This window comes from Nomascus leucogenys, chromosome 16, assembly GCF_006542625.1.
Source record: "Nomascus leucogenys isolate Asia chromosome 16, Asia_NLE_v1, whole genome shotgun sequence".
NCBI classification, from domain to species: domain Eukaryota; kingdom Metazoa; phylum Chordata; class Mammalia; order Primates; family Hylobatidae; genus Nomascus; species Nomascus leucogenys.
Window position 1 is genome coordinate 71,112,905 of NC_044396.1, and position 72,089 is coordinate 71,184,993.

The 72,089-nt window shown below is 40.1% G+C and overlaps 1 protein-coding gene across 1 annotated transcript; it reads left to right on the top strand.

Annotated features, from left to right (window-relative positions):
* Positions 1-28,292: 28,292 nt before the first annotated feature.
* Positions 28,293-55,670, top strand: MAL2 (mal, T cell differentiation protein 2). The gene is made up of 4 exons (XM_030795105.1): positions 28,293-28,551; positions 41,758-41,928; positions 52,095-52,250; positions 53,395-55,670. Exons 1-4 carry the CDS (start codon positions 28,420-28,422, stop codon positions 53,464-53,466), a joined length of 531 nt encoding a protein of 176 aa, XP_030650965.1. The 5' UTR covers positions 28,293-28,419; the 3' UTR covers positions 53,467-55,670.
* The last annotated feature ends 16,419 nt before the right edge of the window (positions 55,671-72,089 follow it).

The window sequence follows — 72,089 nt, forward strand, 5'->3', positions numbered from 1 at the left end:
AAGAAATCTCTCAGAAAATTAAGGATAAATATCTCCCAAGCCATTTAATAGGGCCAAAATTACATTGTTATCGATGACACTGCAAAAAGAGAAAACTACAGTTGTCCTCCCTTGTTTTCAATTTTGCTTTCTGAGGAGTCAGTTACCCACAGTCAACTGTAGTCTGAAAATATTTAATGGAAAATTCCAGAAATAAACAATTCACAGGTTTTAAATTGTGTGCCATTCTGAGCATGGTGAAACCCTGCAACATCTGGCTCCATCCTCCCTGGATGTGACACAGCCCTTTGCCCAGTGTCTCCATCCTGTATACTGTCAGTCACTTAGTAGCCATCTGGGTTGTCAGACAGTTGTGGTATTGCAGTGCGTGTGTTCAAGTAACCCTCGTTTTACTTAATAATGGTCCCCAAATGCAAGAGTAATGAAGCTGGCAATTTTTTGTTTGCCAAAGAGGAGCCATAAAGTGCTTCCTTTAAGTGAAAAGGTGAAAGGTCTTTGTTTAATATGGAAAGAAAAAAAATATGCTGAGGTTGCTAAGCTACTGTATGAATGAATCTTCTCCCAGTGAAATTGTGAAGAAGGAAAAAGAAGTTCATGCTAGTTTTGCTGTCACACATCAAGTGGATGATCCTCCTTCTGCCTTATTGTCAGAATATCAATAGTAGCCTAACGCTAAATCACAATGTCTTTATCATTCACCTCATTTCATCTCATTACTTAGGCATGGCGTCAACTCATACCATTGCATGAAAAAGAAAGGTAAGACCAGTACAATAAGATATTTTGAGAGAGAGAGAGATAGGACACATTCATATAACTTTTATTACAGTATGTTGTTACAATTGTTCTATTTTTAGTTATTGTTAATTTCTTATGGCGGCGAATTTATGAACTAAACTTCATCATTGGCATGTATGTGTAGGGAAAAACACAATCTATTATATAGCGTTTGGTGCTGTCTGCAGTTTCAGGAATCCACTGGGAATCTTAGAACAAGTCCTCCATGGATAAGGAGGGACTACTGTACCAAAAACTCTTTCTAGTGAAAATAGGAGCAAAACTCCTTTATGTTATATTAGCAAATGCAATTCAGTAATATAATAAATAAAGAGTATCCTGCACCTGATCTATCAGGGGAAATTCAGCCACTGATATTTCACGTGGGTCCTTTTCTATTTTCCCTAAGTGTTGGCTGGTCTGAGAAATAAAGGGAAAGAGCACAGAAGAGAGAAATTTTAAAGCTGGGTGTCCGGGGGAGACATCACATGTCATCAGGTTCCATGATGCCCCCCAAGCCGTAAAACCAGCAAGTTTTTATTAGTGATTTTCAAAAGGGGAGGGAGTGTACAAATAGGGTGTTGGTCACAGAGATCACATGCTTCACAAGGTAGAATATCACAAGGCAAATGGAGGCAGGGTGAGATCACAGGACCAGGTCGAAATTAAAATCGCTAATGAAGTTTCAGGCATGCATTGTCATTGATAACATTTTATCAGGAGACAGGGTTTGAGGGCAGACAACCAGTCTGACCAAAATTTATTAGGTGGGAATTTCCTTGTCCTAATAAGCCTGGGAGCGCTATGGGAGACCGGGGCTTATTTCATCCCTTATCTACAACTGTAAAAGACAGATATTCCCAAAGCAGCCATTTCAGACACCGCCCCTTGGGAATGCATTCTCTTTCTCAGGGATGTTCCTTGCTGAGAAAAAGAATTCAGCGATATTTCTCCTATTTGATTTGAAAGAAGAGAAATATGGCTCTGTTCCACCTGGCCCACAGGCAGCCAGACTTTAAGGTTATCTCCCTTGTTCCCTGAACATCGCTGTTATCCTGTTCTTTTTTCAAGGTGCCCAGATTTCATATTGTTTAAGCAATTTGTGAAGTTAATGCAATCATCACAGGGTCCTAAGGTGACATTTATCCTCAGCTTACAAAGATGATGGGATTAAGAGATTAAAGACAGGCAAAGGAAATCACAAGAGTATTGACTGGGGAAGTGATAAGTGTCCATGAAACCTTCACAATTTATGTTCAGAGATTGCAGTAAAGACAGGCATAAGAAATTATAGAAGTATTAATTTGGGAAACTAATAAATGTCCATGAAATCTTCAAAATTTATGTTCTTCTGCCATGGCCTCAGCCGGTCCCTCCGTTTGGGGTCCCTGACTTCCCACAATACTGATCAAATGTGTTTTATGTCACAAGTGTAAGCTTGGTTTACTCTAAAAGATCAAACAGTATAATTAACTATATTAATAGCATAATAGGATAAAAAACAAAATATGATCATCTCACTAAGTGCAGAATAAGCATTTGAAAAGATCGTACATACATTTTTGATAAAAACTCTTAGCAAATTAGAAGTAGAAGGCAAATCTCTCAATATGATAAAGGCCATCTATGAAAAAACTACAGCTAACATCATATTCTGTGATTGAAAATTGAATATTCTCTCTTTGAAGATCTCAAAAGAATTTATACTCTCACCTCTTCAAATGGACTTTGTAAGGAAAGTCCTAGACAGTGCAATATAACAAGAAAACAAGTAAAAGACATACAGATTGGAAAGGAAGAAATAAAATAGGCTGTATGTGTAGACCTGATAATGCCTACAAAAAGTCCTAAGAAACCTAGAAAAAGAAGCTATTAGAGCTAATAGATGTGTTTAGAAAGATCACGTTACAAGGTCAAAAATCTAAAATTAGTTGTATTTCTACACGCCGGAAGTGAACAATTGAAAATCGAAATTAAAAACAATATAATTTATAATATCAAAAAATTAAATACATAGGAATAAATTTAACAATGCATGTGCATGCCCTCTATACCAGTAATTACAAAACATTGCTGAAAGAAATTAAGTTAGACTTAAATAAAAGTAGAAATATGCCATGTTTATAATTTGGAACAATCAATGTATTTAAGATGTCAGTGAAATAAAATGTCAAATTCTTAGCAGGCTTTTATGTAGAATATGACAAGCTGATTTTAAAATTTGTATGGAAATTCAAAAGACGAAGAAAAGCAATTAGAAAAAGGAGAAAAAAGTTGAAGGTCTTAACCCTCATAATTTCAAGACTTACAATCAAGTTTAAAAAACCAAGACAGTAGGATATTATAAGAATAAACACATTGATTAATAAAGCAGAATAAACTGACTCTATTTCTCTCTCTCTCCTCCATTGTTTTCTCTCTTCCTCCTTCTCTTCCTCCATTCCCCTCTGTTCCTCCTTCCTTCCCTCTTTCCCTCTCTTCAGTCCTCTCTTTGTCCCTCCCTTCTTTTCTCCCTCCTTTCCTCACTTCATCTCTTTATCTGCCTATCTATCTTAGATTTATTTTTGATACAGGTGTTAAGATAATTCAATGGGAAAAGTATAGTTTTTTCAATAAACCATGCTGAACAATTGGATACCTCTATTATGCTAAATGAAAAGCACTCCATTCACAAAAGCAATATTATACAATTCCACTTATATGAAATGTCCAGAATAGATAAACTATAGAGACAGAATATGCATTAGTGGTTTTCTGGGGCTGGACAGATAAATGGGGGGAATGAAGAGTGAGATTGCTAATGAATATGGGATTTCTTTTTGGGGTGATGAAAATATTCTAAAATTGATTGTGTTGATGGTTACACACTGAATATAATAAACAACACTGCATTGTACACTTCAGTGGGTGAAATGTGTGATATATAAATTATATCTCAATAAAGCTGCTATATTCGAAAAAAAGGAAAAGAAAAAAGGGCAGCATTTGATTAGATAGCACCCAGCAGTCATTGATTACTTCAACATGAACAATTTCAATTTGAGTTGAGAGAGGAGTTATAGAAGCCAAATTATGTTGTTTGCTGCTAAAATAAAAAGGAAGTTGTTGAATATAATGAATGTAGACCACTCATTTTAAAAAGTCTAGCTGCAATGAGTAAGCGAAGGCATACAGAATGATGTAATGGACTTTAGAGACTCAGAAGAGGGAGTTTGGGGAGGGGCCTAGGGATCGAAAACTACACATTATATACAATGTACACTACTTGGGTGATAGGTGCATTAAAATCTCAGAATTCACCACCATATAATTCATCCATGTAACAAAAAACCACTTGAACCCCCAAAAGCTATTGAAATAAGAAATCTTGTTAAAAGCCAAAAGAACAAAAATTTTAAAAATTAAAATGTCTAGCTGCAAAAAAAAAAAAAAAAAAAAAAAGTCATCTGGCAAGATTTGTGCTAAATGGAATGAGATAATAGGAGGTGAAAGGAAAAGAGAAGAATGCTGGTGGGAATGAGAGTTGACGGGGAAAGGTTTGAGGGGAAATGGAATCTAGAGAATGAAAAGGAATTAACCCTGGACGTTGACATTACCACTCTTCAACTGATATGAGAAGGAAGAAGCAAAGAACACATGTTCTACCCTTGTGTTGCTCACAACTCAAGGAGTAGCAGTGTGGATCTTGCTGAGGGGACATTACCCGGAGATCTCTAAATCTCACAGCATTTGAATGCTACCCATCCCAACACCTGGTGGGGTTGCACGTGCGTGTGAATTGGTGTGTTGTAGTGAGGGAAACTATCCTTCTCAGTGAGATGTCACTAAGAAAAAATGACAATTCTCATGAGGAAACCTGACAGCTTTGAAGGTATAGCATCTATGGGGGATTCTCAAACCAAACTTAGAGATTTTAAAACAGGGGCTGCCAACTCAATGCCTACAAGGTTCAGGTGGTTAATAATAACACCCACAGTGTATTGAGCACATATTATATGCAGGCACCAGTCTAAGCACTTTACATTCATAAGCTTATTTAACCCTCACAATAATCTTATGAGGTAGGTACTCTTAACCTTACAAGACAGGTAGAGCATCGAGGCACACAAAGGTACAGGAACTCACCAAGGATACAGAGTTAGCAGACATGTAGAGGTGGGTGTTGCATCCAGGAAGTGTGACTGAGAGCACAGCCTTCTCAGGAATGAAGCCATATTGCCTCTCAGCAAAGAGATATAAACAAGGAAATGGTCTGGCCAGGGCCTACGGGGAAGAGAAGAACCTATGACTACACTGGAATGAAGCAGCCATTACTTATGTTCAGCCCATTCCTGATGCACAAATGTGGGCCCGGTGTTCCCAGATCATAAGAGGAAGTTGCAATCTAAATTTATAAATAAAACTTCACAATTTTTAAACATTGGTGACTTATTTTTGAGTTCAAATATTATTGGCAAAAGTGTCAACAATTCAGATATGGCACATGATGAGCCAGTGTGTGACCTCTGCTTTAAACAGAACTGTAATCTGCTAAGGGTGTCCAAAATAAACAGGAGTATACATTCAAAATAGGAAGTTTGATAACTTCAGAAGCTTGATGTATGTGAAAATGGAACTTTTAAATGTACAGTGTAAGGGGTGAAAGTACACACATTAAAAAACGTGCAACCTAACAAATATGCATCAGGAAGACAACTTGATAATAGCCCAATACAAAGAGAAAAGGAAGACATTTTAAAATAACAAACAGCACCAACAAGAATGCTGGGCTCCTGCGTTGACAAGGACAGTTGAGATGAGACATCACTCTCCAAGAAAGTTAAATGTGATCTGGAAGAATACATCTCTTGCTGTGAAAATCCTGTCCCACTTACATCAGACATACTGTATTCAGTGAGACATTAACAAGTAAGTAGCAAATCCACACCTCACAAGGTCACTGGAAGAAGAGGGGGAAAAACGCAGATCGGTGTGGGCCCAAATACATCCCATCTTTAATTATTTTAAAACTCTATCAGACTTTCTTCCAGGCAGATGCAACCAGGAAATGTAAATGGTTCTAGAAATCATTACCAAAATTTTTTTATTCTTAGTAATGTTGAATACTTTCCATCTACTTATTTGACATTTGAGTCATTATTTTGTGAATAATCTTTTCTTTGCCCATTTATCTATTTAAAATACCATTTTGACTATTGAGTTATTATAGCAATTCTTTTAAATGGCATCATGTAATACAAGTTATCATGTGGTGAAACTGGCATTCTCACCCATGACTGACATTTTGGAAAGCAATTTGATATGTGTGTCAAGACAGTTTTACATCTTTTTACTTGATAATATCACTTTTGGGAATCTATGCTAACAAATTCACCTGAGACACAGAAAATAATGTTTTATGAGCAAAGATATTCAACATAAGAGGTACTTATAAGAGTGCAAAACTGAAAACAGTAGGTAATCTCATTCATTTTTTTTAAAAAATAGCACAGGAAATGCTTAAAATATCTCATAAAAGAGGAAAGAGAAAGGATGTTCAGATCTATTACCGTGGCTGTGCAAATACACATAGAAAGATGACTAGAAGGAAAATATAAAAGTATCAACAGATAGGATTATGGATGATTATTTTCTACTCTAATACATTTTTCATGTTTTCTTCAATGAATGTGTATCATTTTTAATCACGCACCATTATCTAACATGAAACCTGAAATGCCATAATTAGATGCATTTATTTACGTCTTGAAAAATCTGATAATCAACTCACATATAAGTCCAGGCACAGTGGCTCACACCTGTAATCCCAACAGTTTGGGAGGCTGAGTGGGGAGGAGTTTTAATCCAGCCTGGGAAACATGGTAAGATCCAATCTTTACAAAAAAATTAAAAATTAGGCATATGTTGTGCACCTGTGGTCCCTGCTACTCAGGAGGCTGAGATGGGAGGATTACTTGACTCCAGGAGTTTGAGGCTGCAATGAGCCATGTTCCTGCCACCACACTTGAGGCTGAGTGACAGAGAAAGACGATGTCTCAAAAAACAATTCATGTAAAGATGGCTTGACGATGGATGAATGGATGCCTGAGTTATATAAATGGCAAGTGGAAAGTGGTAGGAAACAGGTAAGTAGCAGAAATTTTCTTTGAGGATGTATCAATTAAGGACCCCATTTGCAATGAATAGAAACACTCTATTTACCTGCTGCGTACATAATGAAAGCTGTCACTGGAGCAGCTGTCACTGCAAGTTGGGTATTTTTTCTGCAGAGCACAAATGGTCTCATCTTCATCTCATTACTAGCTTCTGAGTCAATGTCTGAAGTGGGCACATCTGATAGGTGGATCCAACGTAACATGCTCAATCCAAACTGCAAAGGAGACTAGAAAGTGAGTAGAAAGTGAGTTCCTAGCATTTTAGTTTCTATCTGCGGGAAGGGGTGTCTATCTCAGGTGGGGAAATTCCCCAAACTCAGGAAGGAGGTTCCTGTACTACGGCAAAAAGGACAAATGCCCAATATAGAAGATGTATCACTCGGGACCTGTAAAGGGAGCTCTATCTTGCTCCACTGGATGCCTCGCATGTATCCATTCAAACAAGGGTCAGACCACAACTTTTCTGAGTCTTGGCAGAAGAACTCACGATTCTCCAGGAACATGATGGAATAGAATACGTCTAAGAAACAACTATGAGGCTATCTAACACTTGCCTTCCTATTCCTGCTACTTGTCTCCTTGGGTTTCTGATGAAGTATGGGCTTCTGTATCATCCTCAGAATAGAGGTGTAGAATATAAAATTTCTTAGCTGACATCTAGAATTAATTTCTCAGAAACAGGATATCTCACACCTAGTGATTCATCTGAATTTTTGCTTTTTTAAATCATAAATTTTATTTTTTATTAGTTTTTAACACACAAAAATCTGTACATAATTAGCGTATACAACTTGATGAGGCTAGGGATAAGTGTACACCCATGAAAATATCACCACAATCTGTGCCATAAGCCATCCATCTTTTTTGGCTAGCATCTATGACACTCTTCTTTTTGTTCTCTATACTGTATGAGCAATAAATTGTCCAAATATAAAGTGGCTCATTGTACCTTTACAGGTCAAATCCCTTAGGCCTTGGTTTTGGCCTTACCTTGTCTTACATATGTGTCCAACCTAAGCCAGCTCAAACAAGAAAATTTATTGGGCCGTTGAACTGAAAACTGGATCCAGGAGCTCAAATGAATATATCATGGTACAGTTTCTCTTCTCATTACAGATTCTGTTATCTTCAGTTTGGCTTTTCTTTCCAGAAAGCCTAGCTCTACAAGATGGTCTCTGGCATATCCAGGTTCAAGAAATCCTTAGAGCACCAATCCAGTGGAAAATGTTTATCTTTCCCAAACATTCCAACAGGACAGGAACCTCAGAATGTAATCTCTCAGGATGGATCTGGATCATGAATAGAATATGAAAACTGGTCAGGGCTCCACCATGTTCTTACCCTTGGAGGCAACAACAGAATTTTTCCTACCCAAACTACACAGACTGAGATTAGGGAAATGGGACTCGTTAAAGGAAATGCGAAGTCCTATAACCAGAAGGGGAAAATACATGCTCAACAAGCAAACCACTGATGTTCACCTCAAAGGATAACTTCTGAGGTGGTTACCAGCTTACATCATGTTGAGGTGCAGTTGAAAGGGAGACTGTGTTGAACTTTACAGGAATTAGATGTAGTAAATAATAGGTGGGGGTGGACATGAAAGAATGAGGAAGAGAGAAAAGGCTGATGAATAAATAGGAAGCCAGAAAACACTGACTTTATAAATATTCCCAATGTCTGCTGGCACTGACCTAGACTAACAGAAGAGGTCAAGGTACCACTCATTCCATGATGCACATGTAAGAGCCTATCCTAATGCAGGTAAATAGGTAGAAATTTGAGAAGTCAGAAATAAGACATATGCACCAGGCAAACATTTGCAAGAGATGCCTTATAATTATACATAGGAATTACCTGGGGTCTTGGTTAAAGGCAAACTCTGATTCAGTAGATTTGAGGTGAGACCAGTGATGCTTCATCTCTAACAAGCATACAGGTGATGCTGAGGCTGCTGGTCCACACTGGTAGCAACAATCTAAGTAGCAAAACTTAGATGCACTATTCGCTAGTCACAGCTTCACAGGTGATGCAAATCAAATCCTGCTTTTTGTTGTTGCTGTTTTTTATCTTTCTGCTTGGGATTCATACACCCAAGAGCACAGATATGATTGGCCTAACTTGGGTCATATGGTCACCCGTTGGCTAAGGAGCATTAACCAGTGCATGGATAGGAGAAAGTATTTCCCCAAAGGCAAAATTGCTCTGCTGGTACAATGAGAAGAAATAGTGGATGCTGAATGGTTCTGCAGGGGCCTAGGTTGTAAGGTGCACAGCAGGAATACGAAAACAGATCACCAGACCAGGACTCTTCCACAGCTGCCCGAGAATATCATACCTAGAGTGATATGATGTGTCTAAAACAGTACTGCATGACCTATTCACAGCCCATTTTCAAACATTTCTGTCTGCACTACTGAAGGGGCTAAAAGGCACAAACTGCCTTTGAAGTACCCGGCAAGAATTACAAACCAATCACGATAACAGGACCAAAGGTACCTGCATCTACACAAGCGTGCACTGTTACCACACTGGACTGGGTAACAGTTCACTGGGTTGTCCCTGTCTGGAAGAAACTGTTTATTGCCCCAAGAGAATTCTATTTTGTACTCATAAGGCAAAATTGTCTTTTGCGGCTGTAAAGAAACTCTTTCTTAGTTGCCAGCTTAACCATATGCTACACCTCCTACCTCTTACAACTCTTTGTTAAATCCCATGACCCTCTCAGGCAAAGGTTCCATCTGGTAGAATTGCTAAAACCACAAAAACAAAAAAGCCAGCAGCAACATTAAAGAAGGACAATTTTATGGATGTATCTTGTGTGTAGATGCTTCTCTAAGATTTTACATGTATTGTTTCTTTTACGATGCAATATGTGATTTTGCACTGGTCAATTTAGCTGAGCTGGGTCTTCACTTCCCAGATTCCTTTACCCATATAGTTCCAGTTTAAGTTCAGCCACAGGCAAATCTGAGTGAGATTTGGTGAGGTGGAAGTGAAGGGATAGCCATTACACTCTGGTCATTGTTGGTTTGAGGTGGTGAGGGACAGTTGCAAAGGTGATGGTGGGAAAGAGGTTATCTTTCCCAAACATTCCAACAGGACAGGAACCTCAGAATATAATCTCTCAGGATGGATCTGGATCATGAATAGAATATGAAAATTGGTCAGGGCTCCACCATGTTCTTACCCTTGGAGGTGACAACAGAATTTTTCCTACCCAAACTACACAGACTGAGAATGGGTAAACGGAACTTGTTAAAGGAAATGCAAAGTCCTATAACCAGAAGGGGAAAATACATGCTCAACAAGCAAACTGGCCTATTCTTGATTCTTCCTGCTCCATGCCTGGTTCTTTGTCCCAAATGCTGGCCTTGCTGACCAAAAGTTACCACAGGCCAGGGTTCCCAGATTTAGCAATAAAAATACAGGAATATTCAGCTAAATTTGAATTTCAGATAAGTAGCATTTTTTAAAGCGCAAGTATATTCCATGCAATATTTATTCCATGCAAGAGATTATTTGTTGTTTATCTGAAATTCAAATTTAACAGGGCATCCTGTAGTTTCTCTGGACCCTAACACAGGCACACCTCGAGGTGCTTTACTGAGAACTCAGAGAGGCAGCAGCGGCAAAGAGCCAACCACTGTCACCTCATGGGCTTCTATGGCAGCTGGATGTACCTCGCTTCTGGAAACCTCCCACCTATTCACCATGCTAGGGCTGGTTCACAAGTTTCTTCCAATGTTTTTCAGGACTTTATTTCCCCAGATTCTTCCCATGGTTGTGTAAGGTTGAATTCCTGCAATGCATGCTTTATTCCATAACACTCAGGAGGTTTTACTTCCCTGATTACATGCTAACTAATACTCGATAAGACTTTAAGAGAAAAGTGCTATTATTCCTACTTCACAAGAAAAGAATATGCAGCACAAAGAGGTAAAGCCTACGTGCCCAAAGTCGCACAACTGATAAGCAGTGGAACTAGAACTCAAGCCCAGGAAGTCTGATGTAATAGCTGAGTTAACTTCCATAGCATATTGCCATAGCAGTTTTTATATGTAGACACAAGTATTATATAACTGTCGTATCAGTATATATAAAGATATAGCTAATGTATATCATATATATCATATAATGCATGCATTTTGTTAGTAGTATATAAGTTTGTATATATAAACTATAGAACTGATTAGATAGATATAAATATATAAATATTTACCCTATATATAAAATTTAGCTCAAGAATTTCATAGAAACTGTTTTTTCAATGTTGTCCCTGGTGGATATCAAAAAATGCCAACTGTGTGCAATTGAAAATTCTCAATTGTATACAGTTAGTATTTTGATATCTGCTAGTGACAACAGTTGAAAAACCAGTTTCTATAAAACACTGGAGCCAAACCATCATATAAACAAAAAGATGAGTGGACCTGCTTCTTTGGATAATATTGGTTATTCCACAAAAACAAAAAAACAAAAAACAAAGAGATTGAGCTCATTAACGTTCAAATGAGGATCCATTTGAACAGAGAAGGTTAATGAGTACACAGCGTGGGAGAAGCCCTGAGATAGTTGAAGGCCGTGAAACAAATGCAATGTTTAGAAGAAAATGATAGATAATTCCACTTAATGAGTACACAGCAGACTAATTATTGCAATGAAAAACGTTTAATTAAAAAGAAGTCTGCTTTCTAATGATCGTACTGACTGTAAACCAGTTTAAAAAATCCCAAAGACAGCTAAAGGCAATACATATAAAGACTGCAGGGAAAGTTTACACAAAGAAGATAAGTATATTTGTTTATTATTATGGTTTAAAGTTAGCATTCTAGCAATCCTGGCCTCTTTCCTGATCTCTTAAGAAAACACCCAGTTGAACATGGGAGAAGAGATTACTTGGAAACAAAAGAAAGTCATAGCAGAATCATTTTAATTTAATATTAATTCAGAGAAAATACATTTTAACACAAATTTGTTTTAAAAATGTGAAATTATAGCAAATTCCATTCAGGTCATTAGTGCCAGAATCCATTCATGGAATCAAAATACCAACCAAGCCTATACAGCTCCAGTTTGCGGTGGGACTTGAGAAAGACAGATAAAGAATATTTTCACATTCTGCTTCACTTCAACAACCACCAGTGTCTCGATGGTCAGGGCATGCAACTGGAAGAGAGTAGAACTAGGAGTTTCAAGACAGGGCTGTAAAATGTGACTCTTTCTGCCTCTGATTTCTCTGTGAGTATAAGTGTGTGTGTGTGTGTGGGTGGGTGTGTGTGTGTGAGAGAGAGAGAGAGAGTATGTATAGTGTTATCAGTTATCAATTTCAATCTAGGGGAATCCATAATCATTCATTTTCTGGGCCTTTTCTTCCCTCGACTTGCCCACTTCTCTTCCCCTTCCCAGACAAATGGAGAGATAGAAGCAATGGTGTGCTGGGGTCAGCCTGTACCAACTCATGAGAGCTGACAAATTTTTAAGTAAACTTGAAAGCTGCCTATCACAAAATTTATAGCCATTATTAAAGTTTAAATTATATACATTTACAAGTAGATAAATTATAAAGTAATAAATATTCAAACTCAATAATTTTGAAGTTTTCCCTGGAGCTTATCTACATCTGTCATTTCTGTAGAGTGTATGTACTACTGCACACCTCTGTAATTCCACCCTCAGTGACTTCACATTGGTAGCTTGAAATTGACAATGGCAGAAATATTCACACCACAGAATCAGCAGGTGCTAGAATTTAGAGCTCCCCCCTACCCCCAGTGGTTGTTAAACATTTACCAACACATCACTGGGTGGAGGCCATCATGGGGAACTGAGCCATGGTGGGTAGATTCTATGTTTAGAGGGTGGCACTTAAGCTCTGGCTGCTGTTGGAGCAGAGGGAATTGATAAGAGGTGAGTCTGCAGAAGAAAACCCAAACAGATGTGAGATCAGTGCACTGGTATTCTGAAGAAGCTAGCGAGAGAGAAGTCAAGACTCTGGCTAGGAACTGTTGAGATGAGAATTTAGAAAACCCAACAAAAGCAGAATTTATAAAAAAGACAGATGGTGAAACCACAGAAAAATTATTCAACTGAGTAGATCAGCATGTTTTATCCTTTGGGCGTCAGACATGGACAACAGAGAAGCATTTTAAAGCAGGTACACTGATTTCCACATTTATCTTGCATCACTTTAAACACGATTCTGTTCTTCTGAAATTACTTCTTTTCTCTCAATTCAAAGCTCTCTAACCCTCAACACCTGATCTGCATTTAAAAAGAAAGAAACTGGATTAAAATAATTTACACTGAGATATAATTAACATTCTTGAATACTAGGATCGATGTTCACACAGAGACAGAGAGAGAGGGAGGATGGGGGGATTGCTAGAATAGCATTCATTGATAAAAACTATTGGAAATAGAATTAGTAGCAGATCGATAGGTTCCTAGTTGTAGCATAACCATGCATAAGAGTCAGGTGACCCTAAACTATGAGCTGTGAAGTTTTAATCACGCTACATGATTAGAGAAGCATTGTTTCTCCTTCCCTTGTGTGATTATCTGCTATGATGTGGCAGACACTTGGCTCCAACTGTATCCTACTTGTTTATTATTCATGAGTAGTGAGAAACAAGAGTCTCTGTCCTGGGCATTGAGGTCTAAGCTTTGTAGTTTCAGTTATACGATATATCAAACTAGCAGTAGGAATTGCACCATCAGGGTTTATGGTTGGAGACACATCAGTCCTCCCCTGGCATGATCGAGGGTTGGAGCTCAAGCCTTGCATTCAACTAGGATTGATCATCCTGAAAACTGGGACACACCAGCTAGCACAGAGTTTGCACAAAGTCAGCTCCTTTTCTGGGAGGTCAGTCTGCAGGGGATCATTCTTGGACCAGTTTCTCCTTCTTTTTCATTGACACATATACCCCGGATTCTTCAAGAGATTCTTGGAATGTAACTGATGAGTTAATCAACACAGAATAATCTATATTAGATGACAGTTCAAGTAGTTTTCTTTAAAAAAAAAAAAAAAGCCAAGACAAATAGGTCTTCTGCTGTCTTTTCCTCTGTCCTGTAGAATACCTCATTGCCACCAGAACAGTTCTTCACACTTTAAAAACAGAAATAACAGACTTTTGTCTCTGCTCCAAGGAAAAGTATGCTACAATTTATTACTGATGTCTGTCATGGGTATAGGGATAAAAGGTTGTATGACACATGCTATATGTTGGTATTTTACCTATCTTTTTGGCAAATTATGCTTCCCGCTTCAAAAACCATATTTTTTAGGCATCTATCTCCTTAAAAACCACAAGTTAGACAAGGGAATGTTATTCGATGCTAGAAAGAAATGTGCTAAGTCATGAAAAGACATGAAGGAAACAAATGCATATTACTAAGTGAAAGAAGCTAATGTGAAAAGGCAACATACTGTATAACTCTATATGATGTTCTAGAAAGGGCAAAACTATGGAGACAATAAAAAATTCAGTAGTTGTCAGGGGGCAAGAGAAAAACGGTATGAATGAGTGGAGCACAGAGGATTTTTAGGGCAGTGAAACTACTATGTCTGATACTATAACGTTAAATACATATGTCCAAACCAACACAATGTACAAAACCAAGAGTGAACCCTTATGCAAACTATGGACTTTGGGTGATAATGATGTGTGAATATAGGTTCATCATTTGTAACAAATGTAATGACTCTGGTGGGGAATGTTGATAATGGAGTTGGTTATTCATGTGCGGGGGAATGGGGTATATGAGAAATCTCTGTACCTTCCACTCAGTTTTGCTGTAAAACTAAAACTGCTCTTAAAGTCTTTTTTATTTTATTTTATTTTATTTTATTTTATTTTATTTTATTTTTTGAGGCAGAGTCTTGCTCTGTCACCCAGGCTGGAGTGCAGTGGCGCGATCTAGGCTCACTGCAAGCTCCGCCTCCCAGGTTCATGCCATTCTCCTGCCTCAGCCTCCCGAGTAGCTGGGACTACAGGCGCCCACCACCATGCCTGGCTAATTTTTTGTATTTTTAGTAGAGAAGGGGTTTCACCATGTTAGCCAGGATGGTCTCGATCTCCTGACCTCGTGATCCGCCCACCTCGGCTTCCCCGAGTGCTGGGATTACAGGCATGAACCACCGCACCTGGCCAAAGTCTTTTTTTAAAAAAAGAATAAAAGCTCCAACAAGCTACTGATCTCTGCTATGATGTTTCCAAGAGTTATGCCCTCATGTGTGATATAGTTAAAGGAAAATTAGCTAAATAGGCTGTATCTGTCCTTGGAAAATTTTGTAGTTAGGCCAAATGTGGTTATGTCTAAAGCTTGAAAAACATTGATAGAACAAATTCACTGGGGAAAGATTTATTTCTCTCTTCTGGTGAGACAATGCTAAGTGTGAAATTGGCCATCTGAAATGTGATTTCCTCTGTAAAAGTAATGGCAACACCTGTCCCTCTTGCCTTTGTAAACACCAATGCATTTCTTTCTTTTATGGATTCCAAAGTCATTTTCTGTTGGATAAATTTAAACAATTACCAAAATGAAGATGCAACATAATGCGTATTTCAGGAATATACATTATACAACATAATGTACATATACATATACAACATAATGTACATTTCAGGAATTTTTATGATGTGTGCATTATTAGTAATGATGGTTAGCATTTATTAAGTGCTTACTATGAGTTAGGTACTGGGATAAGTCCTCTGTAATCTGCAGAATAGCACTGCCTCTTTACAAAAATGTGATTAAAAATATAAAAACAAGGGACTCATTAGAATACATAGTGTTCTGTAAAATTTGAAACTAGAATATTTCCCCACAAGTTTAATAATTTTTATTATCCTGGTATGGTGGCACACACCTGTAGTCCCAGCTACTTGGGAGGCTGAGGCAGGAGGATCACTTGAGCCCAGGAGTTCAACTCTGCAGTGAGCTATGATAGCACTATTGTACTCCAGCCTGGGCAACAGAGGGAGACTCCATCTCTTAAAAATTTTTTTTTTAAATAATTTGTTCACCCTCAGCCATGCTTACCAAAATAACTGAGTACTCACTAAATATTTATTATGACATCATATTTGTGAGCATTCTACAATTGAAATCACATCCTCTAATTCATTTTGCCTCACAATAACCTCAAAGGTGGATAAAGACAGGAAAATAACCCCCATTTTATGGATGAGGAATGCGCCTTAGGAAGGTTAAACAATTTGTTCAAGCTACGCAAGTCTTTTCTCCAAAGTCTGTAAATTTACCCCCTCTCCATACTACTTTCCAATTTAGTTGCTGGTTTCAACATTTGTGTACCAATTTATTCTTTATGCAGCACCCTGAGTTACTTCTTTAAAGTGTGGGCTTCATAAGGTCACTCCTCTGATACTATAATGATAAATACATAAGTCTAAACCGATAGAATGTACAACACCAAGTGTGAACCCTTATGTAAATTATTGAGTTTGGATGATGATGTGTGAATATAGGTTCATCATTTGTAACAAATGTACCACTCTGGTGGGGAATGTTGATAATGAAGTTGGCTATTCATGTGTGGGGGAACAGGATATATAAGGAATCACTTGAGTCCTGTTGTAATAAATATTTAATGAGTGCTCAATTATTTTGCTAAGCAGGGTTGAGAGTGAATAAATTATTTTTAAAAACATTTTTTAAGAGATGGGATCTCTCTCTGCTGCCCAGGCTGGAGTACAGTAGTGCTATTAAAACAGGAAAGGTTCCCTTGTCCCCCTCATAGGGCATGCGATGGGGGTGTGGCTCGTTTCTTCAGTGCCCGGCTGCTCAAACCTCTAGGGGAGCATACAGACGGGCAGGCTGTGGGGCTCTGACCATGGCAGTGTCTAGGGTTGAATGTTTACAGCTCCTGAAACCCCAGTGGGCATGCATTACAGGGTGCTCTTTTAGTTTGCCATGTATAGATGGCTTGTGTTAACCAGCTCAATTAGACCCTCTACCGTGTCACAAGGATGGAGGGCTTTCTGTATCCTGGGTTCTTGCGTTGGTGTACCAGAAGAATCAGATCACATGTGGGCTTGGAGAATGAATGCAAAGTTTCATTGAGCGGAAGTAGCTCTCCGCCGATGGGGAGCCAGAAGGGAGATGGTTTTCCCTGGAGTTGGGTAGCTCAGTAGCCAGCTGCCTGGCCAAACTCTGCCTCGTCCCACCAGTCAATGGCCTGCTGGCATGCAGGTGCCTGTCGGTGTGCTCTTCTGCCAGTGTTCTCCTCTGGACATCCTCTCCAAAACCAACTGCTTGCACCTTCTTTGGCTGATGTGCTCCTCATGACCTTGTGTCTCTGCTTTGCTAGGGTCTTGGGTTTTTATAGGCCCAGGATTGGGGTGTGGCAAGAAGGCAGAAGTGCCTGTCCTCACCTAGCTCCATGGGGGTGGAGCCCTAGCCAGGGACCGCCCCTCCTCTACCCAGCACTTCTCTTCCCCACTTCCATATCATTTAAGGGACCACACTCTTCCCTTCCCCGCACTCCTGTATCACTGTCATAGCTCACTGCAGCCTTGAACTCCTGGGCTCAAATGATCAAGTTCTTTTAGAGTTCTTAGGATTAAGTTCATAATCTGAAGCATGAACCATAAGGCCCTGGAGGACCAAAGCTTCATTTAACTCCCTGGCTTCATCTCAAAATACATAGATTTCACTCAGTTTTTCACCACCTAGCTCCTTCTTGAATAAGAGCCTTCACATACGCTCTTCTCTTCATTCATAATGCCCCTTCCTCCTCCACTCTTCAGCAGTCTAGTTTTTATTCATCCTCAGGAGCACTTTGAGTCACTCACTCACCAAAGGTTTCCCCAACTTCCCACATTAGGTGAAGATTCTGTCATTCACTCATATGCTCTCCATATAAAGAAAACCTTTGACAAGGTCTTATAGGCTGCCCAGCATAAGGGCCAAGCCATTATTTGGCCAATTTTCCAAAATATATGTTATGGTGAGAAGTAGACCCCAACTCCGGAGATGGAGGTCTAAAAGTAGGTTCCTATGTTCCCGTCTTTCTTTTCAGCTAGATTACAAATATATGAGCTGGGTTTACCAAGTCAGATGCACGTGCTTCCAGCTTTGAATGAGACGCTGGCAACCCAATGAAGCATGGACAGAAGAGCATTTATTCTCAGGGAGGTGACAGTGGCTGCACCAACATCCAGTTTTAAGGGATCCACAGAGATAGTAACGGCATTGGTACTAATGGTGGAATCCTTGATCCAGTTCTGGCAGTGTAAGAAGTACAAGGCACGGATTTTGGTGATGGGTGAAGTTGAGTGTAGTGTTCTCACTAGACTGTTTCTGTAACTTAATTTTGGCCGTGAGTTTGCCTGTGTATCTGACCTTATTCCTGTCCACTTTCTGAGCTTGGTTTCTCAACCTTCCTGCCAAGTCCATGAACTAATACTACATGTCTTTAAAATAAATTATTTTTCTGTTTAAATCAGCCAGATTCAGTTTCTATTGCTTGCAACTTAGAACTCTGACTGATAAGAAACATCCTTGCCCTTTATAACATTTACCATAATTTTAAATAAATATTGAATTCACTGATAACTATGTCTCCCACTGCACTGTAAGCCTGATGAAGATTAGGCCTCTGCCTATTGTATGCACCACTGTATCTCTAGTGCCTGGCACAGACTTGTCACATAATAACCACAAAATAAATTTGCTGAATGAAAAAATAAGTTAATATGTGTAAAACACTGTGCCTAAATGGTGGAGAGAGCAGGGGACAATAGGGCATACAAAGGAAGATCACAAACATAATCCTCCACAGGCCAGACACAGTGGCCCATGCCTGTAATCTCAGCACTTTGAGAGGCCAAGGCAGGAGGATCACTTCACGCCAGAAGTTTGAGACCAGCCTGTGCAACATAGCAAGACCCTGTTTCTACAAAAAAATTAAAAATTAGCCAGGCATGGTGGCACATGCCTATAGTCCCAGCTACTCAGATGGCTAAGGCAGGAGGATAGCTTGGCCACAGGAGTTTGAGACTGCAGTAAACCATGATGATGCTACCACATTCCAGCCTGGATGACAGACTGAAATCCTGTTTCTAAAAAAACCCCTAAAATTCTCAACAGAAATTTAAAAAAAATTCTCAATAGAAAAGAGGTTATAATGAATTAAAGTGATTATACACAGACAGACATATACATATGTCTGTCTATGTATACACATATATACATGCAAACTCATGTGAGCCGAACTCTTGAGGTCCATTATCAGCACTTATGGCCCATGTGTATATGTGTATATATATGTCTGTATAGTGTTTCCCTAGGCAAAGTTGAGCCCCTGTATATTTATATATGTCTATATATATGTATGTCTATGTACTATGTATGTCTGTGTATAATCACTTTAATTCATTATACCTACATATATATGTATATATGTGAGTTTGCATGTATATGTGTGTATTGATATTATATATATATATACACACACGTATGTGTGAGAGTGTGAGCTAATGAATGATGTAATGAATGGATAATTATGTAAGATAAAATGTGAAAAGTGTTGGAAAGATAGATTAAAAGGGAAAACAACAGAGGGCCTTTTGAAAGAGGTCCTTTTCAGGCAGGATCTTAAAGCATAGATCAAATTTGGATATTCAAAAGTTCAAGGAGGGAGTCTGGACAAATGGAGGGATGAACAAAGGCACAGAAATCAGAATGTACAGAGTTATGAGGTATAACAAGTTGTCCAGTTTCTCATTTACTTAGGATGCAATGGGCAGCCATCAAAAGCTATTAGGAAGGAAAATGACGTGTCTAGCCTGTGCTTTGATAAAGTCAATGTCACAGAACTATTTAAAATTTACCAGCAGATAAAAAGACTAAACTCAATGAAATCAGATATTCGAGAAAAAAAAAAGGAAGAGATAATAGGGCATTAAGTCATAGGAATAAATGAATAGGACAGATGTATGAGTTATCAAAGAAATAAGATTGCAAAGATTCGAACACTGGATATGGAAGTACAATAGAAGAAAGGTAGTTTTGTAAAATGCAATTAAAAACTGAATAACTGGGAATATGGTAATAGCAAGAACAGAAGGAAGAAACAAAAGTAAAAGGTGAAATTTCATAAAGAAAGATAAAATTGCCTATAAGATATATTGTATTAGTCTGTTCCCATGCTGCTAATAAAGTCATACCCGAGACTGGGTAATTTATAAAGGAAAGAGGTTTAATTGACTCACAGTTCCACATGGCTGGGGAGGCCTCACAATCATGGCAGAAGACGAAGGAGGAGCAAAGGGACGTCTTACGTGGCGGCAGGGAAGAGAGCTTGTGTAGGGGAACTCCCCTTTATAAAACCATCAGATCTCATGAGACTTATTCACTACCACAAGAACAGCATGGGAAAGACCCACCCCTATGATTCAATTACCTCCCACTGGGTCCCTCCCACAACACATGAGAATTATGGGAGCTACAATTGAAGATGATATTTAGAGCCAATCTGTATCATATGCTGAGCTTAAAGTAGATGTGCATTCCATCAGACAATAGAAGTAGAGGTCTGAAGTTTGAGAGAGAAATCAAAGTTAGGCGTGTAGATTAGGGAGAGAAGCAGATAATGTCATTGCTTTCCTAGATTCCTTCAAATCCCTTTACACCATTTCTGTGCACCTGTCTTCCCACTTTGGTGTGGATTCCATTGTCAACACCTAGGGATCATTTTTGGAAGACAACTTTGAGCTCCTGGAGGTGCATTGCCTGCAATGTGCAGAAAACCAGAAGAGTTTGGAGTCTATGCTCCTCCTTCCCTTTCCTCCTTAGCCTTTGACAGTGATAGATAGGTGAAGACATGAAGACATAAGAAAGTCTTGCATCAGATTGTGCAACACTGAGTCGTAACTTACATTCCAGTTTTTCTGCAGGATTAGGCTGACTTTTGCCTGAAATCATACTCTTGCCTGGCTTCCTCTCCCTTGTCCTGCTTTACTTACCATTTTGTTTGTTTGTTTGTTTGTTTGTTTGTTTTTTCAGACTCAGCACAAGAGTACTTCTTTAATCAATCACTTGCACATTAATCCATATCTCAGGGTCTGCCTCTGGGGAACCAGGCTGAAGAGAGGGAGTTGTTTGATAGTGTTGATCAAGGCTTCTATAATGTCACTGATATTCTAATTTTTTTATCAATTATTGAAAAAGAACCAATGAGATTTCTAATTGTAATTGTGGATTTCTATACTTTTCCTTGCATCCTATTATTTTGCACCATCTATTGTTAAAATTGTTGTAAGGTTTATTAACATTTGGGAATTTTAAGCCCTCTTGATAGATTGACCCTTTTATCATTATGAAATAACATTCTTTATCTTTGATAACTTTCTGGCATTAAAATCCATTTAGCGTGATATTAATATAGCCCCTCGGGCTTTCTTTTGCTTATTTTTTTCATGAGATAACTATTTACCTCCTTTCTCTTTTAATATATTTGTCTTTATATTTAAAGTAAGTTTTTCTCTAGATAGTATATAGTGGTGTCTTGCTTTTTATCAAATCTGATCATCTCTGCCTTTAAATTGAAGATTTGAAGGGAATTTGCATTTAATGTAATTATTGGTTTAATTTTACCATCTTCCTATTTTCTCTTTGTTTCATAGATTCTTTGCTTCCTTTTTCATCTTTGCATGACTTCTTTTGGATTAATTTTATATCTCCCGTGATCCTTTACATCTCATTTGTTGACTTATTAGCTATAACTCTTTCTTTCTTGTTTTGTAATTTATTTAGGGTTTATGGTATGCATCTTTAATTTTCCACAGTCTAACCTCACATACTATTACACACTTCAAATGGAGTATAAACATTTTAGAACACTACATGTGGCATTTCCCTCTCAAGACCTTGGTGGTGTTGTCGTCATATATTCTATTTTTACATATATTATAAATGTTAAACACACTAATAATTTTTGCTTTAATCAATGACAATAATTTAAATTTTTTAAATTTATAAAATGTCTTGTATTTGTCCAAATATTCACCCTTTGTGGCGTTCTATTTCTTTGTGTTGATGCAGATTTCCAACTGGCATCAATTTATGTCTGCCTGAAAGACTTTATCATTTCCTGTAGCGCATTATCTGCTGCTATCAAATTTGTTCTGCTTCTCCATATCTGAAAAAGTCTATATTTCATTTTCATTTTAAAGGACATTTTTCCTGTGTATAAAATTAAGGTCACAGTGTTTATTTTCTTTTAGCAGCTTAAAGATGGTCTACTCTCTGCTTGCCTAAATTGTTTCCTATGAGAAGTCTGTTACTACTCTTATCTTCATCCCTCTGAATGTAATGTGTCTTTTTTTGTGGTATACTTAAAGATTTTCTCTTTATTATTTCTTATAGGCAATTTGATTATGATGTGCCTTGGTTTTGATTTCATGTTTTCAATTCTTAAGATTCATTGAGTTAATTCAATCTCTGGGTATAAATTACAACAATTTTGAAATCTCTCAGCCATATTTTTCCTGTGTCTTCCTCTTCTCTGAGACTCTAATTATATAAATATATTAAAACACTTGGCCCTGCACAGTGGCTCATGCCTGTAATCCCAGCACTTTGGGAGGCCGAGGCGGGTGGATCACTTGAGGTCAGGAGTTTCAAATCAACCTGGCCAACATGGTGAAACCCCGTTTGTACTAAAAATACAAAAATTAGCCAGGCCTGGTGTGGTGGGTGCCTGTAATCCCAGCTACCCGGGAGGCTGAGACAGGAGAATTTCTTGAACCTGGGAGGTGGAGGTTGCAGTGAGCTGAGATTGCACCACTGTACTGCAGCCTGGGCAACAGAGTGAGACTCCATCTCAAAAACAAAACAAAAAACAAACAAACAAACAAAAACCACTTAATGTTATACTGCTGGCTAATGCTCTGTTCATTTTTTTTCAGCTATTTTTTCCTCTGTGTGTTTAATTTTAAACAGTTTCTATTTCTATATCTTCAAGGGTAACTAATTTTCTTCTGCAGTGTCTAACCTGTTAATCCTCTGCAGGTTATCTTTCATCTCAGACATTGCAGTCTTCGTATCTAGAAGTTGTTTGTTTTTTTTTTAATGTCTTCTGTGTTTCTACATGATGTACTCAATATCTACTCTATTTTTCAACATAAAATACATTCATAACAACTGTCTTAATGTTCCTTTTACTACCACAATCAACTATGTGATTTCTGAGGCTGCTTATATTGAATGATTATATCCTTACTATGTATCATATTTCCTGCTTCTTTGTATGCCTGGCAATTTTTAATTGTTTGTCAGACACTGTGAAACTTATCTTGATTGCTGGACATTTTTGTATTCCTATAATATTCTTGAGCATTGTTCTGTGGTTCATTTGAATTATTTGACCCTTCTGATGCTTTTTATAAAGCTTTGTAAAGCAGAATGAAAGCAGCCTCTTTTTTTTTTTTTGCCTAAGGTTGACTTTGCCCCAGTACTGAGGCAATACTCTTCTGAATATTCTATCCAGTGCTCCATTAATTAGGAGATTTTCCACTCTGAATGGTGGAAACATGAACTATTCCTGGTCCTGCATGAATCCCTGGGATTATTCCTCTGCTCCTTTGGAATGTTTTTGCCCTGGCCTTGGGTAAGTTAGTCACCTTCATGTGCTAATCAACACTCAGTTGAAGATTTAATAAAGGGGGCCTTTGCTGGCCTCCCAGTGTTTATCTGTATGCAGCTTTTTTCTTCCCAGTACTCTGTGAACTCTAGCTTGGTTGGCCTCCTCAAATTCCCAGCTTCACCACCTCATCTCATGGAGACTGCTAGCTTCCACCAGTGTCTCCCCTCCCTGTGCTCTGAAAACTCTCCCCAAGCTGGGGAAATCGCAGGGCTCACATCATTTGTTCCCATCTCCAATGGATCACTGTTCCGCGTTACCTGAAGTGCAATGTCTGAAACTATTGTTTCATATATTTCCTCTGGGATTTTAGCTGTTTCGTGTAAGGAAGGTTAATCTAGTCCTGGTTATTATATTTTGGACTGGAATTACTTGTTGCTGTTTTTGATGATAAGGGAAACACATATTCAAAGAGAAAGGTTGTGTATAAAGCAAAAATTGAACATTGAGGAGAGAGAAAAGAAAATTAAGAATTAATTTCCTAAGAAAAATACAAAGGGGAAATGATAAAAAGCTGAGATGGGGCTCAACTTTGCCTAGGGAAAGAAACACTTCTTGTGAAACATGAAGTAGCACAGGAACAACGATGAAGCATAGAAATTTAGATGCAGCGTTCATTTGGTCAGCTGATTTTACTTGAGTTTCTATTACATAATGTGAATAAAACTCAGCTGTTTCCTCCAGTGAGGAAGAAGGGGATGGAGGAGGGGAAGAGTGAAGTGTGATTCCCAGCACGGTGCCTCCCCACTCCACTGCCAAAAAAGAAATCTTTCCAAATCCTCTAACTCCTGAGCTTTTCATATTCTTGATGGAAGTAAGGGGTTTATAGATTGTCTAAGGAGATCACAGTCGGGCCACTTTAAAAATTCCGGTGGTCTGATTCACAGTTCATGTTGGTATCTGATATCTACCATCTCCTGGTGCCTCCACTGAACTTTTCAATTTAATATCCTGTTACACAACACTAGCAAGGAATAGGAGACAAGTAAAAACACAATTTCAATTCAGTAATATACGTTCTCTATGTGGATTAAGCACAGCAGGTTATAGAAACACACTGGGTGACAGGGGGCCCTACATAATCTTGAATGGGCAGAGAAAGGCTGCCAGAAAGATCTGTCCCTGTGACCCAAAATAAACAGAAAATAGGTTTAGGATACGGGAGTGGTAAGAAGAAAGGATGTCCTGTGAAAGAGGAGAATGTGTAAAGGTTGGAGGCAGGAGGTATTGAAGATGTAGGTGGATCAACAAGGCTGGTGAGGTGGGAGGGCTCATCAGAAGCCACGTGCCAGAAATACCTTGAATGCACTCCAGGGCACCTGTAATTGATCCTGAGAAAAGTAAGGAATTGGAGGCATTTTAAGTAGAGGGGTGACTAATAAATTTTCTGTTTAGAGATCATTCAGATAGCAGTGCAGAGAATATAAGACAGGGAAATTCACTGTCAGAAGCATATTCCTTCTGAGAAGAGCATTCACTGTGAGAGGGATAGTGAGTCAGAACAATGGAATGGAAAGTGCATATATTCTAGAAAATAAAATGGTAGAACTGCCAGAACCTGGTGACTGATTAAATATGTGTCATGAGAAGGAGGTACCAAAGGAAACACCCAGGTGTTTGTCTTGGATAACTGGATTGATGGCAGTGTTTTCAATGAAACAAGTATTACTGGCTAGATGTCCTAAAATTTCTTGTAAGTGAAAAGAAACTATGGAAGGGTGGAACAGTCTAGATTTGTTTTCATTCGCCGAACATAAGTCTACTTGTGACGGGCACAAAGATGGGTAAAACAAAAGCTATGGGATAAGAACTGAGAGAAATATTGCTGGGCATGGGGGTGGCAGTGGGGGAGGCGGGGGGAGGTAAAAGGAAAATGACAACTGGGAATCCCTAAGGCCCAGCCAAGATTAGATCACATGAATTAGTAGTGGAACGAAGAGTCTTCATTATGACCTTCTTTTAGCAACCCTGGGCAGTGTGATGAATGATTCAGAGAGGGCAGATGTAGATTGTGGGTTGAACTCAAGCTGAAGAATAAGGAATGGTGAGAGTGAGTTTAGAGTCAAGTACAAGATGGGAAGCAACGTGGGACCAATACGAGCATCACGAAAATGCCTTCCCATAAGCACAGGCTGGATGGGGAAGCTAGAAAAGCTAGAATGGGGCCAATGAGAGAATACAAAGGATGGTAAGGCTGGAGGCCAAAGAATTGGGGATGAAAGAGAGAAACCAATAGGAGACAGTCATCAGAATGTCGGTGTCCAAGAGAATGGCAGCAAAAAAATTCCCAACAATAAGGTGAGAATTTATTGATGGTAGCAAGTCGTTTTGAGTCAAGATCATTGAAAATATTATAATACGAATGTTGACATTCCATAAAAATGGAGTTCAAAGGAAGTCTATGAGCAGAGTTAAAGTTATGCTGGAAGTCAGGAACCACCAGAACAGGATGGGAAAAGAGCAGAAAGTTGAAACTGTTAAGAGCTCATGGTTAGTGTCCTGGAGGAAGAGCCAGAGGAGTGGGGTGGAGTGGAGCTAAGTGCATTTTCTTCCTTTGATTTTAGAGGTGTTGCCTTCACTAGAAGGAAACTGGTATTATCAAGAACAAACAGGTGTTGGTAGCGATCATAAGAGAAAAAAGCGTTCTAGAAAAGAGTTCTCTTTCAGCCAGGCGCAGTGGCTCACGCCTGTAATCCCAGCACTTTGGGAGGCTGAGGAGGGCGGATCACCAGGTCAGGAGTTCGAGACCAGCCTGGCCAACATAGTGAAACCCTGTCTCTACTAAAAATACTAAAATTAGCCCGGTGTGGTGGCATGTGCCTGTATTCCCAGCTACTCAGGAGGCTGAGGCGGGAGAATCACTTGATTCCGGGAGGCAGAGATTGCAGTGAACCAAGACCACACTATTGTACTTCAGCCTAGGAGACAGAGTGAGACTGTCTCAAAAAAAAAAAAAAAGTGTTCTTTTTCAAGCAGATAATATGTTACAATAACAGAGGGCTCATTGACAACCTTTTTCATGCCACTGGTCACTGTGGAAGCAGGAAGGAGAGGCAAAGCAAAGATGGCTGAGGATATGCAGTACAGCAAGGAGGGCGCAGTAAGAGACCCAGTCGAAAGTGTTCTCCTAGGTGGCAATGCTAAAATAAGCTCACTTGAGGCTCTTCTGAACCATTAGCCCTTCTAGAAACTCCAAGGACATATTAAGTTCATTCACTAAAATATTTTGGGCATAGTGTAGTTGCTGATCATCTCCATGATTACTTCTTTGAAGTCTCTGAACATTTTTTAAGTGCTTACTGAGAATTCTTAGGCAGAAAATAAAACAGAAAGATCATCCCCTGCCAATCAGAGTCTGAACACAGAAAGGGCTCATCGATCAAACAAATCAATGCAAAAAACTTAAAATTTCCTGTTAAATAAACACCACACATCAAATACCAGAAAGTGGTGACTAAGAGGTGGACAGAGGAGGGATATACAAAAGGTTTCACCCACACCCTGTTTTGTGGTTTTTACCCGGACGCCACAACCACACCTATGAGTTTCACTTATTAAAATAATAGAGAAGTAGAGTAACTAGAATCTGCTGACCAGAGCATAGTGCTAAATGCAGTTCCTCAGAGACTGAACCTGACAGGCAAGGTCAGGATTCAACTTGGAGAATGTCTGATGAGATTAGCCAATGTTTTTTTCCAGCGTGGTCTACCTGTGTGTGCTGATGCGTGTAGATTTGCTCATCTTTAGTAGACGAGAAAATTAAGCTCATCTCCTCTGTTGAACTTACAAAGTGTTGACGTTAAAACCAAGGACAAAATGGAGATAAATGGGGATAAACTAGGGCAGGGAATTCGAACCATACATAGAACCCCCCCAAAAAAAAATCCCCTTAAGCCCTTAAAAGGCAATAAGCAAGTAGTTTTATACCAGTGAAATCAATAATTAAAAGTTCTACGTGAAAAAATATAACCCATGCAACATCATGTGTCCACTGAGCAGTGATACGCGCTTGTGTAAGGAAAAGAGCTGTCATCTTATCAGCTAGCATTTAAGGAGCTTACTGTGCGCTAAACTCTTTTCATGTTATATGATCTAATGTGAGCATCTATGCCAGTGGATTTTATATCCCCGTTTCGTGAACGAGGACACCTCCGGTGACCTGCAGGGACCCCGCGCCAGCGGCTGCTGCAGCTGACTCATCCGACTCCCACGCGCGACGCTGCCCGAGTGGCGTTTAAAAAATCCCACTCGAGTCCCATTTAAAACAAGCACCCCACTTTTTAAGTGTGACTGGTGACCTCGATTTTACCTTCTGAGTCACAGCCCCAAGACCTGTGTATCTGTCAAATTGAGCACAGTGGGCGAGGGCGCGCTGTGAGACTTGGGGAGAAGACAGGTGGAGAGCACAGGTGCAAACTAAGGGGAGGGCTAGGAGGTAAAAATAGCGATCAGGGGTATGGGGGTGCGCATGGAGACACCCGCGGAGCGCTGGCGCTGGCCAGCGGAGCAGGAGGTGAGATGGGCGGAGCTGGGAGGACCGCGCCCGGCGGCTGCAATAGCCGCACCTGTGCACGTGATCCCGAGCGGCTCCGGCGCCAGGGCGGAGAGGCGCTCACCTGGGCCCACGTGACGGGGCGGGGCTCGAGGACCCCCCACGGCCACGCCTCCTGCCGCGCGGCGCGTCCGGACCCCGCGGAGCCGAGGGGCGGCGGCGGCGGCTGCAGGAGCCCGGGAGGCGGAGGCGGGAGGCGGCAGGCGGCAGGCGGCGGCGGCGGCGCGCGGAGACGCAGCAGCGGCAGCGGCAGCGGCAGCATGTCGGCCGGCGGAGCGTCAGTCCCGCCGCCCCCGAACCCCGCCGTGTCCTTCCCGGCGCCCCGGGTTACCCTGCCCGCCGGCCCCGACATCCTGCGGACCTACTCGGGCGCCTTCGTCTGCCTGGAGATTGTAAGTGGGGCCGCCGGAGCGAGGATCGTGCGGGGAGCGAGGACAGGCGGCGGCATCCTTGTCCCCCGGGCTGTCTTCCTCTGCGTCCGCTCCGGCCTCCTTCCCTTCGACGTGGCCTTGTCCTGCGCTCCCTCCCGGGGTCTTCTCCGAGCCCCGCGCCGCCGCCCGGGCCCTCCCTCCTAGCACCTGTTACGCGGGCACCTGCTCCCCCTCGGGCGACGGAAATTGCCTAGGGAGGACGAGTAGGCGGCCCGGCAGGGCCGAACATTGGGGACATGGAGGAAAGAAAGGTGCTGGGGCTTAGAGGCTCCTTTAGAAACCCAGGGCATGGCCAGGGGCCGCGCTTGGCCGGAACGAGCTCCTGGCTCTCGGCCTCGCCTGTTGCTAACCTGCCATTTTGTTGGGTGGTGCAAAGGTGTAGCCGATGACTGGGTGACCTGGAGGCTGCCACGCTGTGGAAAGTGGGGGCGGGAGGCAACAGGAAGAGGAAGAGGGCTGAGGACTTGAGCATGCTTTTTCCCCACTCACCCTTGCCATCATTAGTGGCCTTTGGATTGGAAACAGGAGCTGGGCAGGAGGCAGGGCAAGGAGAAAGGTGAGTTATGTGCCATGCCCTGGGCAGTTTCTAATCCAGTGGGCGTGAGAATGGTGGGGGAAAGGTGGAAACGTGGCTGCCTTTGCACCTTCTCACTTCCTGGCCTCCTTACGCAACTCCAAACCTTTTTAGCACTCTTTGTTGGGCCCAAGTAAAGGTGGGGTCACCTGCCTGTCGTGCAACCTTTTTAGGTAGCACTTGAACTTTTTAAATGGAATTTTATGGAGTTGGAAACTTTCGAAGCTCCTTGTGGACAAGTAGAAAATGTGCAAATATAAATTGGGCAACCTGAGGTTGCATCATGCCTGAGAATGGCAAATAAAAAGTGAAATGTTAGCGAGTTAGTGCCTTTCCGGCAGGCTGGTATTGTTTGCTCGGTTTAGGATTTTCATCTCTCCCCTCACCCTCGCCTTTGAGCTTGCATAACCTTTATTTGGGTCGCTTTGGTTTCACTTTTGTGCTTGTGGAGCTGGAACACCTTGTGAGCACTGTTCTATTATGCTAAGGTACCCACACCACCCTAAGTTAAGTTTAGTCCAGATTTGAATCTGAAAGAGGTCGAGACGTGAGTTGCAGGCTATGACATCAGTAATGGGATTCTGATTGCGAGGCTGGTTTGAGTTTGAGCCTGGTTCAGAAGCATCTGAGTGCTTGGGATGAGGTGCAGGCATCCATGTGGGAAGAGTGGAGAGCGGATGGCATTGGGCTGGCTGCCTTGCTGTGGGAGGGAGACAGGTTTAGAATTGGAAGATCTGCAAAGAACGATTTCTTAGGTTCTCGGCTACTTTATTCCGTGTTCTGCAAGCTCCAGTTTTTTGCCTACCTCTTTGAGAAGTTTTTGCCGTATCCACATTCCACCTGTACTAGACTTTACAGACAGTTCATTGAAATACTTTCTAAACTTCAGTACTTTTGCCTCTTCTTAAGCAATAATATACATGAAATTTCAAATTTGATATTCTGGTTATATTTTTCTAATGTTTATTCAATATATGTATGTATGTAAAGATACATGTATGTGTATATGTAAATATATATACATGTGTATATGCAAAGAAGGCTTATCCATATGCCCTATAATCAAATACCATCTCAAGAACCTGTAGTCATGTCAGACTTTTAGGAAACAAGGCCTAATTCTGAGGGAAAAGAGTAGAAAGTGACTTAGTCCATTTCCCCCTCCCCCTCCCCATTATATCTTTTTTTAATCTAGCCCAGTGGTTAGTTCTCATTTCTTGCTGTACTTAATAACTTGAACAGCTTTTTAAAATACTGTTGCTAGCCCAGACTAATTAAATCAGAGTCTCTGGGGGAGTGCCAGAGTTCACTAGTTATTTTTTAAAGCTTCCCTGGTGATTCTAATATTCAGATTCTGATATACAGGCAGGGATGCACTGCAGAGAAGACAGCTCTGCTCTCACAGATGTGAATTCTCTCAATCTGCTAAAACTACCACCACTCCCCAACCTAGGAGGGATCCCAGACTCACAGAAGTGTCCAATCTAATCCTCTTATCTCGTTTCCTCTGGCTTCTTACATCCTGAAACATGTCTCACACTCTTGGCTAGGTAGAACAGCATCACTTCCAAAAGCTTATTAGTTTGCTTCTCTCTTTTTATGGCCAACTCAGTAAGTTTACATTTTAGGCCCCCTTTATCTCCTTTACTTGAATATCAATCTCCCCCACCCCATTGATAAATGACCAAAATGTTCCAATGAAATTGGTGACCTTAGAGAAACAAAACAAGAGACCACACTAGAGTCAAACTATAGCTCCTCGGCTCTCATCCTTTAGGACTGTTTAGAGATATTGGTTTACATGATTTAAGAGAGCAGAGATCAAAGCTGCCTTGTTACCCCTATATTTAGAATACTCATCTTAAATGGATGTACAGATAGAAGGTAAGTGAACACTTTTGAAGCAACTTAGCTCCTAGATGTCTCAATTTCCATCTAATTTTCTGATTCTTTTAAAATTGGCCATCTCCCATGGCTCCTCCTCAGAAATTCCTCAACCTGTAAAGTAAGTGTGAGAATTTCCCAGGCACTGTCCTAAATGCTAAGTGATCTCCATTCTGGGGACCCATTATTTTAACCTCTGCCAGTGTTTCTGGATATCCTCAAACTCCATTTTAATTTTGACGTTCTGTTCAAATTCGTTTGTCTTTAAGAGTTCTTCATTGCTGTCCCATTGCCTTCTGAAACTTAACATGTGAAAATTGTACCTGACAAAGGAGGACTGGGCTATCAACAGTTGACTACACTATTGACACCATGCTCTTGGAGTTCGGTTCTCACACTAACCATTTAACTTGGCTCAAAGTATTCATTCCCAATTCCCCTTAAGGTATTCTATTCACAGCCTGTCAGATATAAGCCATTTGTTGGGGAGATATTACAAAATATATAAATAGTGCCAGCCTACGAGCACCAGGAAAAGCATTATAGCACTGGCTTCTTAAGTGGAGAATATTACAAGCTCACAAGCATAGTGATTTTTTTTTTTTTTGAGATAGGGAGATAGGTGTGTTCCACACCTGGATACCTAATTGTCAGCTCTTTGGTTTTGGCCTTAGCAATACTTACCAATGTATGCTTGCCACAGAGTTTAATACTAAGTTAATATTGCAAAGCTAAGCCTTTTAGCTTAGAATGGAAGACATCACCTTCAAAATTCTCATTTTCAAAATCTCACAGTTTTTTGAGTGAATATTTTATAAAAGTCACTCATCGGGTATTTACTGAATACCTACTATGTGCAAGGCACTCCTCTGGGAACAAAGATGTTTAAACCCTTCCTCACCGGAAAGACCTACAACCTAGTTGAGAGTATATTCACAAAAGTAACTACCATTCAGGGAAGAAAGAATTAAGTGTGAGAAGTGAACTGCAGCTAAAACATTTTCCAGGTGGGTCTATCTACTTTAAAAAATAACATTGGATCATCTGCACTATTGGGCTGAACAAGATATTTAGGGTCCCTGCTCTCAATGAGCTTATCTTGTAAAATGCGCAAGAAAAATTGAATTTTTAATAGTGTTAATCACAAAAAAGAATACAGATAATCATTGAATTCATTGTGTTTTATTTTGCAGTTTTAGTGTTTAAGAAACTAGTTATATTCCCCAAGTTATTCATTCACATTTATCTTTGTGGGAGATACTCTAGGATTCTTACTCACATGCTTCTAACTGCAGTGTTTTGGGTGCCATAGTAATTTTCGTTTACTCAGCTTATAATTAAGAACACAGTATGCATCAAGCCTTCTTTTATGTCCTGAAAATAGAGTAACTAACGTAGCTCCTGCCCTTAAAAGAAATTACTGTTTGGTGGAATATAAAGTCAAGAAAGAATTACCGTGCTGTGTATGAAGTGCTAATATAGGTTTATAAAAAGTATTGTGGAAAAGCAGGATAGAGTACATCTGACTTCTGGAGAGGCCAGAACAGGCAGCTTTAATGAGGTGGGGACATTCGAGGTTAGCCTTCAATAATGAGCCATTAGAAAATGGGAAAGAGAATTCCAGGTAGAAACAAGGACATGTACAAACACAGAGACAAGAAGGACAATGGCAAGAATGTTCTGTCAGTTGTGAGATTTTGGTGGGCAGTGGCAGAAGAAGGAAAAACAGCAGGTAGGACTGGTTTGCTGAGAAATGCTAGGCCAAGGCATTGGATTTATTGTCTGATGGAAAGCTGTGAAGGACAGAGATAAACTTGATCCAGCTTGTGTCTTAGAAACCTTTGAGTGATGAAGTTTTGTTGTAAAACAGAGAGACTGAAGGCAGGAAGAGCAGTTAGGGGGCTTATTGCAATAGTTTAGATAAGGGATGAAAAGAACCTGAAATAGAACCAATGAAAGAAGGATGGAGAAGAAGAGAGAGAGGTTTGAGGTTTGGGAAGTCAACTAAGTATGTAAAGTTTGACTTGCCCCCAAATGATACCTAGACTAAACTTCAAGATGTAACTCAGTGGAATTATGCCAGAAAAACAAATGTTAATGAAAGGATGATTGTGAGGGAGGGGCTTTAGGGGAGACAGGTTCAGTCATGCAGATAAATCTATGAAAGGGACTTCAGGTTATTTTCAACTGAAAGCTTTGTCTTTGGACTAGGAACATTTATATGTTCTGATGTATAGAGTTTATTGCCTGGAAAATAAATTTTGACTGTGAAGGGACATTGTTTATTTGCAGTGTGCAAGAGGGAGCTGTCCATGGACATAGTTGTCTCCTAAATGGGTTTTAAAACTGTATTTTTTTTCCTTTGCCTCTGGATTAAAAATCTTCATCCACATTAAAATAACCTATAGGCCGGGCGCGGTGGCTCATGCCTGTAATCCCAGCACTTTGGGAGGCCGAAGCAGGTGGATCACCTGAGGTCAGGAGTTGGAGACCAGCCTGACCAACATGGTGAAACCCCCATCTCTACTAAAAATACAAAATTAGCCAGGTGTGGTGGCACATGACTGTAATCCCAGCTACTTGGGAGGCCGTGGCAGGAGAACTGCTTGAACCTGGGAGGCAGAGGTTGCAGTGAGCCAAGATTGCACCATCACCCTCCAGCCTGGGAAATAAGAGCGAAACTACATCCCAAAAATAATAAATGAATAAATAACCTTTAAAGTTTCATAAGGGAAAATAAACCAATGCCCCTGCCAGAGATTATTATCAACAATTATTTGCTCCAACTGGCAGTCCTTTAAAAAAAAATACAAAGAACTGAAATATGGAAAACTTTAAACCAAGTAGCTGAAAAGATTCACCTTGAGCTCCAAAGGAAAAAGTCATGGAGAAGAGATTTGTTTCATAGAGCCTGATAGAAATGTTGTACGTAGTGGTAGGAGCTGTGGACATGGTGTATTTGCAATGATATGGCGGAATAGAAATGACCCTGTAATGACAAAGGACAGGAACCAGGTTGGCATACCCAGTATCATGCACATGCAGTACTTAACAAATGCTACATGTTTGCTCTATAGTACAAACTGAGCAGTATGTGAAAATAGTCTGGAGACATTGGCTGGAGTGGAGAAGTGCAGCTTGGGAGTAGATGCCCTCTTAAATTTTGCCCAACATGTAAACTGCCATAATTCTTCTCCAGGCCTCTGCACTTTGACTTGAATTTCCTAAGCGTTCTATTTTATATGAGAGGACCACGTCCTTTTATAGACAACATGTATGACAATCTCAACTTTTTTATAATAGCTATGAGAAGGAGGAAGTTAAAAAGAAAGGAAAGAGGCAGTGATTTATATGGGTCTGGCCAATATCAGGGCATTGGCACACAGGAACAGTTTTAACCTAAAAGTGATAACTAGTTACCTGCAAACATGAAAAGAGAATTTTCAAAATCAAGAGGAATTATTATAAAGAAGAATAAAAAGAACCAGAACATATTTCTCCTCTGTAATATGAGCTATCCATTTTAGGGTCAGTGTTGGCTATTTAAGCAGCTGAATTGGAGTTTTAGGTCACATGGGGAGGAAGAAAGTATAACTCTCTATAGCACTCTCAGACATATTTTTAAAGCCTTCAAATATAAAGCTAAAAAGTAGAACTTCTTTTGCAATGAGTATTAACGTATTTTGGTCATAAGCCTCTTATGTGTATGTCATTTCTCATTACATCCCAGAATTTGTTCTGTTTTCCTAATTAAATAAATAAACACCTTGCTGCCTTGCATCTCTAATGCAGGCCTTTGCCAGGGCCAGTCCAGATGCAGTTTGGACAGAAGTCAGCATGGTTAGAGGACAGATGGGGACTGATGAGGGGAGCAGGAGGCACTGGGAGAAGGCACAAGATTTACCCTGGTCAAAAGTTCCAGTGGCAGTTACAATAGAAATAGGTCATGTGGGCAAATTTGGGGCCGAAAAAAGATTTAAAATTGGGTGTCATGAATTCAACTGGCAAGAGGTACAAAGTTTCCCATAACTTTCCATCTCAGCCTCCTGAGATCTGGTACTAGGTGGTGGGTGTCACCAATAATAACTTGAGAATTGTGAAGTACATATTTTCGCTTCACTCGTTTTCGTGGCTATTTTTGGACATCCACCATGAACCAGGGAGTGAGCTGGGATCCAGACAGGAGTGTGTTCCTAGCATCCCAAGCTGCACTCCTAGAGCATTCTCTTCTGGAACCATTCATTACACACGCTGGTTGGTTTCTGTTCATTTCAAGGAGGGTGGATTGAGGACCTTCTGTAGAAAGCACCATCCTGGATAATGAGCATACAGAGATGTTGAAGGCAGTGTCACTGACACTGATGTCACAGTCTAGTGGGTGAAACGGGCATGTGGATCCATGATTTTGATCCAGTTGTAATTGCTGTGGAGAATACACGCATCGGTAGCCGTGGAAGCACTGAGGGATGGCACCTGGCCAGGGAAGTCTTTCTGGAAAACATGGTAACTGGAGTTTAGTTATCCAGCAGAATTTTTACTGGCAGCATGCTGGGCAGAAACATGGTCAAGTGTGATCATTTCTCTATGCTCAGGGGATGAGGGGTAGAGGCTGGAGTGCAAAGAGAGAGGGTGGTAGGAAAAGAAGCATTACAGGGAAGATGATGAGCTTGGGGAGGGGGGCAGCAGTATGCCTCGTAGTGGTACCAGTGATCTACAGTCGCATTGTGAATGAATCCACACTTGTGTGGGCTGCTTTGTAAATACATCTACCAGTTATTATATTGTATCTGTTAGCTGAAGTATGTTTCTAGTTTAAAGAAATCTTTCAAAATGTGAATTGTATGTAAAATGTAGCTAATTGTAGATAATCTTTTTTTTCTAGCTGATAAATTTCTGAACATACTGAACACTTCTATAACCATGATGTTTCCTGTGCAGCACCCCATAAGTAAACATCCATTGAAATAGAAGGGGTTACAAGTAGATAAAGTGTTCTGAACTTCTGGGTGGCGGGGCCACATGCCCCTTTGTGATTCTGATGAAAGGTGTGGACTGTGTGCTCAGAAAAATGCATATGTACTTGTCCACCCAATTTTATATGATTTTAGGAAATCATATGGAATATGGGTAGAAACCCTGCTTTAGAATGAACACTAAACCATGAGAGGAGCAGAATAGCAGAATGTTAAAAATCATAAGTTCTGGAAGCCAATTGCCAAGTTCAAATTTCAGGTCCAACACTTATTAACTATATAACTAGGGACAAGTTATTAATGGATTTGTACCTCAATTAACTTATCTATAAAGTAGGAATAATAATATTGTCTTTCAAGGTTTGTGAGGATTAAATTGGCACTAATAAAACCCTCATAACAGTGCTTATAACATAAGAGCTCAGTAAATGTTAAGTAATATTTCTGCTATCACCATTAGCTTCAACCTCTTACTCTAACACTACAAGCCAGACTGGAAGACAAATATTTTTTTGCTTTTCCTCTATGTTCGCTGGGTGTTCATTCTCACTGCAGTAGAATAATGAAATATCCAGTATAGAGATAATAGAATTACAAGGAGGGAGCTTAATACAGAAAGTTCTAAATAATGTTTTCCCTTATGGGTAGTTTAGCCAGTCTTTATCCTTTCAAATTCACTTACCTTTTCCTATTCTCATTCCAAAGATTAATTGAAAATAGGTCACAGTAGAAATTAGCCTGTTTACTTTGTGGGTGTACTAAGATGGAGGTGTCAAATTGGTTTGAAAAAAATTTTAGCTGTCAGAGGGTATGTTTAAAAGCAGGTAATTAGGAAATAAGTGACATTTGAAAAGAAAAAGGGCATTTGCAAAAGGAATCCTTTGGGAGCATAAGACCGTCCAAATAGGGGATGAGTTAAGAAGTCTGTAATTCATGCACCCAGAATTGCAAGAGTTGCTACTTGCTCAAGACCATGTTTTCCCGTGGGACTATGTATTTTTCCCATTCCACAGTTTCTAGTGAAAACATGTTTTAACATCAAACCCTGAGGGTTCAGTTTAGTGTGATTTGCGGATAAATACTTCTGTGGTTTTCTTATGGGAGGGATTCAGCCAAGTCATACCTTTCTGGTCTGCAGAGAACAAGCAAACAACAAATGTATGTTAAACCAGAAAGAAGATCCGTTGTTCTAGGAATGTGTAGCCATTTAATAACTGCAACTCAGAATATATTTGAGTACTTCTGGTATGCACCCAGTACACCTAAAGTGGGGTTAAGAAGATAAAAGGTAACTGAGTTGCTAGGAAAGGCTGATACCTACTCCTAGGAGGTTTTTACCTTTGTATTGCCTGGAAGCAAAGGTAGTCTTTTTGTTAGAGCTTGAGGTTTGAAGTCATAAGCATGGACTTAGTTTCCTAAAGACATTTCAAATTGAGGTGCATTTGGCTATTTTATACATAATTATTGGATTTTTTAGAACACTAGAAAGCAGTGGAAGGTAGTGGTAGAGAAGGGGTCAGAATGTGGATTCAGATCCAAGATGATGAGAACAACATGAGTGAAACATATAATAGTTCCGAATACCTTTCGTCACAGTGTGTACTCTGCAGTTGCTATGGTATTTATCATCTGTTCTCTGTCAGATTTAACCATTTTTGTGTTCTGCTTTCTACTTCTAAAAATATGGCCACCTCCAGAGTCATCTCTACTAAACAGGAATGCTGATAATTACACCGTTTTGCAAACACTAAGTTCACTAATGCCCGGAATTAGATGAAGTGAATATACTGAGCATTGGTCGTCTCAATTTTTTAAGTTCAGTTTTTTAAGTTGGAGCCAAGTTGGGAAGCTCAAGAAGAAAAGTAGCTTTCGTCAAAAGGAAATCACAAAGTAGGGAATAATAACTGTGTCAAGGCCAGAGTGATCCATACACCAGTATGACAGTCTCAAAATGAGGATGGTGGCCCTCCAAAGTGGGCTCAATTATGTTCTCTGGCCCATCCTCTCTCTTCCAAAGCAAGCCTAGATTTCACAGAATCTCAGCTCTAGGGATGTATCATATGTATTTACGTGAGTGGGGGGGGGGGGGCATTCATACACTCCTTCCCTCTCTCCTTTCCATGCAGCACATACCCCACAAGTGAGGAGGTGAATCTGACTCCTGTTCATGCAGCATTTAGTTTCCCTTCCAAGCCTTTGAGGTGTTTGAAGGGCTGTAATTTTGAGTACGATAAGAACGGTTAATCTATACTGTTTTACAGTATAGCCTCTGCTGTCAAAGCCTTGGTCTGTCTTGAAAGCTTACTCTGAAGCCTGCCTCCCCTGCCTACCTTTCCAGATTCTTCCCATTATATTTCTTCTCTTTTCTCCCAGCCTCTCAGAACACACTGTGTTGAGCTCTTTTTATAGCACCCACCACAATCTGCTCCTGAATCAGTTTAATGGTGTCTATTTCTTCCTTATTTCAAGCTCCTGGAGACGGAACCTTGCCTTTTTTGTTTTTTCTTGAGTGTTCTTCTATAGTACCTAGCAGTAGGTTCAGGGCTGGCCTGTTTGAGGTCCAGTCTGGGTTTAGTAAATGCTGTGTTTAATTCCAAAGGATCATATAGCCTCCTCTTTAGAGGTGTGAATGTATCATAATCCCTAACTCATATTATTATGTTTGTCTATTTGGCTCTGCCTGTCCCTAACAAACAGTGGCCAAATGCTTTTTATTATCCTTTATATTTGCACATAGGTTCTCAGGAAATAACTCAGAAGAGATAATAATAATGTATATATTTTTTTTTCTTTTTTTGAGACGGAGTCTCACTCTGTCGCCCAAGCTGGAGTGCAGTGGCGCGATCTCGGCTCACTGCAAGCTCCGCCTCCCGGGTTCACGCCATTCTCCTGCCTCAGCCTCTCCGAGTAGCTGGGACTACAGGCGCCCGCCACCACACCCAGCTAATTTTTTTGTATTTTTTAGTAGAGACGGGGTTTCACCGTGGTCTCGATCTCCTGACCTCGTGGTCCGCCCACCTCGGCCGCCCAAAGTGCTGGGATTACAAGCGTGAGCCACTGCGCCCGGCTTAATAATGTATATTTCTTAAACTGTATTTAAAGTTATGTAGGTTATTCTTTGTGGGAGAGTAAGAAAAGACTACCAGAAAGAAGAAAGTGGAAAAAAAGGAAAGATTGATCCACTGAAGACATTCTTATCACCTTCAGATATTTATTTAATAGTATGTAAAGGTAAATATTTTATTAGGAACAAGATTTTTCTTTTATAGGCACTGATAAGGTGGTAGTTAAATGTTTAAGATGCATTGATATTCATTAGATTTATTTCATAACACTTTCTGGATCAATTGTTAATTTTTGATTTGACGTTAGGACTTGAGGTATACACCACAACTCTACATTTTTTTAGACTGCTGATTTGATTATCATTGATCAAGTGATCATTTATGCTTTCAAAAATGTTTCTTCAAAGTAGTAACAAATTATATGATTGGGCCTTTTCTTGAAGCTTAAATTAAAACTTGTGTTTTTAACTTCCAGTGACTTGTGGAGTAATTTGGATATCTAGATACTTAAATGCAATGTACAGATGAGTATTGATTTTTAATAGCTGGAGCTCAAACTGTTCTCATATGAGCACTAGCTTGTTTACTAAGCAAATAATTGAGAGCATCCTCTGTCACTCTCCCTGTGTGTGTGTGTGTGTGTGTGTGTGAGAGAGAGAGAGATTGATTCTCACTTGCTTGAGGTGTCTTCAGGGCAGGTGTGTAGCCTAAGGTTTTGTGCTGCCAAATCTAGCATAGTACCTGACTGATGGTTAGGAAAGGATTACTGTGTAGATTAATAAATGGCTTGGGATGCAGAGACATTTAAAGCAGTATGCTGCCAAGAAGGCCTGGTAGTGCAGATGGAGAGCCAAAGGGATTTAATTACAGTGTATCTCACTGATGTAACAAAGCCCAGTAGGGAGGTTGCCCAGGGAGGGAGGCATAACTGAGCAGGGGTGGATCTCAGTAAAAATGTTGTAAATGATGTGCTCAAGATTAGATATGAGTGGGAGAATCTCAAGTACACATAGGGAGGGAATGACATTCACGGCATGCAAGTAACAGGCCACTCTGATGTGAAAGATCTTTGTCTTGGAACTGTGGATTTTTTTTCTCCCCCTAATACAAAATGTGAGGGGCGTAGTGGCAAGAGACAAGGATGAAAAAGACATGTCAGACCACAAATGGCTTGGAATGCCACGCAAATAATGCATGGTAGTATGGAGGAGACCAATGGTGATAGATGCATAAAACTTATTATCTTCACACAATTTCTCCTGTGGTGTTCTCTCAAGCCTAGTGGCCCATGCCAGAAATTTGGGTATTTTCCTTATCTGTCCTTTTTCTGTTGTGTCCCACATCTGATCAGTTACCAACTATTATCATGTCTACTTCTAAGTTTCACTCTAATCCATTCCTTTCTCTCTGTCCTCAGTGTTTTGATTCTTACACTCTGTTGGTGTAACAGTCTCCTGTGTTACCCAATGTTTGTGAAATCTCTGTGTTGATAGAGCTGAGAAACACAGAGATGTGCTCCCCCACTATCCACCCTTTCCTCCCCAGTCCATTCTCACTTTCTAGCCAGAGAGAAATTTCTAAAGGCAAATCTTGACCATGCTAGTTTCTGCTCAAGATGATCTTGGCTTTGTCATCACCCTTAGGTGAAGTTCAGTTCCTCAGCCCGAGCTTTAGCACCTCCTCGCTCAGTCTCCAGTGCACTTCTCTCCATTCCCCACCAGCACATGCCCCTCCTGTCTTGCTGAGCTTTGTTCTTCACCTGTGCGGGGCTCCTCTCAGCTCCCACCCTGGAACCCCCCTTTCCTTCCTCTGCTTTACCCCATAGCCCTGTGCTTTGGGATTGTTGCTTCTAGGAAGTATTTTCAAATCTGGATTTATAGCCCTTGCTGTGTAGACCTGCAGTGACCAGTATTTGCCCAATTGTGACATTTATGAAACAGCTTTTTAATCGCTTGCTTGTCTCTTTCCTCTAATAGACTGTGAGTTCTGTGGTGACAGAAACCAAGTGTAACCTGTTTACCGTTTGATTCCCAGCACCTGGCATAATGCCTGAGCTGTAGCTGATATTTATTGATACTTAGATCCACAGATATGTGAAGTACTTATTCCTATGTCGAACACATAGTAGATACTCAATAAATGATGGTAGTTTTTATTGTTTACCACCGTATACAACAGCTGCAACTATTATTCTAGCCATTTTTACTAACTGTGTAAGAAGCAATGAGATCAAAAGCTAGTTTATAGTGATGTGAAGAGCAACTTCAAGGAGAGGAAGTGGAGACCAAGCAAAGATGAATTTGTTAAAATGGTTGACTGAAAAAATACCTTCATTGAAAAGGTGGTAGTCAGAGAATCAGTAAGTCAAAGGAAGGTATTTGTCAATGATGAGGGAATACTGGACATGTACATGGGTTGAAGAAGAGAGTCCAGCCTGAAGATACAGGTGTGGAGTTGGATCAGTTCTCCAAGCAGGAGGATTGGTCTTGCACCTGAGGAAAGAAGGCATCTTACATAATAAGGGGAAAATCGAAGGGGTGGGGTTGCTGGAATATGTGCAGGGGTCTGGGAGGAAAATGAAGGCAACACTGAGGGTAATACAAGCATGTTTAATTCTGTTGTATGACAGGTATCTTTTAAGCAAACCAATTACCCTCTTTTTCTCTTTCAGCTGTTCGGGGGTCTTGTCTGGATTTTGGTTGCCTCCTCCAATGTTCCTCTACCTCTACTACAAGGATGGGTCATGTTTGTGTCCGTGACGGCGTTTTTCTTTTCGCTCCTCTTTCTGGGCATGTTCCTCTCTGGCATGGTGACTCAAATTGATGCTAACTGGAACTTCCTGGTAAGGACTTTTTATTTTAAGTCTGTTGCGGGATGGGAGAAACCTGTATCCTATTCTGTTCTGAAATGCCAGAGTCTCAGTTCTGCCTGTTGCCTCTAATGGGAGAGAAGCGGTCCAACCACAGAGACTGCTGTGGTGTTGTGGTGTTGTGTGGCTGCCTTGATGGACAACAGGGCCCCAGTTTGTGAAATCTCTGTGTTGATAGAGCTGAGAAATAATTCTGTTACTCCTATAACTTAGATGACTCTTACTCAAAAACTGTTTCATTTCATACGGCAAATGAATTGCATTACAATTATCAAACAATTGAACAAATGCCTTTGGGAACTAAAGATTGTCACATCTTGAAATTTTCCATTAATTTCTGCCTCAGATATTTAAATATGTATTTTTTTTTCAGAAAACAAATACTTAGAAAAGGGCATGTTTCATATTGATAATAAATGTCTGTCCCAAATTAAAAATTGGTGAGTTTTTTAAAATGAATTTGTGGCTGGGCATGGTAGCTCATACCTGTAATCCCAGCACTTTGGGAGGCCGAGGCAGGTGAATCATGAGGTCGGGAGTTTGAGACCAGCCTGGCCAACATGGTGACACCCCGACTCTACTAAAAATACAAAAATTACCCTGGACATGGTGGGGTGTGCCTGTAGTCCCAGCTGGTTGGGAGGCAGAGGCAGAAGAATTGCTTGAACCTGGGAGGCAGAGGTTGCAGTGAGCCTAGATTGTGCCACTCCAGCCTGGGTGACAGAGCAAGACTCCATCTCAAAAAAAAAAAAAAAAAAAATTTGTGACCAAGTACGGTGGCTCATGCCTATAGTCCCAGGAATTTGGGAAGCTGAAGCAGGAGGATCACTTGAGACCAGGAGCTCAAGGCCAGCCTGGGAAACATAGTGTAACCCTGTCTCTACAAAAACTACAAAAAATAGCTGGACATGGTATTGCACTCCTGTAGTCCCAGATACTCAGGAAGTTGAGGCAGGAGGATCACTTGAGCCCAGGAGGTCGAGGCTGCAGTGAGCCATGATCACACCACCACACTCCAGCCAAGGAGACAGAGCAAGACCTTGTTTCTCAAAAAAAAAAAAAAAAAAAAAAAAAATTGCAATCAACACAATTTTTAAAATTATGACACCATTAAATTAGATCAACTTTTTGTTTAGTATATAGAGTTTGTCTTTCATGCTTGCAGCCATTTATTCTCTAAGACTGTTTTAGAATGACTCAGTGGATCACAGTGCTTCAGGGAAGTTCAGGAAGAACCCCCATTAGGTTATGATCACACTTTGGTGTTTAGAAGCTTACATCAGACTTTCAGTCAGGCTTTATATATATTCCTTTCAAGTATAACAGCATATTATTCCACAGCTTTAGTGCAGATGTTAAATATCTGTTCTTGTTTTATTTATAGGGCATAAGAGGAACTGTAATCCTAAATGTTATTAGTGGTGAAGTGTAGGGAATGTGGCTGGCCTTTAAGCCAGCCCTGGGGCAAATGGCATAGCTTAGTATAAAGCTAAGAAGGAAGTGGAGTACCATGGTTACAGTCCTGCATGGGCTTTGAGCATAGATCTGGTTTGCTTAGTAGCTGTGTAGCTTTGGGCACAATTGTTAACCTCTCTCAATTTTAATTTCTTCCTCTGTAAAATGGTAATAATATATTTGGTATTGAGTACAGTCATTCATGTCCTTATTAATTTGTTTTCCCAAGTTTGCATTTCCCACCCATTTGTAGCATTATATCTGATGTTCAGAAAATTAAATGTCAAGCGTTTCTGTTGTTTTAATTGTGCTACTCTATGAAAGTGACAGCTGAAATTGGAAATCTTTGTTTCACAGGTCAGCTGCAAAGGTTACCTGTGGTCTTTTAGCTGGAGTAGTCCACTGTTACTGAGGCAAAATGGTAATAGCAGTGCACAGGGTTGATTGTATGGTAGGCGTGCTTTCTAAGAGCCAACTCTTGTCTTCAAGGAATTTATTAAATGTTTTCCCTATTTTGAAAGGGTTTCTCTTTTTTTCTTCTTTTGTGTGTGTATCTTTTATTATTCAGTCATTTTTTATTGCATGGCTTGCTTTTGATAGGTTTGGTAACATACTTTGTACCCTCTCCCAGGAAAACTTTTTAGCCATGTATATAATGGAATTGTCACAAGTTGGTAACAATTTTTAATTGTTGCATTCTGGAACTGTTAGACGTTAATGGCTCAAAAATAGTTGTTTTCTCCTGTGATGATAGTTTATTACCACTTGATACCATGCTTGAAGGAAGCAAGAATGCATTTTGATAAAGAACTTATTTACTAGATGTATTTGTTGTAGGATATTGAGTTTACTATTTCTTCTAGGTTTTATTGACTAAGAAATTAAATTTACATTCATGATAGATAGCTTCAGCAGTTTTTCCTGAGCTTTCTAGCTGTGAAATAAAAATGTAATATCTAATAAGAGATATAAAGTACTAAATACTTGCCTCATTCTATTCCGGGAAAATAAGGAGACTTTGGTTTTGAAATAGCTTTTCTGGAGAGGAAAAAAATACCATTTTTGTGGAACTTTAAACAGAAGATTCTAAATTTATAGTCCCCTTTGTAGGGGAAGGGTACTAAGGAAAGATACATTTTAGAAAAATAGAGCTATTTAAAAATCCTATGCAATTAAACATGTTTCCCTTTATTCCCCCAAAGTATAACTGGCACACATTTGATCATTTGCCTGTTATGGACATCACTTAATATATTGTTTAAGAGTTTATTTTAATAGCTTGTAGGGTACATGTGGTTATTACATGAATGAATTGCATAGTGGTGAAATCTGAGATGTTAGTGTAACAGCCCCCTGAGTAGTATACATTGTACCCAATATGTAGTTTGTTATCCCTCCTTCCCCTCTTCTCACCCACTCCTGAGTCTCCAATGTCCATTATACCACTCTGTATGCCTTTGCATGCCCATGGCTTGGTTCCCACTTGCAACTGAGAACATACAATATTTGGTTTTCAAATAAGTGAGTTACTTCACTTAGAATAACGGCCTTCAGCTCCATCCACTGCTTAATATCTTACATGTCCTCAGCTATATTTTCCGGCCCCATATTCATTTGCTTATTTGACCTTAATGACAATTCTTTATGGGTGATAAGTATTCTTGTTCTCATTTTTACAAATGAGAAAACAGGTTCAAAGTGGTTGTCATCCATTTTTCTTGCTGCTGCTAATGTAAGCGAGGATCCCCCTATACACAATGCAGCTTTTTTCTAACTAGTAGATGGAAGTTTGACCCTGAACCGAAGAGCAAAGCATGGGCTTAAGACAAGAATGTGAGATATAGTCACTTGCGGGGGCGTGGGGTGGAAGCTATGCTTGAGGCTGAGGAAAGGCAAACACAGAGTGGGCAGTGCTCTGGGGTATGTGAGCATTGATAAGATTGGTGAAACAGCAAGAGCACATGAAGGCAATTAAGAAAGAGGCTGGGCTCATCTGCTAATAGTGGAGGCCAAGGGCCTAGGGCAGAGATTCACAAATGGTGGTCCTGGCCAGAAGAGCAGCAGCATCTGGAAATGTGTCAGAAATGGACATTCTCAGGTTCCACCCTGACCTGCTAAGTCAGAAACTCTGGGAGTAGGACTCAGTTGTTTCTGTTTAAACAAGCTCTTCAGGTGGTTCTGATGCAGGCTAACATTTGAGAACCACTGGCTTAGCAGAAATGATCTGGGCTGTCAAATGCAATGAGTGAGCCTTGTGGAAGACCTTCTTAACGCACATCCCACACCTGGCACAAATTGGAATAGTACACTCAGGATGGCCAAATACAAACACAGGTACAGTCCACCAGGGGTTGGGAATATTTACTGAGTAGTTGGCCCTATACTAGGCCCTGGGAATACAATTGTGAAAAAAGACAGATCTAGCAATTGCTCTCAAAGATTTTGTTGTAGTAGACAATGTAAGTAAAGAAATTGTTACAAAATTAATGCATTGTTATGTTAATAGCCAAAAAGGAAAATCCTAGCATGCCAAAACAACATACGTGTCATCTCAGCTTCACTGGGAAGCAGACTCTAAGATGGACTGAGAAGTACAAGTTTTGGTTTGGGCTTTTTGTGCATTTTGTTGTTGTTGTTTGTTTAAGGGAAAGGGGAGATAACACTTGTAAAAGAAAATAAAGGAGGAAGTAAGATCAAGAAGAAGACCCAGAATGATATACTCCACAAAGTCTTGACCAAATCCATACAAAACGTCAGAGCACAGCCTGTCCTTTGAGAGTTTTGTGTTGGGCACAAGTGGCCAAGCACTAGTACCTCCACTGTGCTGTCATTAGTGGGGTTGGGGGATATCCAGGAAGAATGTGGCCTTGGCTCATGCATTGTAGCAGATCTCAAATCCACTGAAGCTGGAGGCTGTCAGCTACCTGCATGCCTCACAGCTAAACCAAGTTCCTTCTTGATGGAAAATGTGTGCAGTGCACAACTAGATGCTCCAGTCTCTCCTCTCATACTGCAGATCCATTTCTACATACGCATCTGTGGAGTCGCTCCTCTGGGGTTCCAGTGTGCCTTTCTTCCTGAAGAAAGACTTAAAGTAGAGAGGTTGGAGGGATACATGACATCTCCGTTCATTGGAGTTGGTCTCAAGGCCAACTGGTACTCTTCTTCTTCCACTGACCATTTTACATTCCTCTTCTCAGCTTTCCTGTCTGTTGGTCTCAGTGGTTTCCTGGTGGTGAATCCAAATCTCATTCCTGAGAGAGTCAGGGCACCTGGCAACCACATCCGCTTCAGGCCAGCATTGCTACACTTGTTTGTTTTTAGTCACAATTGGCAGAGAGACTTCCAAGAAGACCTCAAGCAGATGACCTGAGGTCTACATATAATTCCTCTCGCCCTCTTGTGGCACATACACTAGGGCAGTACATGCTCCTTACTGCCATCCTGACTTCCAGCAGCTCTGCCTTCTCTTGGTGTTTAGTGGCAACTACCTTTGTCAAGATGGTAACTCCTCTTCCTGCCTTTTTGTCCCTGGACAAAAGAGTCCAAAGTGGCCAGAGAGTAGCCATAGCTTGTAGCTCAATGGGACCATTGCTGTATCCTCTGTCAAGAGTACCCCTTTGGGGACAAGGACCCCTGACTATGAAAAACCTAGAGTTGTGGGGACATAAATCATAAAGGATTTCAGCAGGTTATTAGAAGCGATGACAAGTGGAGAAACTCTTGCTTTTACTAAGTTTACATTCTTCCAATGGGGACACAATAACATGTAGGAAACTCTTCTTCAGTTTATCTACTGCATCCTAAAGGATGACCCCCATCCTCACTAGTGCCTCCAAGCTGTGCCTTCAGCCAGCTATTCCTTTATGCTATCAGGCCAGGCCAGCAGCTTCTAGGTGGTGCAGTATGTGTGCAGCCCATGGGTAGGCACCCATTTCCACTCCTGCTTTGCTGAGAAGTGGTTTCCTTGATCAGAGACTGCGTGAATGCCTGTGAGTGAATGCAGTCTGTAAATCCTTGGATATAGCTGGTGGCTCAAGCTCAGAGAGTCAGAAAAGCAAATTCGTAAATCGATGCCCTAGGTAATTCTAGTTTAGTGAGAATAACGATTACGGGTGTCTGTTTTTGTGAGAGTGAAATATTTTGCCCTCCAGGAAGGTAGGAGCTTAGTTTTCATTCATTTACTACAGGTGACTGGTTGGTCCCCTTGAGGATAATCCCTTATCAGGAGCTCAGAATTGGTCTCTGTTGCTGGCAGTTCAACATTCAGAGGAAGCAGTGGGTAGATCAGCTTTGGCAATAAGGAGGCCATGCTCTTGGGCCTTTCCATGGCCACTTTCTCTGACCATGGGTACTCTGTTTGTGTGCCCATAATGCCAGGTATGGGGCGATTGATGACAAAGGATTGCTAACATCAACTGGAAGGGTCCTTTTGGCTATGTAGCATTCCAGAGCGATGCTTCTGGTAAGCATTACCAAGTGACAGAAAGATCTCCACATACTATGCCTAATCCCGTATCCCTTCCTTGTCCCTGAAGCTTTGATCTGTTTTATCCCATGGCCCTGACAAGTACAGTAGGCTATTTGCTATTGATCATCAGTCTATGTATATTCTCACTGTGGGCCTCTTTTCTTTCCTCTTTTTGAGATGGAGTCTTGCTCTGTCGCCCAAGCTGGAGTGCAGTGGCAGGATCTCTGCTCATTACAACCTCCGCCTCCTGGATTCAAGCAATTCTTCTGCCTCAGCCTTCCAAGTAACTGGGATTACAGGCATGCACCACCATGCCCAGCTAATTTTTGTATTTTTAGTAGAGATGGGCTTTTGCCATGTTGGCTAGGCTGGTCTCGAACTCCTGACCTCAAGTGATCCACCACCTCGGCCTCCCAAAGTGCTGGGATTACAGACACGAGCCACCACACCCAGCCATGGGCCACTTTTCTTTCTGAGCAAAGTGTATGACATGCATCATCACTCAGCTCTACCCATTGGGAAAATAGTCCCTAACCACTGTCTTTCAAAGCCAACTCTGAATGTGGCTACAATGCACATATAATACAGCTGCTGTCCCTTTCCACCTTGCAACCACACAGGAGCCAACTCTTCCAAAAACAAAGCTCAGGGTTTTTTTCTCCTTCAGGTGGGCATAAGGAAACCCCTCTTCCCTGTGGCCATAGGTATGAACTGAGGAAGGAGAGCAGTTCCACTCTGGTGGGTAATATGAGAGCCTAGGAGCCTAGGCTACCTGCTCATGCAGTTACCTCTTGTTAACTGGTCTTGCTCAGGTCAATATCATATGTGCCCTTCCTATCACAAGGAGACAGCTGCTAGCCCACCTGACTTTTTGAGTTAGTGGCTTCCATGGGACCCAATTCAAATTAAGCAGTTCTGGATGCCTGGCCACTGGTGTCTCATGATCAAGTGTTTCTTCTCTACCAGGTCTAGTACCAGGAGCTGCTTTTCAAAGACTTGTCACTCTCCAGTGCAGGTGACTAGAGGCTCTAAAACTCCAGGAACCTCCATAGTGATTTTCACACTGGCATTGCCATAAATTCCACACTATGTATTTTCTCCCAAGAGTATATATGAGCCTGGCTGGATAGGATAACCCAAGCATATGGAGTGAGAAGCGCAAGAAGTGTATTGGGAAGTAACACCTATAAAAGATGAAAGGGGAAGAAATAGGATTGGACAGGAAAGCCTTGAAACCACAATTTAATTCAGATACTTCTGAAAAGGAGGGAGGAAGAAGCAAAATTGGCAGGAATAGAGAGAGAGAGGGGGAAGGGGCAAGCAGTAATTGCTTGTGGGCAGAATCCTTTCTGGCAGAGACAATACCATGTGTAAAGAGTAGCATCCTTGAGCTATAACATGCTTCCTAGGGACCACAATGAGGTGAATGTGGATGACATTGAAAAAGGTATGTAATGGTAGAGAAATCAAGGGATCAGATCACATGAAGAGTTGCAGGTCCTGTCACCAAATCTCTTTACTTAAAGATAAACTATTTCTGATGATTCACCTCAGTAAGTTAAATGAGTGCCTAATGATCTCAGACAAATTTTCTCTTAATTTTTCTTACTGAGATCTAGCATCATTTCATTTAGCCATTAAAAATGGTGACATTTCAATTTGGGGTTTGACCTTCATCAACTAATATTTGTTGAATAACCACATGTATTTGAGCATCTCTCCTATAAACAAGTGGCCAGTATGTAACACTTTTCTTAAATCTTTTGAAGGCATTTGTGAATCAGTTTACAAATGAGTTATTTAATAGAAAGCACACCTTTGTAGTTCTTGCCCATGGTTAAATTTGTCCTAGCAGAGTATTTTAGATGTGAGAACATTTTTTTTTTTTTTTTTGAGACAGAGTCTTGCTATGTCACCCAGGCTGGAGTGCAGTGGTGCGATCTTGGCTCACTGCAAGCTCCGCCTCCCAGGTTCATGCCATTCTGCTGCCTCAGCCTCCCAAGTAGCCGGGACTACAGGCGTCCACTACCACACCCAGCTAATTTTTTTGTGTTTTTAGTAAAGACGGGGTTTCACCGTGTTAGCCAGGATGGTCTCTATCTCCTGACCTCATGATCCACCCGCCTCAGCCTCCCAAAGTGCTGGGATTACAGGCATGAGCCACTGCGCCCGGCCAAATGTGAGAACAATCTCTATAAACAGTATCATTTGCTGTATGGGAATTTACAAAGGCAGTGCAATGCTCTCCTTTGTAATACTGCTATAACAGTAATAGAAATCAATAACAGGTTTGATAGGAAAGAAGGTAGACTTCAAAGGGAACCCTTGCACACTGTTGGTAGGAATGTAAATTAGTACAGTCGTTATAGAGAACAGTGTGGAAGTTCCTCAAAAAGTTAAAAATAGAACTACCATATGATCCAGCAATCCCACGCCTGGGTATATATCCAAAGGAAATGAAATCAGATATCTGCATTCTCATTTTCAATACACCATTATTCAAAACCCAAAGATATGGAATCAACCTAAGGGCCAGTAGATGAATGGATAAAGAAAATGCAGTATATATTCACAATACTAATTAATTGCCTTTAAAAAGGCAGAAATCCTGTCATTTACAATATAGATGAACATTGTGTTATGTGAAATAAGCCAGGCATGGAAAGACCAATACCACATGATCTCACTTATATGTGAAATCTTAAACAGTTGAATTCACAGAAGTAGAGAATAGAATGGTGATTACCAGGGTATGGGGTGATGGGGGACTGGGGAAATGTTGGTCAAAGGATACAGAATTTCAGTTAGGAGAAATGAGTTCAAGAGATCTATTGTACAGCATGGTGACTATAGTTAATAACAGTGTATTGTATTCTTGAAAAATGCTAAAAATTTGGCCGGGCGCGGTGGCTCACGCTTGTAATCCCAGCACTTTGGGAGGCCGAGGTGGGCGGATCATGAGGTCAGGAGATCAAGACCACGGTGAAACCCCATCTCTACTAAAAATACAAAAAATTAGCCGGGCGTGGTGGCGGGCGCCTGTAGTCCCAGCTACTCGGAGAGGCTGAGGCAGGAGAATGGCATGAACCTGGGAGGCAGAGCTTGCAGTGAGCCGAGATTGCGCCACTGCACTCCAGCGTGGGCAACAGAGCAAGACTCCATCTCAAAAAAAAAAAAAAAAAAAAAAAAAGCTAAAAATTTTAGATGTTCTCACCACAAAAAGATAATTATGGGAGGATTTATATATATTTATATATATATATATTTATGTATATATAAATTAGCTCCACTTAGCCATCCCACAATGTATAAATATTTCAAAACATGTACACGATAAATATGTATGATTTTTGTCAATTAAAATAATTTTTTTTGAAACTAAAGAAACTGGACTTTGGGACCAGACACACTACATGTTTTTCTGCCTCCAAAAGTTAGTATTTATGTGGCTTTAAACAGTCATTTAACTGAAAAGAAAGAAGAAATTCTTTGTAAAATTGAGATAATAAATGGTGGTTATAAGGATGAGTAATAATGCACATAAGGTACCTGATACGTGGGAGCTATTAAAAATAAACAGTGATGTGTTGATGGTATGTTAATTCAGGTAAGACAATATGAACTGTAATAGTGTTATGCTTCACATGGAAGTCAGCAACATACAAAAAACCTAATAAACAAGTTCTTATACTTTTCGTGGAAGTATATATGTTAGTAGTTTTTAATGAAATATATGAATATATGTTATTGAATTCTATTATTAGTCTTCTGTATCTTTCAGTGGAAAATCTCTAATGATAAAAATAACTGCTCAAAAATAATTATATAATGTATACCTATCATAACCATAATAAAAAGATGTTAAATGCTATTTTACTTGAATTTTAAAGACAGCATATGTTATGGCTTTTTTATATTATCCTAATTAACATTGATCTCTATGGCATCTTAATCCAAATTACAATTACATATTATTATAAAATTCAGTATATGGAAGGGTTTACCAATGTGCCAATTAAGATGGGTCAGTTGATTTTCACTTGGATTCTAATAGCCTGACATTTCTAAAGCAGCTAAGATAAACAGTGAATATAGTTAAGATTGTTTAATTAAATGTTTTGGTCTTGCTAACCTAAACCTCATCATTTAAAATAAGGAACAGAAAAATATCTTATTTTTTTTAATTGAAGATGTCTTTTCTCTCCTCTTTTAGGATTTTGCCTACCATTTTACAGTATTTGTCTTCTATTTTGGAGCCTTTTTATTGGAAGCAGCAGCCACATCCCTGCATGATTTACATTGCAATACAACCATGACCGGGCAGCCGCTCCTGAGTGATAACCAGTATAACATAAACGTAGCAGCCTCAGTAAGTATTCGATGAGTACCATTCACCAGCACTTCCGCTCTACTGTCAAGGCCTCCAAGAAACTCCTCAGGCAACAATAGTTTTCTTCAATGCTAGCCATTGGCATTAAATATATGATAGCTATTTATCTGTACAATAACCCTGTAAGCAAAGTGCCATGATCACCCCCAGTGTTGTGGGTGATTAAACTGTAGCACGAAGAGGTTGATGTTCATGTAAGATCATAGCGAGCCAGTGGGACTGCTTGGCTTTGCACAGCAATGTCTACTTTGCAAAAAGAATTGTGTTTTTTGCTTCTGATTACTTTCAGAGATGGTAAGGGAGATTTCCCAGTTTTGTTCTTTAGTATTCGATAGCTGCTTGCAATTTATTTCTATTCAATGAATAGTTACTGTGGGCCTACAATTTATCAAGTAATTTTGCTGGGTGTTGAGGATGGGGTGAATAAGTTGCAGTTCCTGCCATTAAGGAAAGTGCAGGTGAGTAAGGGAGGCAAATATGCCAGCCATTGCAGTAGATGATAGGCAGATGAAATATATTCCTTGGGGTATTTAAGTTTTTTAAATCATCTTTAATTCATATACTGGAGTGAATTTGTCATTTTGTGTAGATAATTTGAGGAAATAATATATTATTTTTGTTGTTAGAGAGCATTGTTGGGACTGTCTCCCATACAAGAGCAAGCCAACCTGATAATTCATTTCCACTTGTCTTAGTTGAGTTTTAAAGTTACCTTCCATCATCACCGAAATTATTTGATGCATCCTCAGGTTCTGATACTTGCTGGCTTCCTTGGCTGTGAAGCCAGTACATGAACAGAACTTCATGCTGAATTTTTAAATACAGTGCCTAGGGATTCACAAATACTTAATAAGTGAGCCCAGAATGTGAACAAATTGAACAAATGTTCAGTGTAAAGTTGTCCACAAATGAGAAAATTATTAGGGGCTAAAATGTTTAAAGGAAGGGGGTTGGGTAATTGTATGAGGGAATAAAACAGTTGTACAAATCATCAAAAAAATATAAAATATTTTCGTAAGTATCTTTAGGTAGATTGGTCAAACTTCATATGATTGTTCTTTAGGACAGTGTTTATAAGTCAGTGTTGTAAATCTCATGTGAATTTTTGTTTCTTTTTTCTTAGATTTTTGCCTTTATGACGACAGCTTGTTATGGTTGCAGTTTGGGTCTGGCTTTACGAAGATGGCGACCGTAACACTCCTTAGAAACTGGCAGTCGTGTGTTAGTTTCATTTGTCTACTTTATATGTCTGATCAGTTTGGATACCATTTTGTCCAGATGCAAAAACATTCCAAAAGTAATGTGTTTAGTAGAGAGAGACTCTAAGCTCAAGTTTTGGTTTATTTCATGGATGGAATGTTAATTTTATTATGATATTAAAGAAATGGCCTTTTATTTTACATCTCTCCCCTTCCCCTTTTCCCTAACATCTCTCCCCTTCCCCTTTTCCCTATTTTCCTCCTTTTCTTTCTGAAAGTTTCCTTTTATGTCCATAAAATACAAATATATTGTTCATAAAAAATTAGTATCCCTTTTGTTTGGTTGCTGAGTCACCTGAACCTTAATTTTAATTGGTAATTACAGCCCCTAAAAAAACACATTTCAAATAGGCTTCCCACTGGACTCTATATTTTAGTGTAAACCAGGAATTGGCACACTTTTTTTTAGAATGGGCCAGATGGTAAATATTTATGCTTCATGGTCCATACAGTCTCTGTCACAACTATTCAGTTCTGCTGTTATAGCGTGAAAGCAGCTATACACAATACAGAAATGAATGAGTGTGGTTATGTTCTAATAAAACTTATTTATAAAAACAAGGGGAGGCTGGGTTTAACCTGTGGGCCATAGTTTATCGACCACTGGTGTAAAACATTAGTTATATATGTTCTGCATTTTCTTGAACTGATCATGAAAACTTATAAACCTAATAGACAAGCCACATAATATTTAGTCTCATTATGCAATAATCACATTGCCTTTGTGTTAATAGTCAAATACTTACCTTTGGAGGAATGTATAAAATTTCTCAAACTGTCTCAGGCAGAGTCCTGGATATAGGAAAAAGTAATTTATGAAGTAAACTTCAGTTGCTTAATCAAACTAATGATAGTCTAACAACTGAGCAAGATCCTCATCTGAGAGTGCTTAAAATGGGATCCCTAGAGACCATTAACCAATACTGGAACTGGTATCTAGCTACTGATGTCTTACTTTGAGTTGTTTATTTATGCTTCAGAATACAGTTGTTTGCCCTGTGCATGAATATACCCATATTTGTGTGTGGATATGTGAAGCTTTTCCAAATAGAGCTCTCAGAAGAATTAAGTTTTTACTTCTAATTATTTTGCATTACTTTGAGTTAAATTTGAATAGAGTATTAAATATAAAGTTGTAGATTCTTACATGTTTTTGTATTAGCCCAGACATCTGTATTGTTTTTGCACTGGTGACAGACAAAATCTGTTTTAAAATCATAGCCAGCACAAAAACTATTTCTGGCTGAATAGCACAGAAAAGTATTTTAACCTACCTGTAGAGATCCTGGTCATGGAAAGGTGCCAAACTGTTTTGAATGGAAAAACAAGTAAGAGTGAGGCCACAGTTCCCACCACACTAGGGCTTTTGTATTGTTCTACTCTTTCAGCCCTTAACTTTCTGGCTGAAGCACCCCCTTGGAGTGTCATGTATAAGTTGGGCTATTAGAGTTCATGGAACATAGAACAACCGTGAATGAGTGGCATGATCAGTGCTTAATGATCAAGTGTTACTTATCTAATAATCCTCTAGAAAGAACCCTGTTAGATCTTGGTTTGTGATAAAAATATAAAGACAGAAGACATGAGGAAAAACAAAAGGCTTGAGGAAGTCAGGCATATGACTTTATACTTACATCAGATCTTTTCTATAATATCCTACACTTCCTTGGATTTCCTAGCTCCATACCACACACCTAAACCTGTATTATGAATTACATATTACAAAGTCATCAATGTGCCATATGGATATACGGTCCATTCTGGTTGGAATCGTTTAGTCTGCTAGAATTTAGTTGTGAGATTTTATTTTTGTTTCCCAGGTTTGGCAGGCTTATGTTTGGTGGCATTAAATTGATTTAAAATACTTTGGTGGCACTTTTGTAAACAGATTGCTTCTAGATTGTTACAAACCAGGCCTAAGACACATCTGTGAATATGTAGATTTGTAGATTAATCGCATTCTAGATTTGTGAGTTGAATGACAAAAGCAGTTGAACAAAAATTATGGCATTTAAGAATTTAACATGTCTTAGCTGTAAAAATGAGAAAGTGTTGGTTGGTTTTAAAATCTGGTAACTCCATGATGAAAAGAAATTTATTTTATACGTGTTATGTCTCTAATAAAGTATTCATTTGATAATCTTTGTGGTCATCTATTACACCATTCACTTTGAAATTCAGTTAAAGATTTGATATAAATTTGACAGAGCTTCTAGACTTATAATGTATAAAAAGTTCTATTTTAAACATTTCTGTGTAAAAGTCTCTCAGGAATTGTCAGTAAGTCTTTTTTCTTTGATGGAGGTGAAAGAGGTAAGTCTTTGGAAGTAACGTTGCAAAGGAAATTTAAGTGAGAACTCCATTTTGCCGAGTGTGATGACTTATGCCTATATTCCCAACACTTTGGGAAGCCGAGGCAGGAGGATCACGTGAGACTAGGAATTCAGGACCAACCTGGGCAATATAGTGAGACCTCATCTCTACGAAAAAATTTAAAAATTAGCTGGGTGCATGTGGCACGTGCCTCTAGTCCCAGCTACTTGGGAAACTGAGGTGGGAGGATTGCTTTAGCCCAGGAGGTTGAGGCTCCAGCCTGGGTGACAGAGTGAGACCCTGTCTCACAAAAAAATGCTATCCATGCTAAAAAGAGAATTCTGTTTTATTTTAAAAGCATTTATACCATGTTTTGTATGTTTCCAGCATTTTTTCAAATATTTATTCCTCCTCATAACCCTATGGGGTGTATACTCTTATCCCATTTTAAAGGCTTGGAGACTAAAACACAAACCTTAAGAAACATCCAGTGCTGCCTGCCTAGCAAGTGAGAAAGCTGGGATTTAAACCCCAACAGTCTGACCCCAAAGTGCAGACTCTTAATTTCTGTTTGCCTCAGTTCACCCAGATTTTACATCCATATCCAAAAATGTGATCTTTTCTTCACCCAGATCAGTTTTAGCAGAATGTTTAACAACATAATTATTTATGGTAAATGTCATATCTTAGAACATTTTTGTCATAACCAAGGACTCGTGATTTTATTGAATGTCCGACTTTGTAATAAAAAAGGATGTTAGTTACACTTTTATTAGGCTGCGCCCTTAGCAAAAGGACAATCCTAGTTCCTCTCTCTGGAGCACTCTTTTCTCAAGTTACCTGCAGAGCTGGCTTTTGCACCCTCTTTGGGTCTTTGCTTAGTCATCACCTTCACAGTGAGGTCCTACCTCAGAACCACATTTAATCTTGAATCTCACACTAGCACTCACTGTTCTCCTTTTCTACATTTTTCTCCATGGCACTTAGGACATATTTTATGTATGGTGTATATGCATATAGCATTGATGTATTATATTTTTCCTCCTCTCCACTAGAATGTAAGGTTTGTGTTTTGTTAATTTTAGACAGCAGGTTTTAACAATTGTCTCCATTTTTGAGCGTACATACTTTATGCATGTAGAATATATGAACTGGTGTCTACCTATTTAAGTATTTGGTTGGTTCAAAAGTAATTGTGGTTTTTGCTATTGAATGTAATGGCAAAAGCTGCAATTCCTTTTGCACCAACCTATTAGTAAAAGTTTAATTTTATGCTCATAGAGTTAAAATATTTCCTTTGTCACTCTAATTATCTTGCATATTTGTTTACGTGCACATACTCCATTTTAGAGATCATAGGAATAGAATATTGGCTTGGAGGGCATAAAACTGGACTATCTCCTTTGCTGTTTTGATGGAAGTCTCTATGTTAGACACTAAGATGAAGTGTCTAACAGAGGCTGGCAGCCATAAACACTGAAATTGGTTTCTCAGTAAGATGATAGGTATTCCATTTCTTCAGAATGACTACGTTGACTAAATCTCACAAATTAACTCTTGGCCAAATATGCTTTCATAGAACAAAAGATGTGATATTATGTACTTTTCCAATGTGGGATAACTAAGTTGGCCAGACTTAGTCTTGTTTTTTATTTTAAATTTAATAGTTATACTTTCAATGTGAATTAGGGAATTATAACTTGCACATCAATTGCATGATTTCATGGATATTATTCAGTATGAGAATAAGTATTGTGAAAAAATAGTCCATTTAACATTTGTGGGACCTGAGGTGAGCCACTTACTTTATTCAAGCCTAAGTTATCATCTACCAGTGATGATGATGATGCAAGTCTGGGATAGGAGGTCCTTTGGAAACAAGAAGCCAAGATGCAGTTCAAAGTACAAGATGTTGGTTGGAGATAATGCCTATAAAATATAAAGAGGAGAGAGAGCACAAGTAGGTAGGAAGAAATCTGCCTTATGAAAGGAGAAGTAAGATTAGGTAGGAAGAGCCTCAGACTGTGCTCATTCTGAGAAAGTCTCAACCAATTTAGCAGTGAGCTCCAGCACCAAGACTGCCCATAGAGGAGGAGTCTTACACTAACTAGAAACGATGAGCCCTGATACCAACACCATGTGCAGTCATTGCCTGTGGACTGCCCAGAATGAATGGCCTCAGCTCATTGGCTTGGACACTGAAGGAAGATCCTGAGGGCATCTGCAACTGGTGCTGTCAGATAACTGCACTCCCTGTGGATGGTTATATTTTGGAGATCTAAATAGCACACTTCATAACTGCCACTTTTCACCCCTTGTACCAAATCAATCCACTTCTCCATGCATATCCTAGGAGCTCATCAGTGGGCCTCTCATCCTGAGGGGAAGACTTTTAGAAAAGAAAGGTTAGTGGGTCAAACTCAGCCACATCACTGCAGTTGGTCTTGGGGCCACAACTGATATTCATCTCTCTCTCCAACCATCCATTCTGAATTCTCTTAGCAGCCATCACCTACCTTTGCAGGTCTGGGTGAGTTATCTGGTGCTGTGACCCACACCCTCATTCTTGAAGGGTCTGAATCCAAGACAACAGTAACTTTTTCAGGTGGGGGTCACTGCACTTGTCCATCCACAGTCATAATTGGGCAAGGAATTACCACAAAGGTGCCCATGTGGATCACCTGAGCTTCATACATATTCATCCCTATTTCTATAGTGTAATAACAGCCCTACGTACGTTTTTATCAGGATCAATTACCCCTGCAAAGAGGGCAACTCTTTCCTGCTCGCTTGGTGCTTAAAGACTCCAAAATGCCTCAACAGCAGCCACAGCTTTTAAGTTCAGTAAAACCCTTGCTCTGCCCCAGATAAGAATAAGCCTCCTTTGGAGATCAGAATGGTAACCAAGCAGAACCCCAAATTGTAAGGATGGGAAGCACAAAGTCCATAGTGAGTCACTGGGAGTGATGGTAAATGAGGCCACTCCTGTTTTCATCTCCCTTTTCCCAAGCCAATTAGTTTTTCCTTTTGGGAACACAATACTCTATAGAAGTCTCAAGTTCAATGTGCATGTGGCATTCAGGAAAACGGCACCCCACTCTCATGGATATTGCCTCTGTGCTGGTGCCTCAAATGTGCTTTTAGCAGGCTATTCCAACACAATCAGGCTGGTTGGTCCTGGATCATGCATTATGTGATATGGTCAATGACCACAGTCATGGGGCTAGCTCCCTGGTTAGATGCTAAGTTGACTGTGATTTCATGCTTCTGGAGCAAGCACTCCATAAGCCCACTGCACATGACTATATATATTCTCACCTCAGAGCACTTTTATTCCACAAAAGTTTCATCAGATAAACTCAGAAAACATAGGGGTAAATCCCAATGACCTTGGATTTGACCATGGATTCTCAGGTATGACACTAAAAGCATAAGCAATCAAAGAAAAAAACAGATAAATTGGTCATCAAAATTTTAAACTATTTTTACATCAAAGGATGCTGCAAAGAAAGTAGAAACTTACACAATGGGAAACATTTGCAAATACATCTGATAAGGGTCTAGTATCCAGAATACATAAAGAATTCTTACAACTCAACAAAAAACAAACAACTCAATTTAAAAATTGGCAAAACACTTGAATGGACATTTCTCCAAAGAAGATATACAAACAGCTAAAAAGCACATGAATAGATGCTCAGCAACATTAGCTACCAAGAAAACGCAAAAACAATAATTACCACTTCACCACCCACTAAGATGGTTAGCTATAATTTTTTAAAGAAAAGAAGTTGGAAGCCTTGTAAATTGCTCATAAGAATGTAAGATGGTGCAGCTGCTGTGGAAAATAATTTGACAGTTCCTCCAAATATTTTGGCGGGCAAACAATAGAATTATATGACCCAGTAATTCCACTCCTAGGTATGTATTCCAAAGAATTTAAAACAGATACTCAAGCAAATAAAGCAAATACTATACACAAATGGCCATTCACAATACCTGAAAGGAGGAAACAATCCAAATCCCATCAATGGATGAATGGATGAACAAATGTGGTATATCCATAACATGGAATGTTATTCAGCCATAAAAAAATGAACTACTGATACATGCGACAACATAGCTGAACCTAGAAAACATTATGCTAAGTGAAAGAAGACACACACAAAAGGTCATTGTATGATTTATATGAAATATACAGAATCAATAAATCTATCTAGACAGAAGGCAGATCAGTAATTGCCAGGGGCTGGAAGGAGGAGGGATTGAAGAGTGACTGCTTAATGGGTATTGAATTTCCTCTCGGGGTGATGAAACTATTTAAGATGTAGGTAGAGGTGATGATTGCACAACATTGTAAATGTACTAAATGCTACCGAATTGTACACTTTAAAATGGTTAATTTTATATGTGGATTTCACTTCAATTAAAAAAACAGCTCCAAAAAAACAAGGGAAGGTGATGATTAAGCTCCACTTATTTTTAAGATATTTTCCACACCACTTTCTTCAAAACCACCCCTGGATATGACTCTATCATGCATTTTCAGCATGTACCCACATAAGGAAGCCCCCATAAAAGGCAAAGGTGTGAGCTAGAGGGAGAGGTGCTGGCTGACAAGCAAGTCTGAGCTAACTGCTCATGCAGCTTACTCATGCCTTCCACTCTAAAGTAATGTCTCCACTTATAATAAACTATTGCGCTCACCCAAATTTATGACTTGATTGTAGCCCAACAAAACCTAGCTCAATTGAACAGCTCTGGGTGGCTGGTCACTTGGTATCCCATAGTCCAGTGCTCTGTCTCTACCAGGGCCCAATGGCATGTAGAAGCTATTCCTAATAAGCATTTAATTTTCCACTCTAAATGGCATGACCTTGCTGCAGAACCCACAATTTAGGGCCTAAATTGTGATTCTGTTTTTACATACCCCTCCACCTGAATTCATATGTTGAAGCCCTAATTTCCAACGTAACTGTATTTGGAGATAGGATCTTCAGAAGATAAAGCTAAATGATTTTATAAAGGTTGGGCCCTAATCCATAGGACTGGTGGACCTATTAGAAAAGCAACTCTCTCTGACTCTGTCATGTGAGGGCAGACCAAGAGGATGGCCATCTGTAAGCCAGGAAGAGGTCGTAATAGGAATTGACTCTGCCAGAAATGGATTTGGGACTTCTAGCCTCCAAAACTGTGAGGAAATAAATTTCTGTTATTTAAGCCACCCAGTTCTGTGGCATTTTGTTATGATAAACTGAAGTCACCAAGACAAGCTGCTATGTCACAGCCTGGATCTGCTGCACAGCTCTTTTCTGTTCCAGACACCACTGAAAGATGATTCCCTTTTATGTCAAACCATGTATGAGCCAAAGGGATATTCCCATGAAACATATTGCCTTAGAAAACCCAGTGAGACCTGCAAACCATGGTACTTCCATTTTGCAATTAAGAAAGCAAAATGCAACCATTTACCTTTTTCTTTGGAGGGGAGGTCCCAATATGCCCCTGACAAGTAGATGTCTAAAATTTTTACAGAAAGAGCAGGTGCTTGAATCTTCAGAGGGTTCATCTCATGCCCTCTGGAGTGTACATTTTACCAAGCTCTTCATTCTGCCCTTGCTTATCCTGATGTTATTGATGTAATGAACCAACATCATGTTTTACAGTTATATCCAGGTGGTCTGCAGATTATGACATACAACAGGAGAATTATGCCAGTCCCAGTACAAATCTGTCAATGTCAGATGTGGCCAATGTGATGATTCAGGCCTTTGTAAGTACAGAGGAAACAATACTTGAAAGTACAGAGGGAACAATATGTTTAGTGCTGTCTGATCCACATAGTAAACTGTTTCTGATGCTCTTTTCTGACTAAGATAGAACAAATTCCTTCACCATACCATAATATGATATTATGTACTTTTCCAATGTGGGGTAACTAAGTTGCCCAGACTTAGTCTTCTTTTTTATTTTAAATTTAATAGTTATACTTTCAATGTGAATTAGGGAATTATAACATACCTCATCTGGCATCACAGCTGTAGTCAGGATCACCAGTTGGTTGAGCTTGTGGTATTCTATCTATGGTCAATCTCCAGGATGCTTCTGATTCCTGCAAGGGCCATACTGTTGAATTAAACAGAGAGATATTAAAGACAAACTTCCCTGCATCATTAATATCCTTAGTGATGGCACTATTCTCTGTCAACCCCCTTCCATTGAAATGTAGTATTTTTTTTATTTAGTACATTGGCTGAGGGGTTGCACAGTTTCAGAAACTTTTACTTGGGCTTCCCCAGTATGATAGTTCTTAATATACAGACTAGAAATTCAATGCAAGGTTTACACCAATTACCAAGTATGGTAAACCCAATTATACATTTAGGGACCAGGGAGATGACCAAAGCTTAGTTTACAAACTCAGTAAGTTTGTCATAAATGGACTTTGACCAGTGTTCTATTTATTAACTTTCTACCCAATCTAACAGCGAAATGATATTGTGTCCAAAACCTTCAAAACGTCTTATAACTCCCCTTGACCCAATATCAATCACTTGAATAAGTTGTCATACATCTCTTTGGGGAAAGACCAAGGGAATCATCATAGCATGCAATTGCCCTGGGGTTGCAGGGTTCTTCTTTGGCAAACCATCCACCTCGTCAGTCAATAGTTTCCTGGTCTTAAAACTGGTTCCGATTTGTGAACGGACCAAGAAAATGTGAGCCTTTGCCAAAAGCTTCCTGCTCATCTATTCTTGCCTCTTTTATTGTGTGTAATAAGCAGTACCCTCATTCACTGTCCATTTGTTCTTGCCCCTAAGAATGCCATGTTCTAGTAAACATCTGCATAAATCCTTGTGGGTCAAGGCTCTATGACTATCTCTCCCAGAATGTGCAGCCCCCTGGAAGTGGGTGGTTAAGCCTCATCATCTAGACTCTTATCTTGGGGTCTTACCTTCATTATTGATGAGGCAGGCTGTGTTAATACCTTTTATACCATCATTCCTGGTCTTTGGAGGGGATCCATCACTGATATTAGGATGATCTTCTTGATTCCTCTCACCAGAGCCTTCCTGAGAGCATTGGTAAATTATGTGTCCTCTACGACTTCCTATAAAATAAAATCTTTTAGAGAGTATTGTTCCTTCACATAATATATTATCCCAACATGCCAACTTTGCTGAGTTTTCCAACCCCTTCTTGCAGTGTATTGTTTTGTAATTCAGTTACCTCAACCTCTGGGATTAAAGAATTATTTCTTATCTAGTCCTATGTTCTGCTTTGCTTGATCAAGCATCCTTAAAATCCAATCTCATTGGTACTTCCCTGGCTTCTACTAAAACATGCTAGTTAACTTTTGCAACTGCTTTGGGTATAATCTCCTTATACTTTAACATACCCTGCATGAATTCAGCTGGGATATCTGAGGATTAACTGTAGTTATCAGCCTGGCAGCCAGCAGAACAGTGAGGACATATCCTAAAGAGAGCCTTCTGCTGACTCCTGAGGGAGAGGCTGCTATGTAGGCAAAGTGCTAGCAATTAATAGGGAGGGATTAAAGGAGGGAGCAGTGGCACCTCTGCAGCTCTAAATGTTCGGGGGATTCTGGAGAGCCTCAATATTTGAGGGTATTCACTCAAATGTCCCATCTCATGTTTTCCCAGGCTTTTCCTACTAGGGTGCTGAATTTAGCATTACATATTTGCCTTGGCAGAGCATTCTACTATCTTTGAAGTTCAATAAACCTGTCAGATCTTGAGTGGGCTCTTTAGCTGTGTTGCTCTTTAACTGCAAAAGAGGGGTCCTCTTTATAAACTACACAATAAGCCCCTTGGCTGTTATATTTAGCTTTCACTATTTGTTAAGGACCTCCATTGCTCGTTATCCTTCTGTAGGGCATCAGTATAGCCAATCATTAGATTTTGTTGTTTATTTGTAATTTAATGTGTTGTTCCCTCACATTGGCCAGTGTTCACCTCCATGTTGACATTCCCCTGTAGAGTGGAATTAGGATGATGATATTTACCATTAAAGTATTTGTGCTTTTTACTTTACCAGTTCCACTGACTGTTACTATAAAACTTAATATAAATGTATAAATGTGCTTGCCATTAACCCAAAAGAATACTATTTTACTCTATGTAGAGTATCATTGCAAAATTTACTAAGGTTCCATAATTTTTTTTAGTCCAAAGGGATTTGAGTAGATTTGGTTTCCAAATATAGAAAAAGGAATCCAAATGACTTGCTAAAACAAACTCGAGCAATAATGTTAAGAGATTCCCACAAACTACTATGAGTCTCCTTCAAACAAGTGCACACTATCTGGAACCATTCGGTCCTAAATTTACCTGTGGTATTTGTTCATGTTTTAATAACACTCTTGTCCGGATAAAAATCCTCCTCCTTTCCTTCTGTTTTTTTAATCTCTTCCACTTTTGAATCTGTTGGTCATTTCAGGTAAATCAAACATGGATATTTAAATTGTTAAACTATGTCATGTGGGGTAATTTAGGGGAGTGCAACTTAATATTGAGCATACTTGCTCATTTTTAAAAAGCTGAGTACTTTCATCATTGTGTTAGTCCATTTTGCATTGCTCTAAAGAAATATCTGGTTAATTTATAAAGAAAAGAGTTTTATTTGGCTCATGGTTCTGCAAACTGTACAAGAAGCATGGTGCCAGCATCTACTTCTGGTGAGGGCCTCAGGAGGCTTACAATCATCGTGGAAGGCAAATGGGCAGCAGATGTATCACACAATGAGAGAGGGAGCAAGAGAGAGAGAGAGGAGAAGGTGCCAATCTTTTTAAACAGCCAGCTGTAATAGTGACTAATAGAGTGAGAACTCACTCACCACCAAGGGGATGGCACCAAGCCATTCACGAGGGATCCACCCCCATGACCTAAACATCTCCCACTAGGCCCCACCACTAACAGTGGAGATCACATTTCAACATGAGATTTGGAGGGGACACACATCCAAACCATATCAGTCATTTGCACTATATATTTTTTCTCATTTGGGTATAATGGAAAAAGTAGGAGACTGTTATTTAAAAGATCTTTCAAAGATGGCCGAATAGGAACAGCTCCAGTCTACAGCTCCCAGTGTGAGCGACACAGAAGACAGGTGATTTCTGCATTTCCAACTGAGGTACCAGGTTCATCTCACTGGGGAGTGCTGGACAGTGGGTGCAGGACAGTGGGTGCAGTGCACTGTGAGTGAGCTGAAGCAGGGCAAGGCATCACCTCACCCAGGAAGTGCAAAGGGTCAGGGAATTCCCTTTCCTAGTCAAAGAAAGGGGTGACAGATAGCACCTGGAAAATCGGGTCACTCCCACTCTAATGCTGCGCTTTTCCAATGAGCTTAAAAAACGGCACACCAGGAGATTATATCCCACACCTGGCTCGGAGGGTCCTACACCCACGGAGCCTCGCTCATTGCTAGCACAGCAGTCTGAGATCAAACTGCAAGGCAGCAGTGAGGCTGGGGAAGGGGTGCCCACCATTGCTCAGGCTTGAGTAGGTAAACAAAGAGGCCAGGAAGCTCGAACTGGGTGGGGCCCACCAGAGCTCAAGGAGGCCTGCCTGCCTCTGTAGGCTCCACCTCTGGGGGCAGGGCACAATCAAAAGACAGCAATAACCTCTGCAGACTTAAATGTCCCTGTCTGACAGCTTTGAAGGGAGTGTGGTTCTCCCAGCACACAGCTTGAAATCTGAGAACGTGCAGACTGCCTCCTCCAGTGGGTCCCTGACCCCCGAGTAGCGTAACTGGGAGGCACCCCCCAGTAGGAGTGGACTGACACCTCACACGGCCAGGTACTCCTCTGAGACAAAACTTCCAGAGGAACGATCTGGCAGCAGCATTTGCAGTTCACCAATATCTGCTGTTCTGCAGCCACTGCTGCTGATACCCAGGCAAACAGGGTCTGGAGTGGACCTCCAGTAAACTCCAAAAGACCTGCAGCTGAGGGTCCTGACTGTTAGAAGGAAAACTAACAAACAGAAAGGACATCCACACCAAAAACCCATCTGTACGTCACCATCTTCAAAGACCACAGGTAGATAAAACCACAAAGATGGGGAAAAAACAGAGTGAAAAACCGGAAACTCTAAAAATCAAAGTGCCTCTCCTCCTCCAAAGGAATGCAGCTCCTCACCAGCAATGGAACAAAGCTGGATGGAGAATGACTTTGACGACTTGAGAGAAGAAGACTTCAGAAGATCAAACTACACTGAGCTAAAGGAGGAAGTTCGAACCAATGGCAAAGAAGTTAAAAACTTTGAAAAAAAAAAATTAGATGAACAGATAACTAGAATAACCAATGCAGAGAATTCCTTAAAGGACCTGATGGAGCTGAAAACCATGGCATGAGAACTACGTGACGAATGCACAAGCCTCAGTAACCAATGCGACCACCTGGAAGAAAGGGTATGAGTAATGGAAGACAAAATGAATGAAATGAAGGGTGAAGAGAAGTTTAGAGAAAAAAGAATAAAAAGAAACAAACAAAGCCTCCAAGAAATATGGGACTATGTGAAAAGACCAAATCTACATCTGATTGGTGTACCTGAAAATGACGAGGAGAATGGAACCAAGTTGGAAAACACTCTGCAAGATATTATCCAGGAGAACTTCCCCAATCTAGCAAGGCAGGCCAACATTCAAATTCAGGAAATACAGAGAATGCCACGAAGATACTCCTCAAGAAGAGCAACCCCAAGACACATAATTGTCAGATTCACCAAGGTTGAAACGAAGGAAAAAATGTTAAGGGCAGCCAGAGAGAAAGGTCGGGTTACCCACAAAGGGAAGCCCATCAGACTAACAGCTGATCTCTCGGCAGAAACTCTACAAGCCAGAAGAGAGTGGGGGCCAATATTCAAAATTCTTAAAGAATTTTCAACCCACAATTTCATATCCAGCCAAACTAAGCTTCATAAGTGAAGGAGAAATAAAATACTTTACAGACAAGCAAATGCTGAGTGATTTTGTCACCACCAGGCCTGCCCTAAAAGAGCTCCTGAAGGAAGCACTAAACATGGAAAGGAACAACCGGTACCAGCCACTGCAAAAACATGCCAAATTGTAAAGACCATCGAGGCTAGGAAGAAACTGCATCAACTAACGAGCAAAATAACCAGCTAACATCATAATGACAGGATCAAATTCACACATAACAATACTAACCTTAAATGTAAATGGGCTAAATGCTCCAATTAAAAGACACAGACTGGCAAACTGGATAAAGAGTCAAGACTCATCATGTGCTGTATTCAGGAAACCCATCTCACGTGCAGAGACACACATAGACTCAAAATAAAGGGATGGAGGAAGATCTATCAAGCAAATGGAAAACAAAAAAAGGCAGGGGTTGCAATCCTAGTCTCTGATAAAACAGACTTTAAGCCAACAAAGATCAAAAGAGACAAAGAAGGCCATTACATAATGGTAAAGGGATCAATTCAACAAAAAGAGCTAACTATCCTAAATATATATGCACCCAATACAGGAGCACCCAGATTCATAAAGCAAGTCCTGAGTGACCTACAAAGAGACTTAGACTCCCACACAATAATAATGGGAGACTTTAACACCCCACTGTCAACATTAGACAGATCAACAAGACAGAAAGTTAACAAGGATACCCAGGAATTGAACTCAGCTCTGCACCAAGCAGACCTAATAGACATCTACAGGACTCTCCACCCCAAATCAACAGAATATACATTTTTTTCAGCACCACACCACACCTATTCCAAAATTGACCACATAGTTGGAAGTAAAGCTCTCCTCAGCAAATGTAAAAGAACAGAAATTATACCAAACTGTCTCTCAGACCACAGTGCAATCAAACCAGAACTCAGGATTAAGAAACTCACTCAAAACCGCTCAACTACACGGAAACTGAACAACCTACTCCTGAATGACTACTGGGTACATAACGAAAGGAAGACAGAAATAAAGATGTTCTTTGAAACCAACAAGAACAAAGACACAACATACCAGAATCTCTGGGACACATTCAAAGCAGAGTGTAGAGGGAAATTTATAGCACTAAATGCCCACAAGAGAAAGCAAGAAAGATCCAAAATTCACACTCTAATATCACAATTAAAAGAACTAGAGAAGCAAGAGCAAACACATTCAAAAGCTAGCAGAAGGCAAGAAATAACTAAGATCAGAGCAGAACTGAAGGAAATAGAGACACAAAAAACCCTTCAAAAAATTAATGAATCCAGGAACTGGTTTTTTGAAAAGATCAACAAAATTGATAGACCACCAGGGAAGACTAATAAAGAAGAAAAGAGAGAAGAATCAAATAGATGCCATAAAAAATGACAAAGGGGATATCACCACCAATCCCACAGAAATACAAACTACCATCAGAGAATACTATAAACACCTCTATGCAAATAAACTAGAAAATCTAGAAGAAAAGGATAAATTCCTCGATACATACACCCTCCCAAGACTAAACCAGAAGGAAGTTGAATCTCTGAATAGACCGATAACAGGCTCTGAAATTGAGGCAATAATTAATAGCTTACCAACCAAAAAAAGTTCAGGACCAGATGGATTCACAGCCAAATTCTACCAGAGGTACAAGGAGGAGCTGGTACCATTCCTTCTGAAACTATTCCAATCAATAGAAAAAGAGGGAATCCTCCCTAACTCATTTTATGAGGCCAGCATCATCCTGATACCAAAGCCTGGCAGAGACACAACAAAAAAAGAGAATTTTAGACCAATATCCTTGATGAACATTGATGCAAAAATCCTCAATAAAATACTGGCAAACCAAATCCAGCAACACATCAAAAAGCTTATCCACCATGATCAAGTGGGCTTCATCCCTGGGATGCAAGGCTGGTTCAACATACACAAATCAATAAACGTAATCCATCATATAAAGAGAACCAAAGACAAAAACCACATGATTATCTCAGTAGATGCAGAAAAGGCCGTTGAAAAATTCAACAAACCTTCATGCTAAAAACTCTCAATAAATTAGTTATTGATAGGACGTATCTCAAAACAATAAGAGCTGTCTATGACAAACCCACAGCCAATATACTGAATGGACAAAAACTGGAAGCATTCCCTTTGAAAACCGGCACAAGACAGGGATGCCCTCTCTCACCACTCCTATTCAACATAGTGTTGGAAGTTCTGGCCAGGGCAATCAGGCAGGAGAAGGAAATAAAGGGTATTCAATTAGGAAAAGAGGAAGTCAAATTGTCCCTGTTTGCAGATGACATGATTGTATATCTAGAAAACCTCACTGTCTCAGCCCAAAATCTCAAGCTGATAAGCAACTTCAGCAAAGTCTCAGGATACGAAATCAATGTGCAAAAATCACAAGCATTCTTATACACCAATAACAGACAAACAGAGCCAAATCATGAGTGAACTCCCATTCACAATTGCTTCAAAGAGAATAAAATACCTAGGAATCCAACTTGCAAGGGATGTGAAGGACCTCTTCAAGGAGAACTACAAACCGCTGCTCAATGAAATAAAAGAGGATACAAACAAATGGAAGAACATTCCATGCTCATGGGTTGGAAGAATCAATATCGTGAAAATGGCCATACTGCCCAAGGTAATTTATAGATTCAATGCCATCCCCATCAAGCTACCCATGACTTTCTTCACAGAATTGGAAAAAACTACTTTAAAGTTCATATGGAACCAAAAAAGAGCCCACGTTGCCAAGTCAATCCTAAGCCAAAAGAACAAAGCTGGAGGCATCACGCTACCTGACTTCAAACTATACTACAAGGCTACAGTAACCACAACAGCATGGTACTGGTACCAAAACAGAGATATAGACCAATGGAACAGAACAGAGCCCTCAGAAATAACGCCGCATATCTACAACTATCTGATCTTTGACAAACCTGACAAAAACAAGCAATGAGGAAAGGATTCCCTATTTAATAAATGGTGCTGGGAAAACTGGCTAGCCATATGTAGAAAGCTGAAACTGGATCCCTTCCTTATGCCTTATACAAAAATTAATTCAAGATGGATTAAAGACTTACATGTTAGACCTAAAACCATAAAAACCCTAGAAGAAAACCTAGGCAATAACATTCATGACATAGGCATGGGCAAGGACTTCATGTCTAAAACACCAAAAGCAATGGCAACAAAAGCCAAAATTGACAAATGGGATCTAATTAAACTAAAGAGCTTCTGCACAGCAAAAGAAACTACCATCAGAGTGAACAGGCAACCTACAAAATGGGAGAAAATTTTTGCAACCTACTCATCTGACAAAGGGGTAATATCCAGAATCTACAATGAACTCAAACAAATTTACAAGAAAAAAACAAACAACCCCATCAAAAAGTGGGCAAAGGATATGAACAGGCACTTCACAAAAGAAGACATTTATGCAGCCAAAAAACACATGAAAAAATGCTCATCATCACTGGCCATCAGAGAAATGCAAATCAAAACCACAATGAGATACCATCTCACACCAGTTAGAATGGCCATCATTACAGTCAGGAAACAGGTGCTGGAGAGGATGTGGAGAAATAGGAACACTTTTACACTGTTGGTGGGACTGTAAACTAGTTCAACCATTGTGGAAGTCAGTGTGGTGATTCTACAGGGATCTAGAACTAGAAATACCATTTGACCCAGCCATCCCATTACTGGGTATATACCCAAAGGATTATAAATCATGCTGCTATAAAGACACATGCACACGTATGTTTATTGCAGCACTATTCCCAATAGCAAAGACTTGGAACCAACCCAAATGTCCAACAATGATAGGCTGCATTAAGAAAATGTGGCACATATACACCATGGAACACTATGCAGCCATAAAAAATTGTGAGTTTATGTCCTTTGTAGGGACATGGATGAAGCTGGTAACCATCATTCTCAGCAAACTATCACAAGGACAAAAAACCAAACACTGCATATTCTTACTCATAGGTGGGAATTGAACAATGAGAACACATGGACACAGGAAGGGGAATATCACACACCGGGGACTGTTGTGGGGTAGGGGGAGGGGGGAGGGATAGCATTAGGAGATATACCTAATGTTAAATGAAGAGTTAATGGGTGCAGCACACCAACCTGGCACATGTATACATATGTAACAAACCTGCACATTGTGCACATGTACCCTAAAACTTAAAGTATAATAATAATAATAAAAACAGATCTTTCATTCATCCACTTCATTCAGCAAATATTTATTGAACTCCTATGTGTGCTATGTGTTCTACATGCTCCAGAGACAGACAGTGAAGAAAATTATGTCCCTGTCTTCACAGGGCTTCCATTTTGGTGTAAGGAGAGAGGCAAGACATAATTGCAAAGTACATACATGAAGTATTAGATACTCATGAGTGCTAAGGAAAAAAGCAAAGTGAGGTCAAGAGTGTGGAAGTGCCAGGGAAGGGGGAGTTGCAATTTTAAATAAGCTAGAAAAGGAAGCCTAACTTGGAAGCAAGGAGCTGAATTCTGAAGTTGAGGGAGGGAGTCATGTAGGTGTCTAGGAAAAGGAAGAATCCTTTAGAAGGACTGACTTGAGAGCATGGTAATGTGGTCAAGTTTAGCAAAGAAGGTAATGTATCTGGAAATAAGTGAGTAGGAAAAGGAGTGGTGTGAGATGAGGCAGGAAGCTATGCGGTTGGATGCAGCTCACATAAAACCTTGACCTCAGATGATAGGAGCCTACATTTTTCTGAGAGATGCGGGGAGCCATTTCAGAGTTTTGAGCAAAGGTGTGGTATAATCTGACATGTTTTAAAAGGACAATGCTGGCTGCTGGGTTGACAATAGATGGTAGGAGAACAAAAAGAGGAACAGGGACCCTGATGTAGAGGCTACTGAAGTAGACCAGGTGAGAGATGATGATGGGTGAGACCTCAGTATCAGCAGTGGAGGTGGTGATAAGTGCTTAGAGTGTGGATATGTTGTGAAGGTAAAGCTAATTGAATGCACTGATAGATTGAGTATGGAGTGTGAGCAAAAGAGAGAAAACAAGATTAAGACCAAGGATGAAGTTACCATTTACTGCTTTACAAGAGACTATGGCAGGAGGTGTGTGCAGGCAAAGGTGATCCCATCTTGGATACTAATCCACCATGTTGACATTTGAGTTGCCCCAGTTCTGGAAATGCCTCCTGATTCCTACTTTATTTACTGTCCATAGTATTCTCCATAAATTCTATTCTAGATCAAAACCAACTTGATGTTATCACACAAA

Bases quoted from the DNA above. Each gene is read 5' to 3' on its own strand.
- MAL2 (XM_030795105.1), top strand. From the start codon at position 28,420: ATGTCGGCCGGCGGAGCGTCAGTCCCGCCGCCCCCGAACCCCGCCGTG. The intron at 28,552-41,757 runs GTAAGTGGGGCC...TTTCTCTTTCAG, and splicing joins CCTTCGTCTGCCTGGAGATT to CTGTTCGGGGGTCTTGTCTG. The intron at 52,251-53,394 runs GTAAGTATTCGA...CTTTTTTCTTAG, and splicing joins ACATAAACGTAGCAGCCTCA to ATTTTTGCCTTTATGACGAC.